This window comes from Eurosta solidaginis, chromosome 2 (assembly GCF_040869045.1).
Source record: "Eurosta solidaginis isolate ZX-2024a chromosome 2, ASM4086904v1, whole genome shotgun sequence".
NCBI classification, from domain to species: domain Eukaryota; kingdom Metazoa; phylum Arthropoda; class Insecta; order Diptera; family Tephritidae; genus Eurosta; species Eurosta solidaginis.
In genome coordinates, this window is record NC_090320.1 from 114,073,811 (window position 1) to 114,145,899 (window position 72,089).

The window sequence follows — 72,089 nt, forward strand, 5'->3', positions numbered from 1 at the left end:
GCGCCTCGGCAGTGTTTGGCAAGCGCTCCGGGTGTATTTCTGAAAAGCTCCCAGTGAAAACTCATCTGCCTTGCAGATCCCGTTCGGAGTCGGCATAAAACATGTAGGTCCCGTCCGGCCAATTTGTAGGGAAAATGAAGAGGAGCACGACGCAAATTGGAAGAGAAGCTCGGCCTTAGATCTCTTCGGAGGTTATCGCGCCTTACATTTATTTATTTTTTAATCGTTTTGTTAACCCCCAACTTTTTGAAATTTGGACATCTATGAATTTGTGCTCTTTTGATTTGCACATTTTGCACGCATTATTGGTGATACTAATTAGGTATGCGCCAAGCTTTTTTTGAGAGGGTTTGGGGGAGGACTTGTTTGAACTCATTGACTTCTGGCTCTTTGGGTTTGCCCCTTTGAGCCCTGAAACACTTTTCAATGTTTGGAATCTATTTGTAAGGAACTTGTCCATGACCTTCCACATGGATATGTCCGTCTTGTTTTCGACTGACTGCTCCCAAAGCGATAGTGTTAGTTCAGGCAATTTTGTCGAACAAATATAAGTAATGAATGAATTCATCCCAGTTGGTGATGTCAACTTGATGGCATTTCAGCGCGGATATACAGTTGTTGATATCCCTCTGCAACCTTTTAATAGAAGTGCCGCACTCGGACTCTATTGAAGTTAAATTGAAGATAATTTTTAATTGAGAATTGATTAAAATTCTCTTATTTTCGTACCTATCGCTAAGATTTTTCTAAGCAATGTCAAAACCTTTATTGGTCAACGGACATTTTTCAACAATTTCTTTTGCTTCACCTTGTGTCTTTTAATTCAAGTAGAAAAGATTTTCGTCTCCTTCAAGTGTATAATTTTTAATATATATAGCCGTGAACATATGGCGAAACGTTGGCCATGAAATATAATCACCCTTCAAAACTAAGGCATTGCAAGGTGGCAAACGGAAGTTATGACGCTTTAATTGCTTTTCGTCGTTTTCCTTTCCTTTTGCTTCCCTTTCAAGCGGTTCGCTTAAACTATGTATCTTTGACATGGTTCTTATGAAAGCCAGAAAAATTTAAATAATTTAACATAAGTGTAGTGATTTTGTAAAATAATTCAACTTTTAAATTAAGTAAAAAAATAAAACAAAGTGAACAATTATAAAAATTAAAGGCTTTTATGTATATTCGCGGGCCAAGTGTACAAAAAGTGAGGTTAAATTGGAACCGTAATCACAAATAATTATTTAACACTCTCTTTTTGTTGGCTATTGCGCGCACTATTTATGAAAAGTTAAAATAAATCAAATCAAATTGGGGGGTGGAGCCGTGTGTAGAAGTCCACGAAAGTGGGGAAAGCTTCTGACCACCATTCACCTGGGAATGGCCAGAGCGATTCTTTTGCATGCGGTTCAAGCAGCTCACTACTGCCGGTCGCTTGCGGCCAAGTATCCTCTGGGTAGCCGCTAAACGAGCTAATGTGAGAAGGCGACAACCTGGCTAGGCCACTCAGACATAATCGGTTTAAGGGCCGGGGGAGATCTCATCGGCAGCGTCTGTACACCTCTAGGTGCGGCTGCAAGGGGGCGTCTGTCTTAGAGCAAGCGGCTCGCTATATAAATGTGCCAAGTAATATTTTCACCCCCGCTGAGCGGATTGTGCGCTGGGCTTGGAACCCGCCACGTAAAACCATACACCAATGAAATATAACAACAAGCCTCGGATAAATACACTCTCTATTGATGACGACCATGTCAAACGTTTGAAGGACAATGAATTGAGGGCATGCACCTGGAACCTCCGCTACCAGAATGGGATTGGTGTAGATGCCCGGCTGGTTGATGTCCTCGTCAAAGCAAAATCTGACATCACCGCCATCCAAGAAAACGTTGGACGAAGCAAGGAAGAAAGAAGATCAAAAATTGTGACATATATTGGAGTGGCCATACGAATAAGCGCAGTCTCGGCGTCGGATTCGTGGTGGGAGAGAGACTTTGTCGCCAAGTTCTGGCGTTCACACCTGTGGACGAACGTCTCGCCGCTATCCGAATAAAAGCAAAATTTTTTAATATATCATTCATCTGCGCGCATGCGCCGACAGAGGAGAAAGACGATGACAAGACACTTTTTATTAACATTTAGAACGCACATACGAGCGCTGCCCCCGTCACGATATAAAAGTCGTGCTTGGTGACTTTAACGCCAGGGTGTGCAAAGAAGGTGTTTTTGGCCCTACAGTCGGAAAGTTCAACATACACAATTAAACTTCTCCTAACGGACTGAGGCTGATTTACTTTGCCGGTGCTCGAAACATGGTCATATCCAGCACGAGGTTCATGCATAAAAAGATACATCAAGCTCCATGGCTGTCTCCTGATCGAAATACTCGCAATCAGATCGATCACGTTGTGATACACGGCCGGCATGCCTCCAGTATTTTAGATGTGCGCACGATCCGAGGACCTAACATCGACTCGGACCATTATCTCGTTGCAGCCAAAATACGCACCCGCCTCAACGCGGCTAAAACCAAGGAACCAGGAACACCTGCTCTCTGAGAGCACAACTCATCCTGAAAGAATACAGGAGCAGTGGGAGCATATTTCCAAAGTACTTCGTACTGCCGCCGAGGAAAAAATTGGTTACCGGCGACCACGAAAAAGCAACTGGTACGATGAAGAATGCCGCGTTGCAACTGAAAGAAAAGACGCTGCCTACAGGGCTATTTTAAAAGCGAGCGCGACAAGAGGAGTGTGTGAACGCTATCGTGAGTTGAAAAAGGAAGCGAGGCGCCTTTTCAGGAAGAAAAAAGCAGAAGCAGAAAGGCGTGAGTGCGAGGAGCTTGAGCTGCTAGCCACCAGGAATAACGCCCGAAAATTTTACCAAAAAATACGGCGACAGACGGAAGATTTTAAGACCGGGGCAAACTACTGTAGGAACGAAAACGGCGACCTTGTAACTGATGTCCAGAGAGTGCTTAGAGGGAACACTTCTCTGTTCTCCTAAATGGAGGCAGCAATTCACCGCGCAGAGATTAAGAACCCGATCCCTCAATCGATGATGATGGAATATATGTCCCCCCGCTCGATTATGACGAAGTTAGAATAGCAATAACCTGATTGAAAAACAACAAGGCAGTGGGCGCTGATGGATTGCCTGCGGAGCTAATCAAGTACGGCGGCGAGCAGTTGGTAGGGCGCATGCAGCAGCTTCTTAGCAAAATATGGACGGAAGAGTGCATGCCCGACGGTTGGAATCTAAGTGTTCTTTGCCCAGCCCACAAGAACGAGGATACTGTAAAATGTACCAACTATCGTGGAATCAGCCTTCTCAATATCGCATATAAGGTCCTTTCAAGTGTATTGTGTGAAAGATTGAAGCCCACCGTGAACCGGCTGATTGGACCTTATCAGTGCGACTTCAGACCTTGTAAATCTACCATCGACCAGATTTTCACAATATGCCAAATCTTGGAAAAAAAACCCGTGAAAAAAGAATCGACACACATCACCTCTTCGTCGACTTTAAAGCCGCCTTCAACAGCACGAAGAGGAGCTATATGCCGCTATGTCTGAATTTGGTTTGCCCGCAAAACTTATACAGCTGTGCAAAATGACGTTGAGCAACACCATCAGCTCAGTCAGAATTGGGAAGGACCTCTCCGAGCCGTTCGAAAATAAACAAGGTTTCAGACAGGGTGACCCCCTATAGTGCGATTTCTTTAATTTGATGCTGGAGAAAATTATACTAGCTGCAGTACTTAACCGCACTGGAACAATATACTATAAAAGCGTGCAATTACTGGCATATGCTGATGACATTGATATCATAGGCCTAAACACCCGCGCTGTTAGTTCTTCTTACTCCAAACTGGAAAAAGAAGCGGTAAAGATGGGTTTGATGGTGAATGAGGACAAAACGAAGTACCTGCTGTCATCGAGCAAAGGGTCAGCGCATATGCGCCTTGGCACCCACGCTACTGTTGGCAGCCATAATTTCGAAATAGTAAAAGACTTCGTTTATTTGGGAACCAGCATCAACACTAGCAACAACATCAGCACTGAAATCCGGCGAAGAATCAATCTTGCCAATAAATGCTACTTTGGACTAGGTAGGCAATTGAAAAGTAAAGTCCTCTCTCGGCGAACGAAAATCATACTCTACAAGTCACTTATCGCACCCGTCCTGCTATATGGGGCAGAAGCATGGACCATGACAACAGCAGATGAAGCGGCTTTGGGAGTGTTCGAGAGAAAAGTTCTTCGAAAGATTTATGAACCTCTACGCGTTGGCGATGGCGAGTATCGAAGAAGATTTAATGATGAGCTGTACGAGCTATACGCAGACATCAACATAGTCCAGCGAATTAAAACGCAGCGGCTGTGCTGGCTAGGCCATGTTATGCGAATGAAAGATGATGCTCCGTGTTTCTATCGGAACGCGCCTATGGAAGCAGAGGTAGAGGGTGGCCCCCACTCCGTTGGAAGGACCAGGTGGAAAACGATTTAAACTCCCTTGGTGTGACCAATTGGCGCCGGTTGGCGGAGCGAAGGAGCGACTGGCGCGCCTTGTTTGACGGTCATAAACGTTTAGACGGTTAAGCGCCAATTAAGTAAGTAAGTAAGAAAATAAATCAAGAAAAACGTACGTATGTACATTAGGGTGGCCGTTATTTTCCAAAGTGTTCCGATTCTCGATCTCACCCCCTAGAAATATGCGAATAGCCTAAAAACTGGAATATACAAAGTTTTAGGTCAATCGAGAATGGGTTAGAAGTGGCGCAAAGAGCTTGAAGTCCTAAAAAAGTACGAATTTCTAAAATTTCTTAAATTCTTCATTTATTATGGGCGAAACGTAATTATTCGTGTTATTAGTAAGTTCTAGAGATATTTTAGTTTCAAATAAATCTAAAACAACACAAATTGGTCAAATAATAATAAAGTTTTAAAATAAAATATGCCTTAAACACGGTGTCATTACTTCAAGAATGTTTATATAATAAGTATACGTAAATGAGTTTGTTTCAAATTTTTTTATTATAACTTTTTTGAAAATACATTTTTAAAACATATACATATGTCGTGTGAAACTTTAGCTGACACGGTATGATATTATTTCCTAGGATCTAATTAATGATGATTTAGTATGTGATTCAAATTGTTTTTTGTAATCAGTTACAACTTGTAATAAATATTGTTTTTCTTGTTCTTCATTTGTAAGTATCCTATATATTTTTCCAAAAGCTTTACTCCCAGTTCTGCGTATCGTTAACTACTTTTATATTTATAACAGTATCCTTAGCTTTTTTATAGGTTTCTGTATCCCCCAGTATAGTGGATCTACCTCCAGAAATTGAGATGATATCCTATGAATTTATTGATTTCACTGGGCCTTATGTGTAACCTCTTTAATTTTTTTTTGTTACCTTGTCGCAGTTGTATATACTTTTGATTTTTTCCACAATCTTTTTCTTCATGGTACAAGAGACGTCATCATCGAACAATGCCATTACAAAACGTTTTTATTGCAATGTCAGATATCTGTATTTATTAATTTCTTTAATAAAATATAAGTCTTGAAGAGGTGCTCTATGAGGATTGGTTCAGTTAAACCAAAGCTTAACATAGAATTGTATAATAAATGCGCATATACTTGCTATCGAATTCTCTTCATACTCCGTTAGTTTAAACTGTTCACGAAATAAATAGATTTTTAAGCAATACAATGCCTTAGACATCGACCGAGCATGACAACATTGGTTAATTCGTTGTAGTTCTATAAACAGAACAAAAGCAACAACACCAAGTTTCTCTGAAACCGCCTTACTAACGCACAACTTTACCATATGATGCCATACGAAGTATGGACTATGAGTAAAGAAAATATGCAAAGAAGGCAATTGGGATAAGGTTTACAACAACTAAGGCATGACGTGGCTGAATGCGTTTGTAACACTTCATCCATCGTAGGAGTGCGGATCCAAATCCCACTCCCGGGAGAAAAGGCTATGAAGAGATTTACAAGGTATAATCGAAACAGCTGTCGCCTTGTCCTTCCTGATGTCACGTTGTTTAAATTTTTCCCAAATTATTAAATAAATTATAAATTAAAAATTGCTTCAAATAAATGTTTTCATACTTTTAAAGCAATAAGGGTACTCCCCGCTTTTAATTATAATAATAATTTTTTTTGTTTGTGCACGAGTAATTGCATTTTTTTCTTCTTTCTTTTCCAATACTTGGAAAACCCTTCGGCTCGCCCCATCTTTGTATTGTCCGTCCGAACGGACATAATCAGAACAAAAAGTGGTTAATTAATTGCTTGCATTGAGTGCTTGTTAGTTTTTTTCCTTTGAAAGTCCAATAAATACTTGAACAAGTGTCCAAATTCCGCGTCAGAATATTAACGATTTTTTTTATCAATTAGTGACACAAATATACAACCACATCAAACCAAATTAACCAGTGGACACTGTGTATTTTTTGTAATAACGCTAGCAACGCACTGCAAGTAAAAAGGAAATTTAACATTAATTAATTGCCACAATATTATTCGAATACAAAATCGCTCGCACCGCGTTTATTTCGATAATTATAAGCGTTTTAAGTTATAAAAATTATAATAATAGCGATTTGCGATCACATTATTAAAAAAAGTGCAAAAAAACGAAATAAAAGAAAACACAAAACACGGTGAATTTGCGTATCTACATGCATTATAGTGGTGGGTGCTGAGCAACTTCGATATAGAATTGCAAATCCAGAAATTAGTACTGCGAATCAGTATTGCCGCTGAAAATTTTTAAAAAGTCGCATAGAAAAGGGGTCTACTGAAAAAAGAGGGAACTCTAGCATTTTTCATTTGCAATGTTATCGCATAACTTTAACTCATCTTTTATCAAGGAAGAGCAGTTTATCTTTTTTGTTCCCCTCTGGATTTCTCATGTGTGGCAATTGAAGAAAATTACTGAAGTACGAAGATAGTTATTCGATAAAATAGAAATACATACAAAAAGCAAAGTTTATTTCAATAACAATGCATTTAGTAACATTGTTTTGATAAAACTAATGCTATCATCTACATAACTAGCAGTGTATATTTATTCATTGGCTAAACATTGCTTCATTTGCATTTTTTGAGCTTCACATATATCACTTATGTTTCTTACATGCTTTTAGTTTTCTCTTGTCATTTTAGATGATTTTTTTGATTCATGAGGAGCTGTTTGCATACCATACAAATCGGCCGCCTCGTGTCTGCATGCAACTTGAGACAATTAACGTATATTCACACTCCTTTACAAATTTTCGCTGTTTTTCTTTTGGTTCCTTTGAAGATGAACATAGTTCCACATCTGAATCAAAGACAAAATCTGCACTGGTTTCTTAACAAGTGCCCGCGGCTATGTCCGAAGAGGAATCCAAATCCTCCGTACGCTGCTTATAACGTACCTGAAAGTAATAATGAGGGTTAAGTTCAAATTCGTCTCTTAAATTGATTATTTTATTATATGTATACTTATACTCACCTATCCATGCGAAATGCTTAACAAACGATGTCGAAAGGCGAAAGTAAATCAATATTTTCTATACTCACGCCGTATGTCAAAGTGATCAAATTTTACAGGGTTGCAGTTATAGTGATGACGAGAGTGATAATTTGGATTCCTTAAGTGTTGCAGGTGCAATAGTTAAGTAATGAGAAGGAGTATTACATAATCTTTTCGTAAAAACTTAAAAATAATGCATCATAGTTTTCAAAGAGAAAACGGGTCAAAAGTCGCCATTATTTTCAAAAAGGCTCAAATATTGCATATTTTAAAAAAGTCAGTGTCCGGGGTATTGGCGTTCAGAAACGGTCAAATTGCGACTAAGTCGCCCCAATGGCAACCCTGCTGCGAATCCCGAAACCTCAAAAAGGAAGTGTAAATATACATTTTTACCGGTATTTATTTTAAATAAAGTGTGCAATTACTTTTCAAATAATTTGTGATCATTTTTGAAATAATAAATAAATATTTTTGACCTCGGCTCCGAGCGTTCGTATATTAAGGAACGGCTTCGCCGACGTTTCGGTTTTCCAGCCAAAAAAGTGAACGCTACAGTGTCAGGTATCAACAATACGGTGTCTGCTCATTCCACCCTAGCTTGTCCATATAGGCTCACCCCTTGACACAACGGTATCCATCAGCACTACAGATTTAGTGTTACCTCAATTGACAGGAAATCTGCCAACCGTCGATGATAACCCTGCTATCCAACAGAACTTCCCGGGAATTAAACTAGCAGACAGCAGATTCTTTGCGAACGAACAAGTTGATCTTGCGCTTGGAGGTGATGTCTATCCGCCCAAGAAACGGTATTCGGATGGATACTTACGGGGCGGACCAACCCAAATAAAGAGGCGACATCCTGTGTATCTGTCTACAATGAAATCTCTTTGGATCAACAACTGGCAGCGCTTCTTGTACCTCGGACAATGGTGTGAGCTTGGACGACACTCTACTTCCCGGTCCCATCCTTCAAAGCGATCTTACGATCTTGATTCTCAGATGGAGACTGTTTAAATTCGTCTTTAGTAGCGACATCAGAAGATGTGTCGTCAAATATTTGTACATACTCAACAGAGGCAATTTCAAAGGATTCTTTTTCTTGAGTCCACAGATGAACCCATCCGTCAATCCCAATTAAATACCGTCACTTTCGGCGTAAACTGCGCTCCCTACTTAGTAATAAGAACATTGCTTCAATTTGCGGACGATGTTCGAGACACACATCCGGTCGCCTCCACCATTTTAACGCGACATATGTACGCCGACGACGTTCTTGCAGGTGGGTACGACTCAGAATCCACCATTAAAGCGCAGGATGAAATTTCCGGGGCTTTAAGTTCGGCAGGTTTCGCACTTAGAAAGTGGACTGCCAATTGCAAGCAAGTTCTGCGCGACATTCCTGTTGCCCACTTGCTTAACCAAGACTTTGGATTTCGTAAATGCAAGCAGCGTTAAAGCCCTTGGCATCCGGTGGAATGCCTGTTCAGATCAGTTCTATTTCACCGCTACAGACGTCGATCAATGCCAAGAAGTGACAAAAGGTAAGATTCTGTCGGTCATCGCGAAACTATTCGATCCTCTCGGATGGCTGGCTCCCGTAATTATAGTAGCGAAAATGTTGATGCAAAATGTCTGGTTAGAGGGAACCGGTTGGGGCGAATAAGTGTCGTCGACCACATTAGAGTGTTGGCATAAGTTCTCCACGGAGTATTCTGCAATTGACAACATCCGTATCCCACGATGGGTTAAGTTTTCTCCATCCTACAAAATGGAACTCCACGGGTTTTGTGACGCCTCTGAAAAGACCTATGCGGCAGCCATTTATATGCGCGTAGAAGAAGGCGAGGAGGTCACATAAATCTGCTGTTAGCCAAGACTCCAGTAGCTCTATTGAAAACGATATCTCTTCCGCTTGGAATTGTGTGAAGCAGTACTCTTGGCCGAAATGATGAAATCAGTCGTCACAAACCTCGATCTTCGAACCCTGCAGGTTTATCTCTGGACTGACTCCACTATCGTGCTCGCTTGGCTGAGAAAACCACCATGCTCCTGGTCAATATTCGTGTCCCACAGGGTTACCAAAATCATCGACAAGATGGGGCAGCATCACTGGTATTACGTGGACTCATCCTCGAATCCAGCCAATTTAGCCACCCGTGGATTAACAGCTCCGGATTTAATTGATAATTCTTTGTGGTGGCAGGACCTTTCTTGGCTGCAAGAAGGCAAGTCAGAATGGCAAAAACAAGAGTCGGCCTTTCAAACCGACGAAGAGGGAAAGCGCGTGCTCTCCCCCGCAACAAAAGTCGTTGAAGTGTCGGATATACTCCAACGCTTCTCTTCGCTCCAAAGGGCTTTACAAGTTCTATCGGACGCCTTTCCTTTCATCCATAGGACCCGCCCCACTCGGAAATCAATGTTTCAAGCAGCTTCTGTATCAATCTCTCCGGAGGAAATAAAAGGTACAACCCAGCGAATAATTGCCCTCTGCAAGCAAAAACATTTTTCAGCGGATGTTTCGAATTTAAAATCTGGATTTGCGATAAGCGCTGAAAGCGAAATTCTAACCTTAAACCTATTTATCGACTCAAGCGGAGTTTTAAGAATAGGAGGTCGCCGCGGAGCATCGTGAGACCTCAGTTACAAGGAAAGGCACCCAATCCTTCTGCCGTATAACTGCCAATATTCACGCTTGTTAGTGACGTTAATCCATGAAATATCACTTCGTAGAGAACATCAGTTAATGCTGCGACTTATTCGAGTACAATATTGGATCCCTCGGATCAAAGTTATGATCAAGTCAGTCATCCACAATTGCAAGGTATGCACTATATACAAAAATCAAACGCAATCTCAAATCATGGCTTCCCTGCCTTCAGAACTCACAACTTTCTCTAAGGCTTTTACAAATACCGGCGTTGATTTTGCAGGTCCTTTCGAGATATAAAACTATAGAGGTAGAGCTTGTGTTATTTCAAAGCGGTACGTATGCCTTTTCTTCTGTTTCGCAACGAAGGCCATCCATCTAGGACCCACAAATGACCTTCGAACTACCACCTTTCTAGCAGCCTTTTCTAGATTTATTTCGCGTAGGGGATGTCCTAAAATCATATATTCAGACAAAGGAACTAGTTTCGTTGGAGCCCTCACATCTTTTAAGGCTGAATTTAAGGCTTTTCTATCTGATTATCGTACTGCATTTCTTTCGAAGTACTTCTATCAAAAATTTTCCTGGCATTACATACCCGCATCAGCCCTTTACATTGGGGGCTTAGGGAGGCTGGCGTGAAGAGCTTTAAAATCCATTTTCGAAAAGTAGCACCTGTCATTCTGTCAACGATGGAAGAACGAATACCTTACGGAGCAGCAAAAGAGGACTAAGTGGAAGCGACAGCAGCCGGACATTAAAGCCAATGATCTCGTCGTGATCCGTGAAGATAACGTGCCTCCAAACGAATGGCGACTTGGCCGAGTCGCCGATATACATCGCGGTTCGGACAACCGCGTCCGAGTAGTGAAAGTTCGAACCGAGAGAGGACTAGTCAGTAGACCAATCGTGAAACTGGTCCGACTACCATCGAACGAATCCGGAAATTAGTTTACAAAATACTTCGCCTCCATTCTCATCATCCACACATTGTCTCTACTTTCAAATTCCTTTTGTACTCGATTAAAGGACTTATTTTCATTACAGAATGTCTCGCTTTGTCGCAGCACGCAGGAGGTCCGAAAATGATTCGGGCGCTTATCCAACACCATGCCGCATCTGCAGCAACAATCACGGTATCAGAATTTGCCCCCGATACCGAGCAAATGGACCAGAAGAGATATTGCGTGTGGTACTGATCCATAAGTACTGTGTTCGGCCTGGGTGCGTCTGAAACCGGCAGTGGGTAGGCGCACACGGGTCGATCTCGGAATGGATGGGTCGCTCGAAATAAATAAAGAAGAACGCAAAAGAGGATTTCCTCGTTATAAAATAATGTTTAATTCCAAAGGGAAAAGAAAAATATACAATAGGTATAATGTTACCTTAACGTACAAAATGCTGGCGGTGATGATCCTGGGCTATGTGAACTGCTTGGCGGTCAATCGAGAAAGAGACCGGTTATCCCGTTGAGGACAACCGCTAAGCCGCGAAAAAGTCCTCTGGTGTTAAGGAGGGGAAAGGCCACACATACAACCACCCCCACATATACGTGCATGGGTGCTGACAACCTGCACACACACACGTGCATGTGTATGAAACGCATGCATGTGCATGCATGCACACAAATGTAGGCGTGAGTGTGGGTGGCTGGAAATATTATTACAACATTAGGGAGGGGCGCCGTCAATCAGGTAAAAGTTAGGCATTGGGCCTAAACATGCCGCCCTCTTGCGGTACGCAACGTCACAGTCCGCCAAGGATCACCGACCGTGAAGAAGAGGAAAAAATAAAAAACTTATAACTAATTATATCTAACTTAACATAACGTCGGCCAGTCCGCCGGCTTGGCGACACGCAAGATGGTTTGCGCAGGGTGCGAGCTTGGTTGCTGATGCCTCGGTCATTCGGCACATTCGCGTTATGGTTCAAGGCCTGAGCCAGGTTTGCCTAGAGCTAGGGATTGCGAAAAGAAGTAAGAAGATATACGTGTTCATATTTCTTGCCGTTTATTACAAATTCATTGGAAATGAACAAGCATAGAATTGTGTATGAAGAAAATTCAATAAAAAATAACTTATTGTAATGATACAAGATTTTAAACGCACACCTCCATTGTGAATTCATACAAGTGGCGAAGGTTTGGTAGAAATGTGCACAATAGTAAACAGCTTCGATTACCTGTTCAATCGTTGTTCGATTACCTAAATCATTAGCTCACCAGTGGTTTTCAAACATTTCTGTAGACGACTGGTATATTGCTTTATTTACATATTTTAAAATGCCTGCATAGCTGGTGGCTCAAATTTAATCTATAAACTTGATTATAGAAATGAATATTAATATGTAGTCTGATTTTCGGTATACAAATTTAAAAGAAAGCTGATTTGAAACAAATGTACAATTCATGGCACTTCAATTTAATAACGGCGAGCAAAAGAAAAAACAAACCCTTATTCCATTATCTGGCCATTCGCGACTGCCGTTCTCCCTGTCAGCTATTATTTGACACGCAGGTATGGCAATGGAGGAATCGAAAGATTTTTCGCTGGTACGAATTCACAATGCAGGTCTTTTGCAACTGTGTACACCAAAAATTCAATAAAAATAACAAAGTATAAAAAATTCATCTGTGTCGGTCATTACCGAACATTTTGATGTTAGGCCTTGGTTGTGCCCGAGAGTACCCAACCGAAGATGGTACTCTGAGCCAGCAAAGGGCCAAACGTGGTGGGCAGAATCCCTGGTAATATTATCTCCGCATATACATCTGTTCCTAGGATGAGGCGGATCGGCGCGGATGCATGGAACTGCGGATCCGCCAGACGGAGATGTGCGTACGGGGCTGCGATAGCGCTGTCGATGCTGGTCGTCGGTGTCATGCGCCGAAAATTGGATAAGACCGCAGCATGGGTCGCAATCCTTTTGTTCTGTCCGTGTCTACCTCGGATACGCAGCAGACATCCTGCTTGCCTGCCAATGTTGCTGGTAGGAAGTTGGAGCTCCTGGGCGAGCTCATCCGCAATCACGGTGGTGGGGGAGCATCCGTCAAGTAAGGCACGGACGAGGTGTAGCCGCCCCCCAGCTTCTATCTTCACGACCGCGGTGGGTGTGATCGCTACCGTTGGTATCATGGTGGCGGTGGCTTCTGAATGCTGGGCTACGAGCCCTGACCGGAAGGCGGACACGGTGGTGAGCTGCAGTGTGTTGCCTCCGTGGCTGCGATTTTGTGGCTGATGTCGTTGGGGCAGGCGAAGAGGCCTTGTCTCCGCTCTGTGGTCACGTGAATGTCGTCTCCGTTGGGGGTTCCTGGGTTGCCGGCGAAGAGACCGGGTCTCCGCTCGGCCGTTATATGTATGGCGCCGTGCTGTCGCTGTCCCCTGTTGGAGCTGCTTCCTCTCGTGCTGCAGAAGTGGTCGAAATGATTTGGCTGTAGGTGGTATGGTCGGGCGAAGAGACCGCGTCTCCGCTCCGGTTCGGCTGGCATCTCGGTTTCGGGGTGGACGAAGAGGTCCAGTCTCCGTTCCAGCGTCCGAGGCATATAACGAGATTGAGTCGTCTATCCGCTCTCGGGGTGAATCTAGCTCCTCTTCCACTTGGGCGCTCCATGGCTTGGAGCGGGCTTCTCGTAATAGCTGCTCCTCTTCGTCGATTGAGGCGGTGTGCAGCATCGTGTGGTGCTTCTCGCCGCACCGTTTGCATCGCCATTGGCTTGGGCACGCGTTCGAGCGGTGATCAGGCGCCAGACAATTTCCGCAGTAGCTTTCGCGAATGGTTACGTAGAGGCGCTCTTCTGGCCTTTTCGCCCGAAAGGTTGGGCACAAGCGGATAGGGTGTCGCTCAAGACACACTCGACATTCCGACGAATAACGCGCTGCGTTCGTGGCAGCATTACGTTTCAAAGCGGAAAAACGACCCATTTTCCTGAAAGAAGTGCAATATGTTTGACTGGGTCGAGTCATTCTCGAGATGCAGGGGCGAGTGGTCCCTAGTTGTATTATTGGGGATTTGGGAAATTTTATTAGCGCGCGCATAAGGGGAAACATCTGTCGCTGCATAAAAAAAATATTCATATGTGGCGTGCATTATGTGCATGGCCTCTTTCCCCGCACGTTATGTGCCTGGGTCTTAAGTGCCTTATTTTGTTTATTTTGTGTCACCCGGCAGCGTTTTAGTTGGCCACGGGCACACTAGTGCTGCAGAAAATGAGCATTTACGATTTTCGGTTCACACATTCTGGTGCCGAACCGGGTAGAAAGTGTATAGCGTGGGTTCTTTTGAGTCGCTGTTATTTGTGTTGTTGGTGCTAAAACCCAACAACTTCCCTGCCCGCCACAAAAAAAGTGTTTGGGCAGCAAAATTGTATGCGATGTAAAGAAAAAATAAAAAAAATGTTCGTATTGGATGAGGAGAATCATTTGTAGAATGTATCATTTTCCTCTTTTTGTATTACCTTTCGGTTATTTATGAGAGTTGTTTATTCAACCTTTCCCCAAGTACGCTTGTAGTCCTGTTTTATTGGTGGCTTTTATCAAAGCACGGTTCTCGAAAGGTATTTGGCTCCGATACCGATTCCTCAGACTCGGGTTTTTTGGGTACCCGTTTGCATCTTTTTATGCATCCCTAATATAATGTACATTTAAACTCGGCATATATATGTACATACGTTGGTATAAGTATATGGACAGTCAGTGCACGGACTTTACCGCATTGGTAGGTTTACTAACTTTTCTGGCCCATTTTCATTTTTTACTACTACTACCACCGAGGCCCAAAATCTACCAATATTTCAGTATTTTCGCACTGCAAACGTATACTGCGATAATTTTAAAGTATTGAATTGCCGAGCCCACCCAACTAACATTAGGAGGCGATACTGACCAATCAGTCAATTTTGAAAAATTTCTGAAGAACTTGAACAGGAAATAAATTTTTGAGTAGGGAAATATAGTAACTGAGTACGCGAATCTTTTTCTGCGCTACTTTTTCAGTTTTTTTTGGAATAATTTATACGAAAATAAAAGGTTCTACGTAAACGATTACCTTCCGAGATCGGTTATTTTGTGGCAGTACTTTTGGTACCTTGGAATATTGTTGTTGTGATTAGACGTTTTGGTACATGTTTGTCAGTATTTCACCCCCACGATACAGGAAAAAAGTGAGTATCGTATAGGCATAAGCTATGTAGGTATATACAAAGGTACATGTAATTTTGTCTTGTTTACGTGTTTTAAAGGTGTCATTTCCTTGAAATGGGCGTTATTTGTTTTACAATACATTGTTAATTGTTTGGTACAAATATGAACTGTAGCTGTTGTTTTCTTGGTAAAAACTACCAACTACTACTATTGTCCTTTTTTCGTCTACTACCATTCCCTTTTTAGAATTCCGCTCACTGGTACCAGCATACCAACGACAAAGACAAAAAAAAAAACGCACATTCATACATACCCGTGCATAGAATGTAAAATTCCTATGAATTGAAACAACGGGAAATGTATCAAGTGATTTTCCGTTCTTTCATTTCATTTTTTACTACGGCGTGGCCTGACGTGCAGCCTACATATTTTTCTCAATTACTTACTTAATTAATTATTCTATAAACGAAACAGGACTTTCTTTGGTCATAACGAGTTGAAATCAAAAACAACTTTACGCCATGATTTGAATTGAATGAATTTACAAGATGTTCGCGCTCTTGAGGAGTTGGTGAACCGTCCAAGCGGAAATAAGATACTCCTCCAATGTATATTCGTACCGGGTATGTATGCCATTTGAAAAAATATTTCTATTAAATTTATTGTTAATAGACTTTGACCGAAAAGTAGCACGCGTACGCCAAGTCTGACACCTTCATTTAGTATACAAAACAGAATTTCCATTTTTGGTGAATTCTCTACAATGCCAGGTCGATGTTTTTTCATTAAATCATTCATGGAGTGTGTTGGACCTTGGCAACATCCTCTTCAGTGTTAACCGCATTTTCGGGCGTTACAATTTTACAATCTTCTATAAAGCCTCAGCCGTGGCAGTACCACTTGTATTTGATAACATAGGATGTGTAGTTCTATCGGGTTGTAGTGATTCATTCTTAATTATGGGACATAGGGTCATATCAATACCAGTTTCAACTGTGTTAATTTCCTTTGTATCCAAATCGACAATTTGCGAAGAACCAGCGGTTCCATTAGTTTCCGTTTTCAGTCTCGTCGGCACGTTGCGGCACCCTACCAACATAGTTCGGTTTCGATATGCATTCCATATTCTCAGCTGATGCAGAAGAGTTTACCTCAGGGAGACTAAACTCTTCTCTTGGTTTACTTATTTGCACCCTTCGTTCGGTATTAGCTGCTATAGATTTATCCTCATAAGGATTTGGATTTTTCGATTCAGGCATGACAGCAGTAGCAGCAGGAGCAACAGGAGGCACAACAGCTGATACCCCAATCACTTCAGATTCTTCCATTTCTGATTCCCAACCAATTTCTTTCCTTTTCGAGACGGTTACAGCACATCCGGATGATTCCATATTTTGCAACCAACCGCAAATGCTTTTAATGGATTAGGAACAGATTTAGTACGCACAATCTCATTCATAAATGCATCATATGGTTGGCGTTGAAATTGTGTCATTCGTGTTAGTATAACATATTCAAATTTTTTATGTAATGTTTGTTGTAGTACAACATGTGAACGACGTTGCACAAACCCAAGTACGAGCGAATGTAATGCGTGTGCACGGTAACGCATCAATTTATGACCTTCAGGTGTTGAATCAATACATTGTCCATTTTGTATGGGACGTTCGAACATATTACAAAATTCATTACGCGTAGCAAAATAATTGGGATGTACAAAATCCACCATACACCAATATTCCAATAGATTATTTTGTAATGGATAATCAGTTAAAACAATTCTACGTCTTGTGCGTATATGTTTGAGAGCAAGTGATATGCCAACATGAGCATTTGTAATACGGTGACCCTCATCGCATATACCCACATCTGGACCAGGTTTAACTAACGCTTGATGTACACGTGAATTCACTTCGGAACCATTTCGTTCACAACTAACCGCTTTAGCACTCCGCCTCTTACGCGTAGTCATCAATTTTAAGGCCAAAAACCGAAATAATTCATAGCCACCTTCCTCAGCCCATTTCAGTATAACTTTAGCACGTGCATTCAATGTTTCATGCTGATCGTTAAGTATGAAAACATAAAATTGCCCCGGGTGTATGTGATCGGGATTATCAGAGAATTTCGGTAGCCACATATTGAATTCTGATACCCAATTTTGCAACGTATTTAGAGGCATTACACAAAGTACCGTCCTGGATGGTGTATGCCGTAGGAAGATATCCCAGAAACGAATCGCTTGTAGCGTCCAATCCCATTGAGTGGGATAGTATACAACCAAACCCACTAGACCTTTTAAAACGTTTCGTTGATGCAATAATATTGTCGAACAAAAATTATACGCCACCAATTTGATGTGGTTTTAGAGTGCGCGCTATTTGTGGTGCTACAAAAATAACATCTTCACCCTCTGGATGTCCGATGTTGACCAATACATGCCAATGTTCATCGGGTACATTATGCATCTTTCACAAGTGAGCCACTATTATTCGGATCGTCCTCCACTTCTTCTCCATCTTCCGATAACATAATGCAATCATCCTCAGAGGAGCTATCTTCAATTATAATTACATCGCAAATAACCTGATCTTCTGCTGGCTTGGCACTATCATCATCATCATCACCACCAACTTGGGCTGCAGCGATTTGAACCGTAACATCTTTCTTTATATCAACTTCAGTTTCAATTTTATTTACCAAGCTTTAATCACCAACAATACTTGCAACAAATGGTACTGCTTGTGTAGTAGCAATTTTTTGTAGTGAAAGCGGAGGTGGCGAATGCCTCGATATCCTCAGATGGTGTTTCACTGGTAACCTTTGCAAATGTTGTGCCACTTTGTAACAGTGAGAGTACTTTCCTTTGTGTACGCACAGACCTACGATTAACTGCTGCTTGCCGCTGTGTTTCACGTATGATTTTCTGTTGTTTGGCAACACGTGCCAAGCGTTCAGATTCCTCACGTTGTGTTGCGAAGGGATTTGTATCTAATTGATTCTCATCATAAGCATTGCGTATATTTTGCGCATATTTGCAGTCTTCCCCTCCTCCGCAGACATTGTATTACTTAGCTTCTTCGCCTCAACAATTGCGTCATCATAATCAATCTCTTTCTTTAGCTGGAGACATTGGTGCTTTATCGGCAACTGTATCGGTAGCCTTATAACAGCTGATTCGACCAACCTTATGAGAATCAATGCAATCGATTATTGGCGCCGCTAAGGTCGTAACCGTATCGTAGCCAACCAATTGGGTTTTGGTTTACCGTCGTAACGATAAACCGCTGATTACGTTAGGGATACGGATACAGCGATACGAAATACGGCACCAATGACTCTGGCTTTTCTCTTCTGCTCAAATTGATCATTATTGGCATGGCTGCTACCAGTAGCAGAGGAATAGCCACCGACGCTAGTAACTGTTTCAATAGCGCTAGTTTGTTTCGTTCGGAAATCTAATGATTGTTTGGCATTCATATCATTTATGTCAAGTGTATCGGGGTTTCTTAGATATTGTTGGCCTTAGGGAACTTCTGGAGTGGATTTCCTGTAGGGACATCCGGCCGTAAAAAAGGTTGGAATGGATCGGTGGTAGGCAGGTTTGTATAAAAACAACAAAAACGCAGTTTTCTTTAACAGAAGAGGCAAATATTTAATAATTGGAAGGCACAATGAGTACAGAAAAAGCTAAGGAAATTTCAGAGCAGCTTTATTCTGATGAGCTGAAAACACCTGTCTAGTCTTTTTAATCATGATTCCTTATTCGATTCCCTAATTCAGATTCGTCACTGCTGAAAGTTGCATGCTGCCTGTGTTGAATGTTGTAAGGGTATAAATTCAGTATTTAAATACAAAATATTGATCTAACTCATGATTCAAAAAACAAAAAACACGTTCTAAGCTGATTAGAAAAGTGATGAGAATAACATTCCTGTTTGTAATTTGTAACCAAGAGTCAACAGTATTAATTGAGGAGCTCATTTGCATTTCCAAATGTTTTTTGTCAAACACAAACAAATTTTAATTTTGATCAAATGTGATTTTTTTTTGAAGTTGGGTTGATTTACGTTCCTCGCTCTGGGAGAGCGGGTGAATTGTGGGTTGGTTTTTTAAAAATTAAAATCTAGTGGGCCGAATGCCTTTCGGTTCTGTGGCAGATATCGAATCTGCGTTAGGTTGTTGCTTGGCCTCGTTCCTTTGGCTGAGTGCATCTGCGTTCCGTGGCAGACCCTGAGTCTGCGTTAGGGTTCTGGTGTCCTCGCTCGGGGTGAGCGAGTGAATTGTGGGATGTTTTTTTTGAAAATGAAAAAAAAATATAATATTGTGGCAGATGGGGATCTGCATGAGGGTTCTGGTGACCTCGCTCGGGGTGAGCGAGTGAATTGTGGGATGTTTTTTTTGAAAATGAAAAAAAAAAAAAAAAAATAATATTGTGGCAGATGGGGGATCTGCGTGAGGGCTTTTCTGGATCCTCGTTATGGGAGAACGAGTGAGTGGGAAGATTTCTGGTGTCCTCGCTCGGGGTGAGAGGGGGAATTGGGGTTTGATTTTGAAAATTAAAAATAAGTGTTTTTTTTGAACGGAGGTATGTGGAGGAACGGAGGGATTGTTAAGAGGAGCTCGTGGTCCTCTCACAGTCTGTCTCCGTGGGAAGAAGGATCAGTTTGACCAAAGGTCGTCTGACTTGACCCTTCTCGGTTCTGAGGTCGACAACACGTACTCGGCCATCTTCGCCGGGGTGTACGTTGACGACTCTACCTAGCCTCCACTCGTTGGGAGATAAGTTGTCCTCTTTGAGGACAGCGAGGTCTCCCACTTTTATATTTTCTTTGGGATGCTTCCACTTCACTCGTTTTTGAAGTTCGGATAGATATTCCGCCTTCCATCGTTGGCAGAAAGTGTGATGGAGGGCTTTGAGTTTCTGCCATCGATTGATCATCGAGGCAGAGCTCTAACTGGCATCTGGTTCGGGTGGAGCCAGCAGGTGGCTGCCGGTTAGGAAATGTCCTGGGGTTAGTGGCTCCAAGTCCGTTGGGTCATTGGACGCCGGGCTGAGAGGCCGTGAATTTAGACATGCCTCGATCCGGCACAAAAGGGTTTGGAACTCCTCCATGGTATATTTATGGAGAGACGCGACCTTTTTGAAGTGGCTTTTGAAGCTCTTCACTCCCGCTTCCCACAGGCCGCCCATATGTGGAGCGCCGGCGGGAATAAAATGCCAAGTTAATGCTTGGTGGCAATACCTGGAGACTGTTATGTCTCGGCTTTCTGCCAGGAAGGCTTTGAATTCCGATCGTAGAGATCTGGAAGCTCCAAAAAGTTCGTACCATTGTCGGAGTAGATGTTCTTCGGACATCCTCTTCTCGCGATAAAACGCGAAAAGGCCGCGAGGAAGCCTGGGGTACTAAGGTCACTAGTGGCTTCTAAGTGGATGGCCTTAGTGGAAAAACAGACGAAAAGGCATACGTAGCCTTTTGACAGTCGACATCCCCTACCGCGGTAGCTTTTGATGTCGAAAGGCCCTGCAAATTCTACCCCGGTATTGGTGAACGCGCGGGTAAAAGTAGTCCGCTCGCAGGGAAGGGTCCCCATAAGTTGGGACTGTGCCTGCTTTCGGTGAATAATGCAGGTTTTGCAATTGTGGATGATGGCTCTGATCATGGTCTTGACATTCGGTATCCAGTATTGGGTTCGGATGAGACGGAGCATGAGCTGGTTCTCGCCATGAAGGGAGTCATGATGGGCCATCATAACGGTAAGGCGAGACAGCCTACAATTGTAAGGCAAGATGACCGGATGCCGCTCGTTGTATGACATGTCTTTTGAAGCCCCTAGACGCCCTCCTGTTCTGATAATATCATCTTTGTCGATGTATGGGTTGAGTGACAGGATTTCACTCTTCCGATCAATAGGTTCCCTATTTTTTAATTTTAAATATTCTGTACCGTAAAATTGTTTCTGGCAGACTCGTATTAATGCTTGAGTCGTTGCCTTAATCTCATCGGCTGAGATTATGCACGACTTTTCTTGGAACACTGCTTTAGTTTTAGGATGCGTTCTTTTATAGAATCTCCTAACATAGGATAGAACCTTCAAAGCCCTGGGTAAGTGTGAAAAACGGTCGAGAATATCTCCCTGATCTACCCTTGTCGTGGCATATGTTTGTGCCCTCTTCTCCTCAACGGACGTTTTGTATTCGGTGTCTTGTGCTGGCTAGTGGGAATTGTCTTCTTGCAGCCAAGAAGGTCCCTGCCACCACAACGAATTGTTGACCAACTCTGATGCAAGTAGTCCTCTGCTTCCTAGATCCGCTGGATTAGATTCCGAGTCCACGTGAAGCCAGTCCTTGCTACCGACCATATCGATGATCTTAGTGATTCGATGTGCGACGAAGGTTGACCAGGAACAGGGCGGCTTTCTTATCCATGCGAGTACGATGGTTGAATCCGTCCAGAGGTGAACTTTTGCTGGCCCCAAATGAGTGTTTCGGAATATTGATTCCATGATTTCTGCGAGCAGCACGGCGCCGCAAAGTTCTAAACGTGGTAGTGAGATGGTTTTCACTGGGGCTACTCGGGTTTTGGCTAGCAAGAGATTTGTGAAAATTTTATCGTCCCTTTTTACGCGCATGTAGATTGCTGCTGCATATGCCTTTTCCGATGCATCGCAAAAACCATGTATTTCGATGTCGTCCTCGGGCGTAAAATTTACCCATCGCGGTATCCTAATGTTATCTATTTCGTTATAGTGTTGGGTGAAATTTTCCCACCGTTCTAAGGTAGTTGGGGAGACAGGTTCATCCCACCCGGTGCCCTCTAACCAGATGTTCTGCATTAGTATTTTTGCTACTATGACCATTGGTGCAAGCCAGCCTAAAGGGTCGAAAAGTTTGGCTATAGCGGATAGGATTGCGCGTTTGGTGATGTTCTCGCCATTCTTTAAAACTCCTGCGGTGAAGTAAAACATGTCTGAATGCGCGTTCCATCGTATTCCGAGTGCCTTCACCGAGCTAGCCTCTTCAAACGCTAGGAAGTCCTCGCTGAGCAAATCCGTTTTGGGGATGTCCTGAAGGATTTCCTCACAATTGGATGTCCACTTGCGCAATGGAAAGCCAGCTGAGTGTAATGCTTCGCGAATCTCGTTCCTTGCTTTGATAGTTGACGCTATTGTATGCCCTCCAGATAAAACGTCGTCGACATACATACTTTCTCGTAATATACCCGATGCTATTGGGTGCGTGTTTTCTACATTATCAGCCAATTGTAGAAGTGACCGTATCGCGAGGTAGGGGGCGCAGTTTACACCAAAGGTGACAGTCTTTAGTTCGTAAAGACTGATGGGTTCGTTGGGGGATGTTCGATGGACAATCCGTGTAAATTTGGTGTGATTTTCGTTCACCCAAATTTGCCTATACATCTTTTCGATGTCGCTATTAAAGACGAAGCGATACAGTCGCCAACGTAAAATTAAAATAGGCAAGTCTGCTTGGAGTACTGGACCTGGGTGGAGTATGTCGTTTAGACTAATGCCATTTGCTGTCGGACTTGACGCGTTGAAGACGACGCGCACCTTGGTAGTGGTACTTTCTGCCTTTACAACGGCATGGTGGGGCAGGAAATAATTATCCGAATCGTCGGATGGTACATTATTTTTGATTTTTCTCATATGTCCAAGTGTTTCGTATTCTGACAACACCCGAACATACTCTTTCCCTAAATCTTGGTTTTTCAGTAATCGCCCCTCATTTCTGAAGAATTGTGAACATGCACGCTTTAGGGACGGTCCTAATTTAATATTCTCAGGGTAATCCTGCCTGAATGGTAGCGAAACTCTATATCTTCCACTTTCATCACGTTTTGTTGTGTCCTTAAATAATTTTTCACAATACCTTTCTTCTTCATTCAGCATTTTGTTTTTGGGAACATTTTCTACCTCCCAGAAAGCTTTTAATTGGTTGTCCAACGCAACCTCGTTGTAGAATGACATGATGCTCTTCGTTGGACTCGGTGCTTCGATACGACCGGTTAGTATCCAACCGAACACTGTCTCTTGGGCCAAAAGTGTATTTAGTACATTCTTTTTCAGACCGCTCAGTATAATTTGGGGATATATGTCTCCTCCAAGTATGAGGTCTACGTCTTCGTTGATGTAGAACCTTTTATCTGCCAAAACCAAGTCTGGGAATGCCTGCATAGTCATGGCGTTGATATGGCAGGATGGAAGATTCCCAGTGAGTTTGGCTAGGACTAGAACGGGTGTAGTCAGGCTGAAGCAGGCATCCACTGGTGAACGTAATTCAATTTTGGATGCCTCTTACACCTGAGCTGACACCGCATTTGTGATGCCTGAAACTTGGGCATGCATTTTTCTCGCTGGCAAATTGATTCTGCGTTTCAGTCTTTCAGTTATAAAGGAACATTCAGACCCTGAATCAATTAATGCCCGTGCGGAGAAGTCGGTACCATTATGGCGAATGTGTACGCGAGCAGTTCCTAATAGCACACCTGTGCTGGAATTCGTATGACAGGATGTCACATTTTTGTTCCCGTTTGAACCTGGTTTTTCTGATTCCTGTCTCGCTAATGCCTGTCTAGAAGTAGAGGGCCTATTATCGTAGGAGTGTTGGGGCGTGTTGTAGGTGGTGTTTTTCTGTAGGCTATCCGCATGCAGGAGCGTATGGTGACGAGAGTGGCACGTATTGCAGTTGTAGGAACTGGTGCATCTGGTCACTGTGTGTCCTGGGGATAGACAATTCAGACAACCACTTGTAGATTTTATGAATTTAATCCTTTCTGGAGGGGTTAACTCGCAAAAGCGTGAACAGTTGCGTAATCTGTCTTCAGGGGATTTACACATTTTACAAATTGATTTTATTGTTTGCTTGGATACTTTCGTTTGAAAAGCACCAAGTCTTTTCGTAGGGGTTTCTGACGATTGTCGCGACGCGTTTGGTTTTTGCACTTTCGAAGTGGCATGCCCTGTAAAACCAGACACTGTTTCAAGTGTCTGAAACCGATTAGACAGGAATTTATCCATATCCTCCCACTTGGATATGTCCATTTTATGGTCTATACTTTGCTCCCAAAGAGCCAGCGTGCTCTCTGGTAACTTGGTTGAGCATAGATAGGTCAGGATTGCATCCCAATTGGAAGTGTCAATTTTGTGGCATTTGAGGGACGAAATACAATTATTTATATCATTTTGCAGCTTTTTTATTGAACTGCCACACTCACTTTCTACCTTTTTTAAGTTAAATAAAATTTGTAGTTGTGTGTTAACTAAGATACGTTTGTTTTCGTATCTTTCACACAAGTTTTTCCAGGCCATCTCGAAACCTTCATTTGTGAGAGGGCATTTTTTAACGATATCTTTTGCTTCGCCCTGCGTTTTGTTGTTGAGATGGAATAACTTTTCCACCCCTTTCAAGCTGGAATTGTTTATATAAATTGCCGTGAAAAGGTCGCGAAAAGTTGGCCAAGACAGATAATCCCCTTTAAAAACTTCCGTGTCGCAAGCAGGGAGGCGAATTTTATGCGCATGAGGTTCTTGCTCAGGGTTGACGTTCTTGTCCGCTTTCTTGTATTTTTCTGCCTCAGCAGATATAGACGCTAGGCATCGCATGTAGATTGCGTATGCTGCTTTTTGCTTTTTTCTTACCGCCATAACGTCATCCCCTGACACCTCCTCAGATCCTAGTAGCGAATCAAACGCAGACTTTACCTTCTTCCACAAGGACCGCAACTCTTCCTGCTGTATCGCAAGGGTGTGTTTGCTATGGTCGCTTTCCGGAATAAGGCTGTAATCTGTATCAAACTCTGCGATTAATTCTACCAGTCTGATGTAGGTTTCCATGGTCTTGGTTACGTTTATTAAAGAGAAAATTGCCGATTAGAAATAATGAGAGTCTCCTGAATTAAGATACCTGGCCTAGCAGTAAATTAAAAACTTTGAATTTCGACGTTTTATATTTATTACTTTTATTTCAGACTTTGTCAGCGTAGCGACAACGGAAAAGGGTTAATTTTTTGGACTTTTTGTCACAGCAGTGAAAAATAGCAAACGATATTATGTACAAACTTTTTGTCTCAGCGGCAACAACAAAAAGGGGACCACTCACCACCTCTATTTTTGAGAAAGTGAAAAAATGCGTGCAATATACGAAACTAAGCGCAAGAAAAGTGTAAAAAGTGTTTAAAAAGTGAAGTGAGCACCGGATTAATTAAATTAAATTGAACTTGATTTCGTGTTTGTGATGTGCAAATAAACAACAACAGAAACCTATTTAGTATGGTGCGGAAAGTGAGGTTAGGTTACCCTCTTCCTTGTGTTGTGTCTGGAAAACCTTACCACTGGTGGGGGGATAGACCAGATAATCACAAGGACTGAAATAAATTAACAAATCAAGTGGTTTAACTTTTAAAATGGAAAAATGGTGCCCACTAAATAATTTCACTTTTTACACTTCTTCTCGATTTCAATATTTCGCGCACAGCACAGGTATTTTCTTTATTTTTCTTCAATAACACTTAAAAAAAAAATGGCAAGAAATATAACACTTACTTCTCTTTGTGCTGTGGCTCCGGTATTTGTATAATATAATCCCACTTTTCTCGCTGTTGTGTTTGGCTGCTACGGCAATCCTTTGACAAATTGTTTAGTATGCAAATGCGATGTGCGGGTTGATATGTGGACTGTAATTTGTAGGTGCTTTTAGTTCCTTTTTCGGGGAGTAAGGACCAATGTTCGGCCTGGGTGCGTCTGAAACCGGCAGTGGGTAGGCGCACACGGGTCGATCTCGGAATGGATGGGTCGCTCGAAATAAATAAAGAAGAACGCAAAAGAGGATTTCCTCGTTATAAAATAATGTTTAATTCCAAAGGGAAAAGAAAAATATACAATAGGTATAATGTTACCTTAACGTACAAAATGCTGGCGGTGATGATCCTGGGCGATGTGAACTGCTTGGCGGTCAATCGAGAAAGAGACCGGTTATCCCGTTGAGGACAACCGCTAAGCCGCGAAAAAGTCCTCTGGTGTTAAGGAGGGGAAAGGCCACACATACAACCACCCCCACATATACGTGCATGGGTGCTGACAACCTGCACACACACACGTGCATGTGTATGAAACGCATGCATGTGCCTGCATGCACACAAATGTAGGCGTGAGTGTGGGTGGCTGGAAATATTATTAAAACATTAGGGAGGGGCGCCGTCAATCAGGTAAAAGTTAGGCATTGGGCCTAAACATACTGTCCGAATTGTCTGTCGCCCTTCCTCCGCATGGAGATCTGTCCGAGCTCCGCTCGCTGCCCTTACTGTGGTGAGAAACATCACACCACGCTACGTATAGAGGGTGAACCGTGGACCATATCGGCTCCAACGGAGTAGTCAAACCGCCACGACGACGAGTCCGATGACGCACTGTCGATACATTTCACCGAGGGGATTAAATCGAGGGCTCAACAGGTTGAGGAAGAGGAACTGGAGCAATAGAAGGCAGTGGCGCGGCATTAAATACTTTCCGCCCGCTGCTCCAACACGAAAGGCGGTCGCGCGACTTGACATTAAATACTTGCCAATCGCCGATTCCACGAAGCCTTACAGGTAGAGACTTTCGCACACCAGTTCATCAGCGTTTGGGAAGAAGAAAAATTGGCAACAGGGCGGCTCGGCATCAAATACTTTCCGACCGTCCAAACGTCGCATATTCAAAATTGGGTCCGGTGGCCGACTTCACCCTGTGCGGGCACTGATTAACCCGTGTTCGCCGAATACTACCACCGACAGAGAGCTAGCACGAGAAATACAGCTGGATCATGCAGGGGGTGGCTACAGAAAGAATCGGAATACATGGCGTAACTGAGCGGATCTCGACACTGGCGACGGTAGTTGAGGTGTACGCGAAAATAAGTCCAAGAAAAAATCTGGACCCAAAGATTGCTACGCCAATGCAATTAATGCGATTAGCAGATCCGCAATTTTATGTTTCGTCGCCTATTCAGCTCGTAATGTAAATGTTCATTTCATAACTTCTTATGGTAGATTTTCATTTTTTCAATTTAATGTTCATTTCATGATTTCAAGTCAAACGTTGGACCGGGCGGTGTTGGCATTTCGTACATCCCGTATTTTTCACAAATTTTAAAGTGTCCCGCCGGGAAATGCTATGTCCCGACATTTTCACAATATCAAAATTAATAAATAATAATCTGCTACGAAACATGGCCATATTTGCGGCTTCGATTGTATTCAGCTCATTAGCATATTGCATGCAACTCCGTAAAGACGAAAAATTCATCCCTACTGTGGTTCTGAACATGGTATAAAAAAGAAGGTAGTTCCACTCAAAATTTTTTGACGTATTTGGGGATTTTTGAAGTTTCATAATGTTTGTTGTTTTGCTAGAAGCGTCGCTTCGTTCGGGATGGAAATTTCCTTCAGGATGAAAACGCAATGGTCATCTGAGACAATAATAATATACTTTGACACGATTTATGTGCATAAATATCGATTGAGAACACAGTAAAACATGCAATTTTATTGAAAAATAGTGGATAATAACTCATACATTGGTTAATGACTCATATCTTTATGTCAGCTTGACCCATAGGCAGAAAAAATGCACGAAAAATCCTGTTGTTCTAGCATGGCCCTATTATCATGCCTCTACAGTGGATATTTCTCAAGGCATGTTGAGAAAAAGTGTACCTCCAAAGTCTGCAGTGAGTGGTAGGTGTTTAACTTGTTACCTTTGTGGGATGCCACATCCATGCCAATGCTAAGAGGGCACATAATGTGTGTAGGTGGGGCTGGCCCCAAGGTGCTGCCTGGTTGAACGGGCAAAATAACTCTCATAACTAGTGGCTAACCTGCAGAGCTACAAGGCAATGTTCCCCCTAAAAAATAGTTTAACAATTCCCTCCCCAAGAGCTACGCTTGAATTATACAATATATAAAAATGTAGACCTGTAGCCAATTTATCACCATTCAATTTCAAAAAAATTGCGTTTAAGTATACTAAACTCTTTAGAAATTGCCGTGTCAGTTTATAAGGATCTCCTTTGGGCAACCAATTGACAAATGTGTATTTTTGTCCCATACGGACACTTAGGAAGGATATATTCCCTTGCTTTGTATACTTCGATCCATGTTTCTTCCACCAAAGCAATTTTCGGGAGCTGGAAAAACTTATTAAAAACTATCTTTTCTATGCTGATATTTCGTGTTAAAATATTTCCAACGCATGCGGCTTATTTTTTTACCTTTTTATTTAAAATAACTATGATGATAAATTGGTCGTATCCGTTAATATGAAATCTTTCAAAATTATAAAAATTCGTAATATTTTTCAATCTGGGGTCATTGTCATTGTCCCCGCAAAAGTCAAGTGGCTAACGTCACACAAAATGGAACTACCTCCATTTTTTGTATCATTGTTCTGAATATCGTCAATGTTTGACATTTCGCACACCTAAATATTCATTTTTCATGGGAAAGTGTTTTGCAATAACGTTTGAAAAATTAATCCATAGAATATTGAATTCGCATTAAACACAGTAAACCAGTAAACGTATAAATTGTTAGCCTGTTTCATAAAAATATTTGTTATAAATAAAAGAGTTTAAAAAGTTTAATTCTATCTAAAAATTATTTCGCCGAATGAGCAACCCATACAAATATATAGGTGTTTCTTATTTTTCAAATGTCCCGGGAAATTTAAAAAAATCCCGGGAATTTGGCTCAAATTTGACGTTTGTCCCGGGAACCCGAAATAAAAATTTGGCAACCCTAGTAGCCGCCCTCGACTTAGCTATTTTTTCGTTTGTCAGCAAGCAACGACTAGCTTCCAGTAGTCCTCTTGATCCAGCATTTTCTTTCGTTCGCGCGATTTTTTATTCCAAATTTTCAATCTATATATATAAAAAGAAGTGTACATTTTGATTGTCACTCCATAACTCGAGAACGGATAGAAATATTGCCATGAAATTTTTAGGAAAGATACAGGAAGGAGAGATGATGGTTAGTTGATTTTGAAATCCTAAATCGGTTCAGCCATTCTTCAGTTATGATTTTTTTTAGAAAAAATTCAAAATTTGAAGAAAAAAAGTTTACATTTCGGTCCGACCTAACGAAAAAAATCGATGCAACCTATTACAAGTTAATTTCATTGACAGCATACAAATGTTAAACAGATGAACCTGTCCAAATGCAAATGTTTATCAATCACTTTCTTCGGAGGGTAACTATTCTTCACGCCTGCCTTTCCAACATATCTTCGTTAAGTTAATAATTTGCATACATACCAACATACACTCCCACTCGTCGCACGCATTCATGCTTTTGTTGTACAACGTAACGTCACCGTCTTCGGTTTTGTTTTTCGCTTTTTTTTTATCATATTGCTATTATCGCATATTCCTCAATGCACTGCACTCCCACTCCCACTGCAGCAACATAATGCACACTCACCTGCACTAATATTACTTTGCCTATATACTCTTCGCACTCATCGCTTATTTTGTCAACATTAATATCAGGACTTTTCCATGGAAAATTCCTAAACATAAATTCTGCTGCCTAAATTGAATTTTTTCTTAGCATGTAAGATCATTGAATTTGTAAACGTCAAAGAGTTACGACAAAATAAAGCCATATAAAAGCCAAATTTCGTTTGCCTATTGATTTGGCATATACATAGATGTAGAAAACGCTCTACATTTATCCAACTAATATTAATTTAAAAAGTGATTCTAAGTGTGTTCAGTGCAAGAAAACATAGTTAAAAAAGATTTTTTCCATAATTTCATCATATGCATCAAAATGCCACCAACAAGACGATCAACTATAGGTCGACGTACGCGTAATTCTACCTATAGTTTTAATAAAAGGAGAGCGCAAAGTGTAGAGGAACGCTCACAACAAAACCAAGTACAACAATCACGAAACGCACGCCGTCATAGATCGACAGATCCAAATCCATTAAATCCAGCATCGAGACGAACGACACGACTTTCACGTCGTGCTGTGCAAGAGATGGAATACGCTGCTTTCGCTTACAATAGCGAAAATGATTATAGTGAACATGCCAATATTGGTGGAATGACGGTGAGATGTTCACATTGTGATGCAGCCAAATTTAAGCGTGAAACGCCTGGCATGTGTTGTGCTAATTGAAAAGTTAAACTACCAGCATTTGAATCTCCCCCCGATCCACTTCATTCATTCATCTTTGGAACGTCGCAAACGTCTAAGCATTTTTTGCCTCACATTCAAGAACACAATGCGGAATTTCAAATGACTTCTTTTGGTGCGACCAAAATTGTAAAAGACAATTTCATGCCGACATTTAAGGTAATTACTTCATGCGGAATATCATATGAAAATTGCGATCTGAGCAGCAATTTTTTTGATGTGTTCAAGAATTCGTATCCAGTATCTAATTACATTTCAAAAAAATATTACAGATTCAAGGTCAGATTTATCATCGAGCTGGATCCTTATTGCCGTATCCTGATGCTGATCATCAATTTTTGCAAATCTATTTTATCGGAGATGCAAATTGTGAATTGGATCGGCGTTGTACAATTGCTGCGCATGCAAGGCGACAAATTGTTTCTGAACTTCAAATCTTCTTACATCAGTACAATGAATTAATTCGATTGTTTAAAACCGCTCTCGATCGTATGCCATCTGATGATCACAGAATCGTTATAAGGGCTGACAAACGCCCTTTGGAGAGCATGCGATACGATTTAATGCACCAACAATTGATGAAGTGGCAATTGTGATTGTTGGAGACCAGTTCCAATCTCGCGATATTGTGCTACATCGAAGAAATGAAGAATTACGGCGTGTTTCAGAGCTTCACCGCAGCTATGATGCATTTCAATATCCATTATTGCACTGGAAAGGTGACGACGGCTATCATATCAATATACGAATGATAGATCCACGAACCGGTAAAATTAAATGAATTCAATTTAATAGGTATTGTATTTATTTCATAACAAGAAGACATGACTTTAATTTTCTGATAATGGATTCATGATTCGTCCACAAGAAGACAACTTTATTATGCAATATGGCAAACTTTTCCACCAATACGTTGTTGACATGTATGCGAAAACTGAAGCAGAACGCCTTCATTATCTTCGATTCAATCAAGCCAAATTACGATCGGAAGAATACATACATTTGCGAGATGCAATAGTGAATGATCGCAATGTTAATGATATCGGACGTTTAACAATTTTACCATCGACATATGTTGGCAGTCCGCGCCACATTTGGATTTGATTATCAAATTGCGAACTTATGGGGAGGTGCGTTGCTGGATGTATTCGATTGAATGGCAAAAGAGAGGGCTGCCGCACGCTCATATCTTGATATGGCTGGTTCGTAAAATAACACCCGATCAAATTGATATCATTATATCAGCTGAAATTCCAGATGAAATCAGTGATCCAGAATAATTTGAATTTGTTACGAAGAATATGATCCATGGCACTTGCGGTCAGATAAATATGAATTCGCCATGCATGATCGATGGAAAATGTTCAAAACGGTATCCAAGAGCATTAACTTCGGATACTATTACAGGTGCCAACGGATACCCGTTGTACCGACGTCGGTCACTGGAGGATAATGGCCATACAACAACAATTAAAATACGCAATCAAGACGTTGAAGTTGATAATCGTTAGATTGTGCCTTATTCTCCACTATTGTCAAAAGTATTTCAGGCTCACATAAATGTTGAGTACTGTAAATCTGTAAAATCGATTAAATACATTTGCAAATATGTATGTAGGCAGGGATATGGCTGTTTTTGGAGTAGCTGGTGACAATAGCATTAATGAAATCGCACAATATCAAATGGGGCAATACATTAGCACTAATTAAGCTCTTTGGAGAACTTATTCATTTCCAATTCATGAGCGATATCCTGCTGTGGTTCATTTGGCTGTTCATCTTGAAAAGCGTGTATCTTTTACCGATGCAAATGTACAGCAGGGAGCAACACAACCACCAGCAACAACATTAACTGCATTCTTTCAATTGTGCGAAAACGATAACTTTGCCAGAACGTTGCTGTATTCAGATGTAATGCATTATTTCACTTGGACTGCAAAAAAATGGCAACAACGTAAACAAGGAGCACCCCTTGATGGCCATCCGGGTGTTTTTTTTTTGCAGATACCATGGGAAGATTGTACACAGTTCATCCAAACAATGCAGAATGTTATTATTTTCGATTGTTGTTAGTAAATGTTGTTGGGCCACGTCCATTTCAACGTTTGCGAAGAGTGAAGGGTCATTTATGTATGACGTATCGTGAAGCATGCGAGTAATTAGGTTTGATTGAAAATGATGCGCATTGGGATTTAACGCTTCACGATGCATCGATTGCTTCTTCTCCACATCAAATACGTATCTTATATGCCATAATCGTGTCAACATGTTTTCCCTCAAATCCTCTTGAATTGTGGAATAAATACAAAGATTTTATGGCAGAAGAATATTTGATTCGAATGCGTCATCACACAAGAAACACTGATTTGCTGATTTCATTGGAAATGTATAATGAGGCATTGATACCGATTGAAGATATGTGCCTTACGATTGCAAATAAAGGAATAGGGCTATTAGGTTTGTCACCACCCAATCGTCCAATGCATAATTTATTTGATCGAAAATTGCATTGTGGACAATAGTATGATCCCAATGAATTGCAAACATTTGTGAATTTGAATGTTCCTAAATTAAATGACCATCAAAAACATGTCTATGATACCATCATCCAAGCGATACAAAATGAAGTCGGTGGATTACATTTGTGATATCACTCATTTTGGCAGCCATTCGATCGCAACGAAAAATTGCATTGGCACTTGCTTCGTCGGGAATCGCTCTCTATTGCATGGTGGACGAACAGTGCACTCTGCATTAAAATTGCCGTTGAATGTACAGGTATGCTTATATTTATTGATTGATCACTTTATAATTTAATCGATATTAATTAAAATGTAATTATTTTCAAATTAACAGGTGATTGAACATCCCACGTGCAATATTTCAAGAAATTCTGCGATGGCAAAAGTTTTGCAACAAGCAGCCATTATTCTAATGGATGAATATACAATGATGCATAAAAAATCGCTGGAAGCATTACACCGTACAATGCAAGATCTACGTCAGAATCAAGAAATTTTTGGTGGTGCATTAATATTATTGTCAGGGGATTTTCGACAAAAATTTTGCCTGTGGTTTCACGATCAACACCGGCGGATGAGATCAACGCATGTTTAAAGTCTCCTCTTCTGTGGCGACATGTGCAAAAATTGACATTGTACATAAATATGCGCGTTCAATTCCACAACGACCAATCTGCAGATCGGTTCTCGAAGCAATTGTTAGATATTGGCAAAGGAAAAGTTCGAGTCGATAATACAAATGGATTGATTACATTGTCGAACAATTTCTGTACCATTCTCCAATCAACATCAGAGTTGATTGAAAGTGTATTTCCAAATATTGTTCAAGGAATCACAATTGGTTGAGAGAACGCGCAATACTGACACCAAAAAATTTACACGTCAATGCAATCAATTATCAGATTCAAGAAAAATTGCCACGTGCAGTGACATCATATAAATCTGTTGATAGCGCAATGAATGCAGATGATGCAGTGAATTATCCAATTGAATTTTTGAATTCATGGGAACCACCTGATATGCCACCGCATTATTTGAATTTAAAGTTTGGCTCATCAATTATTTTACTGCGGAATTTAAATGCACCAAAATTGTGCAATGGCACAAGATTAGTAGTAAAAAAATTGATCCCGAATTTAATTGAAGCGACAATATTGACCGGAACAGCGAAAAATATAATTGTACTCATAACACGTATTCCACTGATTCCAACAGACATGCCATTTGAATTTAAGCGTTTGCAATTCCCAGTGCGTCTATTATTTGTCATGTCCATCAATAAGGCACAAGGACAAACGCTCCAAATATGCGGATTAAATTTGGAGGAGCCGTGTTTTCACATGGACAGCTATACGTGGCCTGCTCAAGAGTTGGAACTCCAAATTGTTTTTTTGTGCTCGGTTCCAATGCGCAAACTAAAAATATTGTATATCCAAATGTTTTGGATTGACATTAATAATTTTGAAATACAATTCATTCATTTCATAAAAAAAATTTATAATCTTTCATTTCTTTTTTTGGTTGGTTGCTACGAAGTGCAACGGGGTGCGCTAGCTTTTAATAAAATAGACGTCGACAGAATTGGCGGGAATGAAACCAATTGTGTTTTGCGAAAAGAAATGAAAACAAGATAACTAGTATTTATACATAGAAATATGTATAATAATTACAATATGTCTTTATTTCGTCAATTAATAAAATATCACAATAAAGGAAGTTAGGAACTTAGGTTAGGTTAGGTTGAAGTGGCTGCCTCCGCTGTCCAAGCGGAGACTCACGTAGGCCGTTGTGGCCCGTTGTGCTACCACGCGGGCACCTGTTTCCTATTTCCCTACTTCCGAAGCATGTTTAGACCACAGTGAGGCTAAATCAGCGCGTTTGCCTGATGAAACACAAGATGTCGTTTGTGTGTGCAGACTCAAGCTCCGCAAGACCCCCAAAGGAGTGTCTGTGGAGGCATCGGTACCTGGTTTTTTTACAGTGCGTGGCAGTGACACAGAGAGTGCTCTACGCTTTCTATCTCCTCCTCATCCCTACAGCTGCGGCAGAAGTCATTTGTCTGTAGGCCCATATAGGCACCATGAGTGCCCATGAGACAGTGACCTGTAAGAAGGCCCACTAGTGGGCTTATAGAGATACGGTTTAACTGTATCACCGATTGCGATCTCCTTTCATCCAGCTTAGGCCAGATTTGCTTGGATATTCTACATGTAGGTTCCATAGCCCATCTGGCGTTTGCTTGATCCGTGAATAGAGATCGCAAGCACCGCTTGCAGGTGTTTAGAGGAGGGCTGGCCCAACCAGCGGAGGTTATTGTTTGCAGATTGGTGCCTTCCCTAGCTAGCTCATCCGCAGCGCTGTTTCCTGAGATGTCACAGTGGCCAGGAACCCATATAATGCTCAGGTTGCATTTATCAGCTAGCTTGTTGAGGGTTTATCTGCACTTCAACGCCACTAGTGACGAGGTGTTACTGCATTTCATGGATTTTATGGCGGCTGGGCTGTCCGAGAAAATTGAGAAAGAATTGGTCACCTGCAGGTTAGCAAGATAGAGGGCTGCTTCCCAGATAGCTATAAGTTCAGCCTGAAAAACACTGCAGTGGTCCAGTAAGCGTAAGCTCTCACTCAGATTGAGCTTCTCTGAGAACATTCCGCTACCGACTCTGTTGTTCAGTTTAGAGCCATCTGTGAAAACGGAGATTTCGCGAGATCCCGCTCCCTGCCGTTTGCCCACTCGTTCCTCTCTGGGATGCTTGTGGAAAATTTGTTGTCCCAGCAAGGGGACGGTATTGTATGGTCCAACTTTAAGATGGTTTCGAGGACCTGTTTCAGGATCCGGGTGTGACCAAACCTGCAGCCCCTCCATGGTTCGAAAGCGCTGAGCCTTGTCGCGTTGCAGGAGGCGCAGTATTTTCCATATAGATCAGTGGGGAGAACGAATAATATAGTTTTAAGAGCTTTGGTGGGAGTGGAGGGAAGGGCACCGCTAGTAAGCATTGCCGCCATCATCTGCACTCTCGTTACTTTGCTCTTGTTAGATTAGATATCCATTCGGTATAATGCGTTTGCGGGTAAAAAGCGAAATCTGAGTTTTTTCACTGCTGATGCTGAGTCCGCATTCCCTAGACCAAATATTTGTTAGATTAAGAGCATTTTGCAAGAGTTGGCCAAGCACCGGAAGGTGTTTTCCGGTAACTCTCAAGGCTATGTAATCGGCATATGCAATGACTTGGCATCCGGTGGGCTGTAGTATAGATAACAGAGTATTCACCCCCAGGTTCCATAGTAGAGGAGAAAGAACACCCCCTGGGGGTCCTCTGTTGGTATACTTTATCAACGATGAGTTGCCCAGCTCAGAGATAATGTTTCTCTTGTTTAGGAGGAGCTCGACGAATTCCACAAGAGGCGTTTCTACCCCTAGTCAACGTAGAGATTTTGTGACCGCTGCTGTGAGAACATTGCAGAAGGCTCCTTATATTTCGAGAAAGATACCCAGCGTGAATTCTTTAAGGCAAGTCCCTTCTCTATATTAGTAGAGATAGCATGTAGAGCTGTCTCTACGGATTTGCCCTTAGACTAAGCGTGTTGGTTCTTGGAAATTAGTGCTTGATTTACCGATCGTCTAATATAGGCGTCCAGCAATCGTTCCAGCACTTTTAGGAGGAAAAAGGTCAGACTAATTGGTTGGAAATCCTTTGGACTGTTGCACGATATCCTGCCTCCTTTGGGTATGAAGACTACCTTGCCTTGGTCCATTCTGTGGGGATATAGGCCAGGTTGAGGCAATCCTTTTAGATTTTAGCTAGCAGCGGGCTCATAAGCTCGCTTGCAGCTTGTAATTCAGCGAAAAATGTTCCATCCATTCCCGGAGATTTGAAGGGTTTAAAGAACTTGATTACAATGTGGTTCAGGGGTCGAAACGGCCCTGGGTTATATTGCGTGTTTAAGAGGTATGGTTGAGAGGTGCAGCCTGGAAAGTGAGTGCTGACCAGGGTCTTTAGAATTTCCGTACTAGAAGTGGCCCATTCTCCGTTCGCTGTGCGAATGCGGCTGGGAGATATGGGGTTTTGGAGAGAACCTTTCATAGGCATTGGTGAAGTTCTTAGAGGAGTCCCTTTTGGCCTTCTGGATTGACTTCTTAAAAGATTTTAAGGCGTCCTTATAATAGGACCAGATTCCAGTCATGTAAGCCACCCTAGGTGGTGTACTCAAAAGCAGAGTAAAAGTGATATATATATGATCAGAGTAGGAGTTTTCGTTGGAAACTCTCCAATTTTTGACAAGGTCAGAGAATGGCCCTGAAACTAGAGTAATATCTAGAACCTCCTTCCTATTTGAGGTGATAAAAGTTGGTTTGTGTCCAGAGTTGCATATACTTAGATTGCAGTTAATAATAGAATCAAAAAGAGATTCACCCCTTGTGTTAATATCGGTAGAGCGGCAAGCGGTGTGATGTGCATTGGCATCGGCCCCGATTATTATCGGGAACCCTTTAATGTGAGTGCTGCGTGCCAGTTCGATATCGGTCCCATGCCCACTCAAGGTGTTGCACGGGTCCTCGAGATTCGTTGTGGCGGTTACGGGTTCGCTCGAGGTGGTGTCCCCAATCACCAGAATTTCCGGCGCGGTGGCGGTTCCTTTCACCTCAGGGCCAGGGGCAGCAGATCCACTCAGGGTGTTTCTGTCTATCTCCTCGGCCTGAAGTACAGACTCACCAGCATCCGGTGCTTCTACTTGTGTACCATCCCTTCGAAACTTCAACGTAATGGGGTAGAACCCGTAGCTTAAAACTCCACCACATTCGTCGAGCCAAGGGAGAGAAGCCTCGTTTATGATGAAACCAACATAATGCTGCTTCCCCCTTGTCTCGCCGACCTGGAATAACCTCCAATCACTCGAAGGTAGCCCCATATTCGATTCCGCGATGGTATCCAAAATCTCGCCAGGATCCGCTATGACATCTGGGACCCAGGCCCAAGCTCTCGGTCTGTTCGGAATTCTTCCAAATCGACCGCATCCAAGCTGGCCCCAGGCCACAGCTGTCATAGCGAAGCTATGGCGAGTTTGTAGAGCTTGAACGAGCGCTTGTCGGCGCAGGAAACAAGCTTGACCCTACCCCGGTACCAGCCGGCATCACGGATAGTGGGAGCCGGCCCCGGATAGTTGGTCATGATGTCCTTAAAGATACTGAAAATGCCGTTAAGGACATCCTTCCAGTGATCCGAGGTCATTTTCCCATCCGGGTGACCGCGGATAAGAACCGCCAGCGTAATGTTGGCTTTAGCCACCTCGCTGAGGGTTTTGGTCAGGGCAGGGGGAGTAGAGGCCGAAAGCCTTTTGGGTTTATTTGCAATAGACCTTATTTCCAATAGACCTTTGTCTCTTAAAAGCCGGCATCTTCGGTTCAGAAGGTTGTTGGGGGGCAGAAAAGGTAGTCGCAGTACCTTGGGGGATGGGGTTGTTATTGCTGCTCTTCTTGGCACCAATAATCTTCCTGGCCCAGGCCAGAGAACTTTTTGCTCTGCCGTCAGCTTGTCGCTGGGAGAGTTGCCAAGTCTCTCAACGATTTTGGCGGGGTTGCGGAACGAAATGGGGACTCGCTCATTTGTCTTGGAACCCTCAATGGGTTCAGCCGACTTGCGAGATAGCTTTGCAGCGGTAGAGGCAGTACTTTTGCCCGTGTAGGACTTAGTGCTGTTTCCAACTTGCTAGCGAGAGGTGCCCGGTACGGGCGTGGGACGGGCCTCCTGTGCTTGCTCAGTCTGACGCTGCTTTCCCTCTTTGGGGCTAGCTTTGCCGGCTGCCGCGGGATTGGACTTGCCCTCAAGGGATTAGTCCGTCCACTAGTTTGCAGAGGTGACCGAGGACTGTGGAGGCCTGGTAGGCGCCGTCTGTGCGGTTCCCGACGGATTGGGTACTTTTTAAACGCCTAGTCCAAGGGAGGGTTTTTTGTTTATACATATTACTGGTTCGTCGGCTGCTTACTAAGGTGAGACCGTTCGGCAGCCTGAAAAAAAGGGAAGGGGGAAACAATGCGGTCGATTGCGGTAGAGCCCCATACCGCAGCAAGTCGCCGTTACTCCCGGAGGTGGACCGGGAGGCTCCGTAGGAATACAGTCGGATACCCCTGACTGCAAACCATACAATGGGCACGGAAATGCATAACACCTTGAATTAGAAGTGGACCACTTTTTCAACTGGGCGTGGTCCGGTTCCCACCTTGAGGCCACGTTTAAAACCCATTTCCATATGCCTGACCTATTAAGGAGCTGGGGCACAAATGGAAATGATTCCCAAACTTAGCTAGCACTCCCCTGGAAGGGGAAACTGTTTTGCTATTACCAGCCGGCACCCTCTGGGAGGGTTCAGCACAAGGATTTTTGCCAGCCATTTAGGAACTTACGTTTTGTTTGTATTTTAAATCCAAAGATGAAAAACGCAGGAACAGCTGGTGACTTGTTGGCAGGCCAAACTAAAATCAGAGACGACGGCAACTTCCACCGAACCGGTATGCCACCGAACCCCAAATTTTCTCTCTTAACGAAAGAAAATGCTGGATCAAGAGGACGATTGGAAGCTAGCCGTTGCGTGCTGACAAACGAAAAAATAGTTAAGTCGAGGGCGGCTACCAGGTAGGAAATTAATTAGGCCACTGGACTATGGAAAATACAGGCCTGTTTCTGATTAAAAATCAATAACTTTTTTTATTTCTGAATATTACTTACTTACTTAATTGGCGCTTAACCGTCTAAACGGTTATTTCTGAATATTATGTTCTAAAATTTTGCACAAATATAGGATAGGGTATATGGCTTCAAATGAAATGTAATTTATTATGATTTAATTTAAAAACATACCTTAAAAAATAAAAGAAATTCAAAAATATCCAAGACTTATTTTTTAAAAATTAATACTATTATTTTAATGCCTACAAAAACCAAATATCAAATAGTACATCAAAATACAAATCAATTTAAAAAATAAAAGCATTAAAAAAAGAATGGTGATTGAAATTGTACACAGATTTATTGATTAATTGTAATGTTTACTATTGATATTGTACATATATGTTTATTATGTTATTTATACTTGATGAACTTCGGGATATGAAATGAATTCGTACACTTTCAAAAGATCTAAGGTGTCTTCATCAAGTTCCTTCACGTTTTTAGTATACAGTTTTCTAATGCTGTTTATGTAACGATTTGAAGTCTAAAGAAGACTATGAAATACGTCCTCGTTTGTAGCGGATCTTGAGCATTTTCTAACATGATGTAGACGAAATATTTTATAATCCTTATTACGGGATTTTTGTGCATCTTCCGAAAGTTGACCAATAGGAAGTACTGCAAAATGCTTTATGACACTTTCTCCATGAATCAAAATTTTGTGAACTGAAAATGGCATCTATGGCATGTATTACCATTCATAACTGCTCACATAGATCCTGGCAGTCTCCATAGAATAACTGCCAAATTTTTCAGCATTTATCATTACATCCGATGAAAGAGCTTGCAGAATTATGTAAAGTCGTTTTATCAAATGTATATGCACTCCCGTAATTTCAGCAGAGCAGCTTGCATTGTGAAAAAGTCTTCTGGCAGTATTACCGACATTAGTATTATCACTTATTTGTCTTGGTTTGTCGATGACTAATCCTAGCTCTTCACGGAAACGCCTTTGTACCAGGGTTTTCTTCTCTTGCTTTAGTCGTTTCTTTTGGAAAGACAGGTTTTAGGAAATATGTAAAATCATTTCCATACAACGAACCCAGGCCTGCAAAGTAGACAGTCCATATTGATAAGAATTTCATTTTCAGGTCTAGCAGTCACTTTAGTCAAATCGTTGATTTGTCGTGGAGTAGTTCCACAAATTGTACATGTGGAACCCGAAAGCGTATCTGTTAATACCTGAGCTACTTTGCTATCTATCATTGTAAGAAAGAGATCGTGCTTCACTTGCACTCCCTCACCTTCTTTGTTAACTAATGATGGCCCAAAGAAATTATTTGACCTTTTATTTCATCCACAACAGCTTAAGTTTTCTCGGGAGTTTCTTTGCTGAATTCTATTAATATAGGACGACAAAAACGAACAGATGAAGGTACCGCACATTGTCAAACAACATCACCTATTAACTCGTTAATTAACTTAATAGGCACAAAAGAAGTGATAAATAAGTTTGCATCAGAAATTAGTTCAGACTCTTCTTGTTTGTACTGGCTTTGACCGGATGAGCCCCATTTACTGTAAGTTATTCAATCCATTCATATACACTGAATCTATTGTCAATATTCTAGCTGCAGTGTGATCTAATAAATCTTGAAGTCTTACAATTTTTGCACTTGTGTCTGTAATTTCTATAGCTAAAGATGGTGGATAGCAAGTAATTATAACTTCTTTGTAATATGGTGGAAACACAAAGCATTTTCGTTCGTTCGTTAAATTTCTCAAGTGCAAATATTGTGCTTTCGTTAAATCCAAGTCAATAAATACGCTCAATTTTTCTTCATCCTTTAACATTTTTGTCTGCCTTGCGTCTTCTATGACACTCGAGAATAAGGTCTTCTTTTTACTGTCAGCAAACCTTAAAGTTTCCACAAGTTTAGATTCTGTTCCTTCTCCTATCGAACGTAACCCTTGAAGATATGCGCTATAGATGTGTTCAAATCCATATTCATTAAGTAGCATTGTATTTTTTTTTCTTTTACTGGATTTTGACAAATCGGGATAAGATACGCACGGTCTCCCACGTTTTCCAGAAGAAGTAGATGGTGTGGAGTCAGTTATAACGTCTTCAGAGTTCGGTAAAGTTACTGAATATTCTGATTCTAACCAATTACTGTTTTTTATTAAAAATGTATCCTTTTTCCGTGAAGCTTCTCTCCATTGTTTATTAAAAGTAGGAATAATATGTCTTTGAAAATCACTGAGGATGAAACACAAGTTGTCTTCAGATACATGATAATTTTCTTTTAAAACTGTTGATAATGCCTCCAATGATTTTCCTCCTTCTATATATGCAAGTTTATTTCACGTTTAAAACACTTGAAAGTAGACATTTTGAAGGGACAACAAAACACGTAGTTATTTGTGTTCGTAACAATTACACTTCTGTTAATTCACCAATATTTTGTTCTGTTTATATACTAATATGAAATATGAGGGTACTGTGTTGAAACAAAGGGTATTTTGGTAATTCCGATATAATCGCTTTTAACCGAGTTAGTTTCCTACCTAAGGTGTACATTCATAAGTACTCCTAAACATATGCCCAAGTTCCTTGCGCAAGTAGGTAAAAACCAAATGTCCCCATGCACATGCTTCACACTCATTCAGTCTACCTAATAAAATTTAAAAAACTAAAAATTATTAGTTTAATGTATTATCCGACCAAAAAGTTTCGAATTGTAGGTATATTATGCAAAACTGCACTTAATGCTTTACTTTTTTATTGTTTAAAACAGGATTCAACGCTCAATGTCACACGGGAGAACTGGAATTTTTATTGATACAAAATAGGAATAAGACATAGTAATAATATATTACCGCCCACTGCAATTCAAAAATTTAGGCAAACTGCATTTAGTGTTTTTGTTATGATGTTTGAAAAGATAATGCTTTACTTTTTTTTATTGTTTAAAGCTGTATTCAACCCTCACGGTCACTCGAGAAAACTGGGATTTTTATTGAGAAGAAAGAAGAATCATTCAGCGCTGTTCTCTGGTGTGCAACTTGTTTATTAATATTTTCACACGCAACATGAGTGCAAAAAAGATAAACGTCATAATATCAATGCAAAATTACAAAGCTTACCGCAAACTATTGATGTAAACAGCAACATTTAAAACCCCAATAGATAGCGAGCGGTTTTCCGTTTTCTGACTTTTATTACATTTTTACTAGTTACTCCGAAAATCGCAAATTTCCACAGCTTTTTTATATTTGAATATGTTTATGGATAGCTAGGCTACAAATCAACATAAAATGTAAAGCGTGGGTAAACGTGGGCAACTGTCAAAAGTCTGGATGACCTAAAAAAACTTTTTTTCACCATATTTTATTTTGCAATTATTTCAAGGTAAACATTAACATAATATTAAAAATATATTAGTTGTTTCATATTCTTCAATGAACGAGGTTTCCAGAAATATATAACACCTCATACCCCTTCCTGTAACGTATAACATTAAAATCAATTTGAAAGTGATGAAGGGAACGGACTTAACATGGGCGTCCATCAAAATTATAAAGTTTGTGATCTTGTAAAAAAATAATTTCATATAATATGTATAATTTTTTGATATTATAGTCTAGTTTGGTCCTTAAGCTATTGATTAAAATAAAAAAAGCATGCCAGTAGCGACACTGAAAAACACCATTTTTAATCAGCAGTTGTTCTACGATTTTCCATAGTGCACTGGCCTGCCCCCTTACGATGGGCAATATTCGAAATGCCAAAACCACCCGGACCAACGTTTGACTTGAAATTATGAAGTGAACATAAAATTGAAAAAAAATGAAAATCTACCATAAGAAGTTATGAAATGAACATCTACATAAATTAAAATTTAACAATTTGAAAACAGCAAACTTTACTTACGAAACTAGTCGACTAAAATTTGTACATATTTAAGTTTTTGAAATTTAAATAACAAATTTAAATGACAATTCGTTAAAAATGACAGATGTTGCTGCTGCTAGCCTGTCGTGGAACCGGAAATGACCAAACCGAATATGGTCGGTTGCAAAATCAGGTTTCCTGTTAATGAAGTCGGTGTACCGCTCACCATGATTTTAGCGCACACGTCTGCACCGATTACGAGCAGAATAGGCGACGAAACATAAAATTGCGGATCTGCTAACCGCATGAATTGCAGTGGCGTAGCAATATTTGTGTCCAGATTTGTTCTTGGACTTATTTTCGCGTACCCCTCAACTACCCTCGCCAGTGCCGAGATCCGCTCAGTTACGCTATGTTGTTCGACTCTTACTGTGGCCTGCCCCTGCACGATCCAGCTGAATTTCTCGTGCTAGCTCTCTATCGATGGTAGTATTCGGCAAACACGGGTGAACCAGTGCCCGCACAAGGTGAAGTCGGCCACCGGACTCAATTTTGACTAATGCGGAAAGTGCTATCGGGTCGAGGGTGTTCAAAATTGGTGCTGAGGAAATTGAAGATATTCTCCCGCTTCGAAAGCCTTTCGGTGCGGCGCATTGGAGGACGAGGGAATTGCTCTCCTCAGCTTACTTAGGCTCTTTCCGCGTATACGTTTTGCTGGTGTTAGGGGCTCTGTGATCTTTGCGACGTTTGGACGGTCGGAAAGTATTTTATGCCGAGCCGCCCTGTCGCCAGTTTTTCTGCGGAGCAGTAAACTTCCCAAACGTTGATGGACTGTTGTGCGAAAGTCTCTACCTGGCAAGGCTTCGTGGAATCAGCGATTGGCAAGTATTTAATGTCAAGTCGCGCGACCTCCTTTCATGTTGGAGCAGTGGGCTGAAAGTATTTAATGCCGTACCACTGCCTTCTATTGGAAGAACGCCAACTGCCTCATTTTGCTCCAGTTCCTCTTCCTCTTCCGAACTCGTCGTCATGGCGGTTTGACTACTCCGTTGGAGTGATGTTTCTCACCACAGTAAGGGCAGCGAGCGGAGCTCGGACAGATCTCCATGCGGAGTAAGGGCGATAGACAATTCGGACAGTACTTATTGATCAGTACCACACGCAATCTCTTTTCTGGCTCATTTGCTCGGTATCGGGGGCAAAGTCTGATGCCGTGATTGTTGCTGCAGATGCGGCATGGTATTGGAAAAGCGTCCGAATCATTTTCGGACCTCTTGCGTGCTGCGACAAAGCAAGATATTTTGTAATGAAAATAAGTAGTTTTAATCGAGTACAAAATGAATTTGAAAGTGGAGGCGACGGGTGGGTGATGAGCATGGAGGCGAAGTATTTTGTAAACTAATTTCCGGATTCGTTCGATGGTAGTCGGACCAGTTTCACGATTGGTCTAGTGACTAGGCCTTTCTCGATCCGAACTTTCACTACTTGACCGCGGTTGTCCGAACCGCGATGTATATCGACGACTCGGCCAAGACGCCATTTTTAGAGACACGGTATCTTAATTAGTCCCGTTGTCTGAATATATGTTTTTAGGAGATCGCCTACGCGAAATAAATCTAGAAAAGGCTGCTGGAAAGGTAGCAGTGCTAAGGTCATATATGGGTTCTAGATGAATGGCCTTCGTTGCGAAACAGACCAAAAAGCATACATACCCCTTTGTAATAACACAAGCTCTACCTCTATAGTTTTTTATCTCGAAAGGACCTGCAAAATCAACGCCGGTATTTGTAAAGGCCGCGCGATTTTTTATTCTAAATTTTCGCCTGCGGCGCTGTTTTTTTTTAATAGTTTAATAAAAAAACGGCGATATCGCGCATATAAGCCATAAAACAAATTTAATCTTTCTTTATTTATACATATTTTAATGTTTGGTAGCACCATATTTGGTCAATCCACTGCGTCTTCTTGCATTTTTAGGTAACTTTAACATAAATTGTGATCAAACTATAAGCCTCCTGTGGGTGGGGGAAGTGTTTTTATAAAGGGGGATCATTCCTCTATCATTTTCTAGCTCTTAGTTTTATTATTACCTAATGTAAGTATTGTTTTCAATAAAACCGTATAATTTAAAAAAAAAAAATAATTATTTAATTTCGACCTTAGCATATAATACGACATATTTGAACAGTCATTTAACACTGTAGGTAAATAAGTCTATAAGACTGTCCTTCTTAATAAATTTATGACAACTAATTAGAGTTGGAGATATATGTGCAGTTTTAATATATAATAATAATGGACAATATCCCTGGTACTAACTATTGACCTAAAACATGATAGGTGTAGCCATTTCAGTCGAACAGCGAAATTTAAAGCCAAATTTTAACAAAAATTTTATATCTTTACAGTATATAAGTAAATTATGCCAACATTCAACGCCAGTAATGATATGGTGCAACTAAATACAAAAATAAAAGAAAATTTCAAAATGGGTGTGGCTCGTTTTCATTTAATTTGTCTAGAATTCTTTTAATGCCATAAGTCGAACAAATATTTACCAATCCTTGTGAAATTTGGTAAGGGCATAGCTTCTATGACGAGAACTGTTTTCTGTGAAAATGGGTGAAATCGGTTGAAGCCACGCCCAGTTTTTATACACAGTCGACCGACTGTCCTTCCGCTCGGCCGTTAACATGATAACTTAAGCAAAAATCGATATATCTTTATTAAACTTAGTTCACGTACTGATCTGAACTCACTTTATCTTGGTATTAAAAATCAGCGAAATCCGACTATGACCATGCCCACTTTTCGAACCAAATACTTACACAAATACGAAAAAAGGGATGAAACATGGTGATTGGATGGTTTTTTGACGCAAAATATAACTTTGAAAAAAACTTTGTAAAATGGGTGTGACACCTACCATATTAAGTAGAAGAAAATGAAAAAGTTCTGCAGGGCGAAATCAAAAGCCTCTCTAAATCTCTAAAGGCGTCCACCTATAGAACTAAGGCCCACTCCCTTTAAAAATACTTATTAACACCTTTCATTTGATACAGATATCGTACAAACACATTCTAGAGTCACCTCTGGTCCACCTTTATGGCGATATCTCGAAAAGGCGTCCACCTGCGGAGCTAAGGCCCACTCCCTTTTAAAATACTCATTACCACCTTTCATTTGATACCCATTACGTACAAACACATTCTAGAGTCACCCCCGGTCCACCTTTATAGCGATATCTCGAAAAGGCATACACCTATAGAACTATGGCCCAGTCCCTTTTAAATTACTCTTTAATACCTTCCATTTCATGCCCATGTCATAGAAACACATTCCAGGGTTACCCTAGGTTCATTTTCCTAAATGGTGATTTTACCTTATTTTGTCTCCAAAGCTCTCAGCTGAGTATGTAATTTTCGGGCACACGCGAACTTAGGCTTTCTTACTTGTTTTATTTGATTTGATACCTCAACTTCCGGCGCAGTACTATTTTGACATAAGTCCAAAGAATTTACAAAAACAAAGTACATGGAACTTTTATATATGTTTATAGGTATGTCACTATGCAGCCACCTTGTATGGTTTCGCATTGTAGCAGATATAGCAGACGCAGTTCCCGCAGTCGACGGCAAAGTCTGACTTGAGTGATTTTAACTTGTATTGGGCAATGACAAATCAACTTAATTAGGCTGTTTAGTTGATGCAGTCGTGCTTTTGTCATTGTTTACAGAATAAGGCAAAGGAGAATCAACAAAAGTAGGCTGTTTAGTTGTTGCAGTGGAAATTTTGCTGTTTGGTTTTGCAATGGACATTTTTTGTTTATGATTGGAGTCATTGTTATTTTTTGTTTTTGAAGAGACATACTGCTTTGTTTATGCAGCCGAACCACTTTGATTTGCGAAGTTCACTGATTTGTTTTTTCGGTCAATTCTGTTTGAACAGCCTTGTACAAAGCACCAGAGCAATATGTTTTAAGATCAGTTGCATAAGCAGCAACAACACTGAAACTTTTTTAACTCCAATGACAACGAAGGATTCGAAGAATTTTCTTCAACGATCACCGAATGGAGGAAACGAATTTCGGCACTTTCGCGAGTTATCGTCTTTCAGAGCATTCACCAGAGAAAGAATGTTGTAGCATTTTCAGAGCATAGTGCAGCAATTTCATTAGCAATATCACGCAGTGATACATTTTTAGATGTTGGTATTGTTCTCACATGCGATGGCATTATGTATTATATCACTGATTGCAGAACTTTCTATCCACATACACACGGCACAATGAATTATGATTCTATATGCATTTATTTTTAACCATTTTGTAGGATTATAAACTCAGGGAAAGGAAAGGAGTAGGGTCTGCGGTATACTGCGCAGAGCCGGAAATAAAAAAGTCCTATAAGCTGCCAAATCACTGTAGTGTTTTTCAGGCAGAACTAGTAGCCGTGACTAAAGCATTAGAAATACTAGAGAAAAATGGCTTAACCTGCAGCTGTGTCAACATCTAAAGTTGTATTAGAGTGTAAGCAATCCCTGGGAAGAATCGGGAAAGGAAGAAGTATGCATCTATATTGAGTCCGTGGACATATGGGAATAGATGGAAATGAAAAAGCGGATGAGCTAGATTAACAGGGCTCATCGCTTGAAGCTTGTACCGTAGATATCCCAATCAAAAAATGTGTGGAAGCAAACGCGGGGCTGCAAAACCCATGTGCAGGTCCTACAAACTTAGACCAACAAAGTTACATTTAACATTAAAAAGTCTTATGATGAGTATTCTGACTGGGCACTGTCCCCTGGCGTAACATGGTATTCAATTAAGGCTTGTCAGTGATTGCAGATGTAGGAAGTGTGCATTGAAGGAGGAAACGATCGAGCACGTTTTTTTCTCGTGCCCTGCGCTCGCAAGGCAAAGGCTCCATCTAGAAGCAGCAAACAGCATAGGTATCAGAAAGCTTCTAATATTTGCCAAAACTGCGGAGTTATTTTATAACACAAGTTTTTTTTTCTGTTATGGTTTTTGAATTAAGTCGTTGAGCTGATTTCTATGAACATTGGAAACGTAAATCATAATTTATGTCATGGTTGAACGTCAAAAACTCGACTAAAAAACTACTCCTGTAAAATGCCGTTAGTAAAAGATTAGAAATTCCATAACCAAATGTAAAACTCATTGAGCGAGTTAACTTATTCATTGCGTTAGTTCGGAAAATTCGTCTGTTTTTAAGTATTTATGGAATCGTTTTTATATTTGAAATATATGTGGAACTTACGCAGTGGCGTAGTGAGGTTTTCTTGCGCCCGGGGAAAATATTTTTTGGCGCTCTAGGGAACGTCAAGTCCAGTGCAACTGTACTACTCAGCGAGATACACTCACGAATAACGCGATTAATGGGGGCATCATTTGCATATTGGTTTAAAAGTTATCACCATAGAAATAATAAAAATTTCGGAGGAATTGAACATTGAAATGAATCTTCTCCAACAAATATGGACAGTCAATGAACCCAACAAAGGTGAGCCTTTGGAATACCAAGTAAAATTTCACTAAAATTAGAAGTCCATTTTCGTAAGGGTAACCTGATCTCGCGATTTTATTGTCGATTCGATGGTATGACCTCCAGCAAGAATGTCATATAATTTCGAAAAATGTTCGATGCAATTGGGTATAACGTTTCCTACTGGATTCCATATAATTTGGACATGTGGCCCATGGATTCATATTCCATCACTACCCTATTACATATATTCCCTTTGCAACTCGGGCCTTTTTCCTAGTCTTGATACATTTGAGTAAAGTTGTGAACAAGCTTTTCTTAAAGAATGGCCTAAATTAATATATGTTGGGAAATCTGATCAGAAAGGTAGTGAAACGACGTATCTTCCCTGATCATTCCGCAAAGTTGTACGTTTGAAGAGCTCTTCGCACTGTTGCTCCTCATGAGTAGGAATGTTTGCTTTTGGCAAATCTTCCAGTTCTCAAAAGTTACCTAATTCTTTCTTCTTCTTATTATAGTATGAAACCCGATGGTTGGATCGTTTGACTGCGCCCGCATGACCAGTCAAAATCCACCCGAATACAGTTTCTTGGGCTAGAAGTGATTAAGCACATTTGTCTTAATATCTTCCAATATTATTTGTGGATAAACGTCTCCACCCAGGAAAGGTCAATTTGCTCGTTGATGAAGAACCGCTTATCCGCTAAAATCAGGTCTGGTAAAGCTTGTTGTGTCAACGACGAAATTTGCCATGTTGGCAGATTCCCAGTCACCTGTGGCAAAACTAGCGCCATAGTTTCGATCGAAATCAATGGGTCGATATGTGACCGCGCCGAAACCGTATTATTGGTGCCCGAAACTTGAGCATGTATATTACGCGTTGGCAGGTTGATTCTACGTTTGAACCTTTCCGTAATGAAGGAACACTCGGAGCTTGAATCTATAAGCGCCCTGGCATAATACTTTGTACCATTTGTTTGTACGTGCCGTACCTAGTTGCTTGTATTAGCGTGATGGGATTGTACGTTGCTAGCAGGCGTTTTGTTACTGCTAGTAGAGTCGCGCCTTTTTTGGGCTGCTTTGGAAGTACTGTATGTGATCCGAAAGTCTGTGTGACTTAATGGTCGCATCAGACCGTACCTTCGGTAAATGAATGATGTTGAGGGTAGCAAGTGCCCTAATTGTATGGGCTTATACATCTCGACACCGAATGTCCCGGTGAAAGGCAATTGTGGCAGCAGCCGTTGGATTTAATAAAGTTAATCGTTTTGTTAACTTCCAACTTTTTGAAATTTGGACATCTATGAATTTTGTGCTCTTTTTATTTGCACATTTATCACGCATTATTGGCGATACTAGTTTGGAATGCGCCAAGTTTCTTTTGAGAGGGTTCGGGGGAGGACTTGTTTGTTTTGCCCCTTTGAGCCCTGAAACACTTTTCAATGTTTGGAATCTATTTGTAAGGAACTTGTCCATGTCCTCCCACTTGGATATGTCCGTCTTGTTTTCGACTGACTGCTCCCAAAGCGATAGGGTTAGTTCAGGCAATTTTGTCGAACAAATATAAGTAATGACTGAATCCATCCCTGTTGGTGATGTCAACTTGATGGCATTTCAGCGCGGATATACAGTTGTTGATATCCCTCTGCAACCTTTTAATAGAAGTGCCGCACTCGGACTCTATTGAAATTAAATTGAAGAGAATTTTTAATTGAGAATTGATTAAAATTTTCTTATTTTCGTACCTATCGCTAAGATTTTTCTAAGCAATGTCCAAACCTTCATTGGTCAACGGACATTTTTCAACAATTTCTTCTGCTTCACCTTGTGTCTTTTGATTCAAGTAGAAAAGCTTTTCGTCTCCTTCAAGTGTATAATTTTTAATATATATAGCCGCGAACATATGGCGAAACGTTGGCCATGAAATATAATCACCCTTCAAAACTAAGGCATCGCAAGGTGGCAAACGGAAGTTATGACGCTTTAATTGCTTTTCGTCGTTTTCGTTTCCTTTGGCTTCCCTTTCAAGCGGTTCGCTTAAACTATGTATCTTTAACATGGTTCTTATGAAAGCCAGAAAAATTTAAATAATTTAACATAAGTGTAGTGATTTTGTAAAATAATTCAACTTTTAAATTAAGTAAAAATATAAAACAAAGTGAACAATTATAAAAATTAAAGGCTTTTATGTATATTCGCGGGCCAAGTGTACAAAAAGTGAGGTTAAATTGGAACCGAAATCACAAAAAAATTCTTTAACACTCTCTTTTTGTTGGCTATTGTGCGCACTATTTATTAAAAGTTAAAATAAATCAAATCAAATTGGAGGGTGGAGTCGTGTGTAGAAGTCCACGAAAGTGGGGAAAGCTTCTGACCGCCATTCACCTGGGAATGGCCAGAGCGATTCTTTTGCATGCGGTTCAAGCAGCTCACTACTGCCGGTCGCTTGCGGCCAAGTATCCTCTGGGTAGCCGCTAAACGAGCTAATGTGAGAAGGCGACAACCTGGCTAGGCCACTCAGACATAATCGGTTTAAGGGCCGGGGGAGATCTCATCGGCAGCGTCTGTACACCTCTAGGTGCGGCTGCAAGGGGGCGTCTGTCTTAGAGCAAGCGGCTCGCTATATAAATGTGCCAAGTAATATTTTCACCCCCGCTGAGCGGATTGTGCGCTGGGCTTGGAACCCGCCACGTAAAACCATACACCAATGAAATATAACAACAAGCCTCGGATAAATACACTCTCTATTGATGACGACCATGTCAAACGTTTGAAGGACAATGAATTGAGGGCATGCACCTGGAACCTCCGCTACCAGAATGGGATTGGTGCAGATGCCCGGCTGGGTGATGTCCTCGTCAAAGCAAAATCTGACATCACCGCCATCCAAGAAAACGTTGGACGAAGCAAGGAAGAAAGAAGATCAAAAATTGTGACATCTATTGGAGTGGCCATACGAATAAGCGCAGTCTCGGCGTCGGATTCGTGGTGGGAGAGAGACTTTGTCGCCAAGTTCTGGCGTTCACACCTGTGGACGAACGTCTCGCCGCTATCCGAATAAAAGCAAAATTTTTTAATATATCATTCATCTGCGCGCATGCGCCAACAGAGGAGAAAGACGATGAGGTGAAAGACACTTTTTATGAACAGTTAGAACGCACATACGAGCGCTGCCCCCGTCACGATATAAAAGTCGTGCTTTGTGACTTTAACGCCAGGGTGGACAAAGAAGGTGTTTTCGCCCTACAGTCGGAAAGTTCATCATACACAATTAAACTTCTCCGAACGGACTGAGGCTGATTGACTTTGCCGGTGCTCGAAACATGGTCATATCCAGCACGAAGTTCATGCATAAAAAGATACATCAAGCTACATGGCTGTCTCCTGATCGAAATACTCGCAATCAGATCGATCACGTTGTGATACACGACCGGCATGCCTCCAGTATTTTAGATGTGCGCACGATCCGAGGACCTAACATCGACTCGGACCATTATCTCGTTGCAGCCAAAATACGCACCCGCCTCAACGCGGCTAAAACCAAGGAACAAAAAACACAAGGAAAGCTAGACGTCGAAAAGCTTCAATCACAACAGACTGCCAATGATTTCGCAACTCGACTCTCACACCTGCCCTCTGAGAGCACAACTCATCCTGAAAGAATACAGGAGCAGTGGGAGCATATTTCCAAAGCACTTCGTACTGTCGCCGAGGAAAAAACTGGTTACCGGCGACCACGAAAAAGCAACTGGTACGATGAAGAATGCCGCGTTGCAACTGAAAGAAAAGACGCTGCCTACAGGGCTACTTTAAAAGCGAGCGCGACAAGAGGAGTGTGTGAACGCTATCGTGAGTTGAAAAAGGAAGCGAGGCGCCTTTTCAGGAAGAAAAAAGCAGAAGCAGAAAGGCGAGTGCGAGGAGCTTGAGCTGCTAGCCACCAGGAATAACGCCCGAAAATTTTACTAAAAAATACAGAGAAAGAGGGAAGGTTTTAAGACCGGGGCAAACTACTGTAGGAACGAAAACGGCGACCTTGTAACTGATGTCCAGAAAGTGCTTAGATTATGGAGGGAACACTTCTCTGTTCTCCTAAATGGAGGCAGCAATTCACCGCGCAGAGATGAAGAACCCGATCCCGCAATCGATGATGATGGAATATATGTCCCGCGGCCCGATTATGACGAAGTTAGAATAGCAATAACCAGATTGAAAAACAACAAGGCCGTGGGCGCTGATGGATTGCCTGCGGAGCTATTCAAGTACGGCGGCGAGGAGTTGGTAAGGCGCATGCAGCAGCTTCATAGCAAAATATGGACGGAGTGCATGCCCGACGGTTGGAATCTAAGTGTTCTTTGCCCAGTCCACAAGAACGAGGATACTGTAAAATGTACCAACTATCGTGGAATCAGCCTTCTCAATATCGCATATAAGGTCCTTTCAAGTGTATTGTGCGAAAGATTGAAGCCCACCGTGAACCGGCTGATTGGACCTTATCAGTGCGACTTCAGACCTTGTAAATCTACCATCGACCAGATTTTCACAATGTGCCAAATCTTGGAAAAAACCCGTGAAAAAAGAATCGACACACATCACCTCTTCGTCGACTTTAAAGCCGCCTTCAACAGCACGAAGAGGAGCTATATGCCGCTATGTCTGAATTTGGTTTCCCCGCAAAACTTATACGGCTGTGCAAAATGACGTTGAGCAACACCACCAGCTCAGTAAGAATTGGGAAGCACTTCTCCGAGCCGTTCGAAACTAAACGAGGTTTCAGACAGGGTGACCCCCTATCGTGCGATTTCTTTAATTTGATGCTGCAGAAAATTATACTAGCTGCAGAACTTAACCGCACTGGAACAATGTACTATAAAATCGTGCAATTACTAGCATATGCTGATGACATTGATATCATAGGCCTAAACACCCGCGCTGTTAGCTCTTCTTCTTGAGCCCTGAAACACTTTTCAATGTTTGGAATCTATTTGTAAGGAACTTGTCCATGTCCTCCCACTTGGATATGTCCGTCTTGTTTTCGACTGACTGCTCCCAAAGCGATAGGGTTAGTTCAGGCAATTTTGTCGAACAAATATAAGTAATGAATGAATCCATCCCTGTTGGTGATGTCAACTTGATGGCATTTCAGCGCGGATATACAGTTGTTGATATCCCTCTGCAACCTTTTAATAGAAGTGCCGCACTCGGACTCTATTGAAATTAAATTGAAGAGAATTTTTAATTGAGAATTGATTAAAATTTTCTTATTTTCGTACCTATCGCTAAGATTTTTCTAAGCAATGTCAAAACCTTCATTGGTCAACGGACATTTTTCAACAATTTCTTTTGCTTCACCTTGTGTCTTTTGATTCAAGTAGAAACGCTTTTCGTCTCCTTCAAGTGTATAATTTTTAATATATATAGCCGCGAACATATGGCGAAACGTTGGCCATGAAATATAATCACCCTTCAAAACTAAGGCATCGCAAGGTGGCAAACGGAAGTTATGACGCTTTAATTGCTTTTCGTCGTTTTCGTTTCCTTTGGCTTCCCTTTCAAGCGGTTCGCTTAAACTATGTATCTTTAACATGGTTCTTATGAAAGCCAGAAAAATTTAAATAATTTAACATAAGTGTAGTGATTTTGTAAAATAATTCAACTTTTAAATTAAGTAAAAATATAAAACAAAGTGAACAATTATAAAAATTAAAGGCTTTTATGTATATTCGCGGGCCAAGTGTACAAAAAGTGAGGTTAAATTGGAACCGAAATCACAAAAAAATTCTTTAACACTCTCTTTTTGTTGGCTATTGTGCGCACTATTTATTAAAAGTTAAAATAAATCAAATCAAATTGGAGGGTGGAGTCGTGTGTAGAAGTCCACGAAAGTGGGGAAAGCTTCTGACCGCCATTCATCTGGGAATGGCCAGAGCGATTCTTTTGCATGCGGTTCAAGCAGCTCACTACTGCCGGTCGCTTGCGGCCAAGTATCCTCTGGGTAGCCGCTAAACGAGCTAATGTGAGAAGGCGACAACCTGGCTAGGCCACTCAGACATAATCGGTTTAAGGGCCGGGGGAGATCTCATCGGCAGCGTCTGTACACCTCTAGGTGCGGCTGCAAGGGGGCGTCTGTCTTAGAGCAAGCGGCTCGCTATATAAATGTGCCAAGTAATATTTTCACCCCCGCTGAGCGGATTGTGCGCTGGGCTTGGAACCCGCCACGTAAAACCATACACCAATGAAATATAACAACAAGCCTCGGATAAATACACTCTCTATTGATGACGACCATGTCAAACGTTTGAAGGACAATGAATTGAGGGCATGCACCTGGAACCTCCGCTACCAGAATGGGATTGGTGCAGATGCCCGGCTGGTTGATGCCCTCGTCAAAGCAAAATCTGACATCACCGCCATCCAAGAAAACGTTGGACGAAGCAAGGAAGAAAGAAGATCAAAAATTGTGACATCTATTGGAGTGGCCATACGAATAAGCGCAGTCTCGGCGTCGGATTCGTGGTGGGAGAGAGACTTTGTCACCAAGTTCTGGCGTTCACACCTGTGGACGAACGTCTCGCCGCTATCCGAATAAAAGCAAAATTTTTTAATATATCATTCATCTGCGCGCATGCGCCAACAGAGGAGAAAGACGATGAGGTGAAAGACACTTTTTATGAACAGTTAGAACGCACATACGAGCGCTGCCCCCGTCACGATATAAAAGTCGTGCTTTGTGACTTTAACGCCAGGGTGGACAAAGAAGGTGTTTTCGCCCTACAGTCGGAAAGTTCATCATACACAATTAAACTTCTCCGAACGGACTGAGGCTGATTGACTTTGCCGGTGCTCGAAACATGGTCATATCCAGCACGAAGTTCATGCATAAAAAGATACATCAAGCTACATGGCTGTCTCCTGATCGAAATACTCGCAATCAGATCGATCACGTTGTGATACACGGCCGGCATGCCTCCAGTATTTTAGATGTGCGCACGATCCGAGGACCTAACATCGACTCGGACCATTATCTCGTTGCAGCCAAAATACGCACCCGCCTCAACGCGGCTAAAACCAAGGAACAAAAAACACAAGGAAAGCTAGACGTCGAAAAGCTTCAATCACAACAGACTGCCAATGATTTCGCAACTCGACTCTCACACCTGCCCTCTGAGAGCACAACTCATCCTGAAAGAATACAGGAGCAGTGGGAGCATATTTCCAAAGCACTTCGTACTGCCGCCGAGGAAAAAACTGGTTACCGGCGACCACGAAAAAGCAACTGGTACGATGAAGAATGCCGCGTTGCAACTGAAAGAAAAGACGCTGCCTACAGGGCTACTTTAAAAGCGAGCGCGACAAGAGGAGTGTGTGAACGCTATCGTGAGTTGAAAAAGGAAGCGAGGCGCCTTTTCAGGAAGAAAAAAGCAGAAGCAGAAAGGCGAGTGCGAGGAGCTTGAGCTGCTAGCCACCAGGAATAACGCCCGAAAATTTTACTAAAAAATACAGAGAAAGAGGGAAGGTTTTAAGACCGGGGCAAACTACTGTAGGAACGAAAACGGCGACCTTGTAACTGATGTCCAGAAAGTGCTTAGATTATGGAGGGAACACTTCTCTGTTCTCCTAAATGGAGGCAGCAATTCACCGCGCAGAGATGAAGAACCCGATCCCGCAATCGATGATGATGGAATATATGTCCCCCGGCCCGATTATGACGAAGTTAGAATAGCAATAACCAGATTGAAAAACAACAAGGCCGTGGGCGCTGATGGATTGCCTGCGGAGCTATTCAAGTACGGCGGCGAGGAGTTGGTAAGGCGCATGCAGCAGCTTCATAGCAAAATATGGACGGAGTGCATGCCCGACGGTTGGAATCTAAGTGTTCTTTGCCCAGTCCACAAGAACGAGGATACTGTAAAATGTACCAACTATCGTGGAATCAGCCTTCTCAATATCGCATATAAGGTCCTTTCAAGTGTATTGTGCGAAAGATTGAAGCCCACCGTGAACCGGCTGATTGGACCTTATCAGTGCGACTTCAGACCTTGTAAATCTACCATCGACCAGATTTTCACATTGTGCCAAATCTTGGAAAAAACCCGTGAAAAAAGAATCGACACACATCACCTCTTCGTCGACTTTAAAGCCGCCTTCAACAGCACGAAGAGGAGCTATATGCCGCTATGTCTGAATTTGGTTTCCCCGCAAAACTTATACGGCTGTGCAAAATTACGTTGAGCAACACCACCAGCTCAGTCAGAATTGGGAAGCACTTCTCCGAGCCGTTCGAAACTAAACGAGGTTTCAGACAGGGTGACCCCCTATCGTGTGATTTCTTTAATTTGATGCTGCAGAAAATTATACTAGCTGCAGAACTTAACCGCACTGGAACAATGTACTATAAAATCGTGCAATTACTAGCATATGCTGATGACATTGATATCATAGGCCTAAACACCCGCGCTGTTAGCTCTTCTTACTCCAAACTGGAAAAAGAAGCGGTAAAGATGGGTTTGATGGTGAATGAGGACAAAACGAAGTACCTGCTGTCATCGAGCAAAGGGTCAGCGCATATGCGCCTTGGCACCCACGCTACTGTTGGCAGCCATAATTTCGAAATAGTAAAAGACTTCGTTTATTTGGGAACCAGCATCAACACTAGCAACAACATCAGCACTGAAATCCGGCGAATAATCAATCTTGCCAATAAATGCTACTTTGGACTAGGTAGGCAATTGAAAAGTAAAGTCCTCTCTCGGCGAACGAAAATCATACTCTACAAGTCACTTATCGTACCCGTCCTGCTATATGGGGCAGAAGCATGGACCATGACAACAGCAGATGAAGCGGCTTTGGGAGTGTTCGAGAGAAAAGTTCTTCGAAAGATTTATGGACCTCTACGCGTTGGCGATGGCGAATACCGCAGAAGATTTAATGATGAGCTGTACGAGCTATACGCAGACATCAACATAGTCCAGCGAATTAAAACGCAGCGGCTGCGCTGGCTAGGCCATGTTATGCGAATGAAAGATGATGCTCCGTGTTTCTATCGGAACGCGCCTATGGAAGCAGAGGTAGAGGGCGGTCCCCACTCCGTTGGAAGGACCAGGTGGAAAACGATTTAAACTCCCTTGGTGTGACCAAATGGCGCCGGTTGGTGGAGCGAAGGAGCGACTGGCGCGCCTTGTTGGACGGTCATAAACGTTTAGATGGTTAAGCGCCAATTAAGTAAGTAAGTAAGAAAATAAATCCAGAAAAACGTACGTATGTACATTAGTGTGGCCGTTATTTTCCAAAGTGTTCCGATTCTCGATCTCACCCCCTAGAAATATGCGAATAGCCTAAAAACTGGAATATACAAAGTTTTAGGTCAATCGAGAATGGGTTAGAAGTGGCGAAAAGAGCTTGAAGTCCTAAAAAAGTACGAATTTCTACAATTTCTTAAATTTGCTCAACCCTTCTTCATTTATTATGGGCGAAACGTATTTTTTCGTGGTATTAGTGAGTTCTAGAGATATTTTAGTTTCAAATAAATCTAAAACAACAAAAATTGGTCAAATAATAATAAAGTTTTAAAATAAAATATGTTTTAAACACGGTGTCATTACTTCAAGAATGTGTATATAATAAGTATACGTAAATGAGTTTGTTTCAAATTTTTTTATTATAACTTTTTTGAAAATACATTTTTAAAACATGTATTGTGAAACTTTTGCTGACATGGTATGATATTATTTCCTAGGATCTAATTAATGATGATTTAGTATGTGATTCAAATTGTTTTTTGTAATCAGTTACAACTTGTAATAAATATTGTTTTTCTTGTTCTTCATTTGTAAGTATCCTATATATTCTTCCAAAAGCTTTACTCCCAGTTCTGCGTGTCGTTAACTACTTTTATATTTATAACAGTATCCTTAGCTTTTTTATAGGTTTCTGTATCCCCCAGTATAGTGGATTTACCTCCAGAAATTGAGATGATATCCCATGAATTTATTGATTTCACCGGGCCTTATGTGTAACCTCTTTAATTTTTTTGTTTCCTTGTCGCAGTTGTCTATGCTTTTGATTTTTTCCACAATCTTTTTCTTCATGGTACAAGAGACGTTATCATCGAACAATGCCATTACAAAACGTTTTTATTGCAATGTCAGATATCTGTATTTATTAATTTCTTTAATAAAATATAAGTCTTGAAGAGGTACTCTATGAGGATTGGTACAGTTAAACCAAAGCTTAACATAGAATTGTATAATAAATGCGCATATACTTGATCGAATTCTCTTCATACTCCGTTAGTTTAAACTGTTCACGATTTTTAAGCAATACAATGCTTTAGACATCGACCGAGCATGATGAGTGGGCCTTGGTACACGAAACTTTATGCCATCACTTGCTCCTAGGCATATAGCCGTTAATTCCAATAATTCCCTATAATAATCTCTTACTATTTTTTTTTCAACTCTTCCTTAGAGAAATTTAGAATAGTTTCTTTGCTATCGCTTAAAAGTAATATCAGTTTGTTATTTTTTAGCAAATCTCTAAAACTATTTTTGTCGATGTTTTTCCGAGCCTGTTGCAGCATATAATTTTGGAGCTCCTATTAACTATTCGCCATTCCTGTAAGTAACAATAACTGGAAGTCGTTCCACCTTTCCCGACCTGTTATTTCTGGAATTAGTTTTCCATCCCAATGCAAAGTGCCGCAATTTATCTATTTAAAAAACCTAATATTCAAAATTTGTTCATTCAAGAGCAGATTAGTTTTAATAAGAAAACGCCAAATAAATTTTTTGTAGTTGTTTGCAATTTTAAAATATATATTTTCATTTCTTTATACTTTTTTTTTTAATTTCTTTCGACATGCTTGTTGCAAGAACGCGTTGCAGTGCAGGTTTAAATTTTTTGTGCCATCACGCATTTTGAAAGAAAATTTATAAAAAAATATATGTGTATACTTTCAAGTTTGGCTTCAAGTGATATATGTATTTGTGCATAAAAAGGTTTATTTGAGCGTTTTTTACCCGAATACCACGATTCACTGATAAACACATTTGCACAGACTTAATTTACTTTTCATATTTGTTTGTAAAAAGCAATATATATTTTGCCCTGTAACTCTGTTATTAATCGACCGATTTCGAAGATTGTGGCCATTTTAGAAAACTAAGAAAATACAGATCTTATTACGGTATGGAAAAGCAGTAAACTAGTAAAGGGTTTAGAAATATGGAAGCCTGAACCACGAAATTGTAAAAATTCGTAATTTTTCAGGATTTCAAGCCCTTTGCGCCACCTCTAAATCTTTTTTGATTGGCCTAAAACTTTGTATATATTCGTTTTTGAGCTATTCGCACATTTTTAGGGGATCTGATCAAAAATCCAAACACTTTTTTTCCCTCCATACTACGAAGGGCCACCCTAATGTACATACATATCTATGTGCGTGGGTTACAAACAAAAACAAAAAAAAACAACCCCTAACACTTAATTTAATTTTGAAAATCACTTTAAACACTTTTAAATAAGTTTTCAATTTGATTAACTTTATTTTTTTTAAGAATGTAACCAGTATATTTAAAAAGTGCACTGAAATTTTTCACTACACGTACCTTTTATTTAAAATTCGCAGATTTGTTGCTGATGATTTTTATAGTTGCTGGCTGCAACAATATATAAAGTTGCTAGATATCTTCCAATATTATTACCGCTGGATCACCAATTTATAAATTTTATCGCTGGTTCACCAAAATAAATCTTTGCTGGATCGCCTAAATTTATTTGTCTCTGTTTGTTTTCAAAAAGGCTGCTGCAATGTAAACGCTACTTTATTTAACGGCTTAAATATTCATACAAATAGACAACATTGGTTAATTCGTTGTAGTTCTATAAATATAACAAAAGCAACAACATCAAGTTTCTCTGAAACCGCCTTACTAACGCACAACTTTACCATATCATGCCATACGAAGTATGGACTGTGAATAAATAAAATATGCAAAGAAGGCAATTGGGATAAGGTTTACAACAACTAAGGCATGACGTGGCTGAATGCGTTTGTAACACTTCAGCCATCGTAGGAGTGCGGGTTCAAATCCCACTCCCGGGAGAAAAGGCTTTGAAGAGATTTACAAGGTAAAATCGAAACAGCTGTCGCCTTTTCCGTCCTGATGTCACGTTGTTTAAATTTTTCAAAAATTAATAAGTAAATTATAAATTAAAAATTGCTCCAAATAAATGTTTTCATACATTTAAAGCAATAAGGGTACTCCCCGCTTAAAAATTCTAACAAATAGACAACATTGGTTAATTCGTTGTAGTTCTATAAACAGAACAAAAGCAACAACACCAAGTTTCTCTGAAACCGCCTTACCAACGCACAACTTTACCATATGATGCCATACGAAGTATGGACTATGAGTAAAGAAAATATGCAAAGAAGGCAATTGGGATAAGGTTTACAACAACTAAGGCATGACGTGGCTGAATGCGTTTGTAACACTTCAACCATCGTAGGAGTGCGGATTCAAATCCCACTCCCGGGAGAAAAGGCTATGAAGAGATTTACAAGGTATAATCGAAACAGCTGTCGCCTTGTCCTTCCTGATGTCACGTTGTTTAAATTTTTCCCAAATTATTAAATAAATTATAAATTAAAAATTGCTTCAAATAAATGTTTTCATACTTTTAAAGCAATAAAGCTTTTAATTATAATAATAATTTTTTTGTTTGTGCACGAGTAATTGCATTTTTTTCTTCTTTCTTTTCCAATACTTGGAAAACCCTTCGGCTCGCCCCATCTTTGTATTGTCGGTCCGAACGGTCATAATCAGAACAAAAAGTGGTTAATTAATTGCTTGCATTGAGTGCTTGTTAGTTTTTTTCCTTTGAAAGTCCAATAAATACTTGAACAAGTGTCCAAATTCCGATTCTTTACCGCGTCAGAATATTAACGATTTTTTTTTATCAATTAGTGACACAAATATACAACCACATCAAACCAAATTAACCAGTGGACACTGTGTATTTTTTGTAATAACGCTAGCAACGCACTGCAAGTAAAAAGGAAATTTAACATTAATTAATTGCCACAATATCATTCGAATACAAAATCGCTCGCACCGCGTTTATTTCGATAATTATAAGCGTTTTAAGTTATAAAAATTATAATAATAGCGATTTGCGATCACATTATTAAGAAAAAGTGCAAAAAACGAAATAAAAGAAAACACAGAACACGGCGAATTTGCGTATCTACATGCATTATAGTGGTGGGTGCTGAGCAACTTCGATATAGAAGTGCAAATCCAGAAATTAGTACTGGGAATCAGTATTGCCGCTGAAAAATTTTTAAAAAGTCGCATAGAAAAGGGGTCTACTGAAAAAAGAGGGAGCTCTAGCTTTTTTCATTCGCAATGTTATCGCATAACTTTAACTCATCTTTTATCAAGGAAGAGCAGTTTATCTTTTTTGTTCCCCTCTGGATTTCTCAAGTGTGGCAATTGAAGAAAATTACTGAAGTACGAAATAGAAATACATACAAAAAGTAAAGTTTATTTCAATAACAATGCATTTAGTAACATTGTTTTGATAAAACTAATGCTATCTATCATCTACATAACTAGCAGTGTATATTTATTCATTGGCTAAACATTGCTTCATTTGCATTTTTTGAGCTTCACATATATCATTTATGTTTCTTACATGCTTTTAAATTTCTCTTGGCATTTTAGATGATTTTTTTGATTCATGAGGAGCTGTTTGCATACCATACAAATCGGCCGCCTCGTGTCTGCATGCAATTTGAGACAACTAAACGTAGATTCACACTCCTTTACAAATTTTCGCTGTTTTTCTTTTGGTTCCTTTGAAGATGAACATAGTTCCACATCTGAATCAAAGACAAAATCTGCACTGGTTTCTTAACAAGTGCCCGCGGCTATGTCCGAAGAGGAATCCAAATCCTCCGTACGCTGTTTATAACGTACCTGAAAGTAATAATGAGGGTTAAGTTCAAATTCGTTTCTTAAATTGATTATTTTATTATATGTATACTTATACTCAACTATCCATGCGAAATGCTTAACAAACGATGTCGAAAGGCGAAAGTAAATCAATATTTTCTATACTAACGCCGTATGTCAAAGTGATCAAATTTTACAGGGTTGCAGTTATAGTGATGACGAGAGTGATAATTTGGATTCCTTAAGTGTTGCAGGTGCAATAGTTAAGTAATGAGAAGGAGTATTACAAAATCTTTTCGTAAAAACTTAAAAATAATGCATCATAGTTTTGAAAGAGAAAACGGGTCAAAAGTCGCCAACATTTTCAAAAAGGCTCAAATATTGCATATTTTAAAAAAGTCAGTGTCCGGGGTATTGGCGTTCAGAAACGGTCAAATTGCGACTAAAGTCGCCCCAATGGCAACCCTGCTGCGAATCCCGAAACCTCAAAAAGGAAGTGTAAATATACATTTTTACCGGTATTTGTTTTAAATAAAGTGTGCAATTACTTTTCAAATAATTTGTGATCATTTTTGAAATAATAAATAAATATTTTTGACCCCGGCTCCGAGTGTTCGTATATTAAGGAACGGCTTCGCCGACGTTTCGGGTTTCCAGCCAAAAAAGTGAACGCTACAGTGTCAGGTATCAACAATGCAGTGTCTGCTCATTCCACCCTAGCTTGTCCTATCCATATAGGCTCACCCCTTGACACAACGGTATCCATCAGCACTACAGATTTAGTGTTACCTCAATTGACAGGAAATCTGCCAACCGTCGATGTTAATATCCAATAGAATTTCCCGGGAATTAAACTAGCAGACAGCAGATTCTTTGCGAACGAACAATTTGATCTTGTGCTTGGAGGTGATGTCTATCCGCCCAGGAAACGGTATTCGGATGGATACTTACGGGGCGGACCAACCCAAATAAAGAGGCGACATCCTGTGTCTCTGTCTACAATGAAATCTCTTTGGATCAACAACTGGTAGCGCTTCTTGTACCTCGGACAATGGTGTGAGCTTGGACGACACTCTACTTCCCGGTCCCATCCTTCAAAGCGATCTTATGATCTTGATTCTCAGATGGAGACTGTTTAAATTCGTCTTTAGTAGCGACATCAGAAGACGTATCGTCAAATATCTGTACATTCTCAACAGAGGCAATTTCAAAGGATTCTTTTTCTTGAGTCCACAGATGAACCCATCCGTCAATCCCAATTAAATACGGTCACTTTCGGCGTAAACTGCGCTCCCTACTTAGTAATAAGAACATTGCTTCAATTTGCGGACGATGTTCGAGACACACATCCGGTCGCCTCCACCATTTTAACGCGACATATGTACGCCGACGACGTTCTTGCAGGTGGGTACGACTCAGAATCCACCATTAAAGCGCAGGATGAAATTTCCGGGGCTTTAAGTTCGGCAGGTTTCGCACTTAGAAAGTGGACTGCCAATTGCAAGCAAGTTCTGCGCGACATTCCTATTGCCCACTTGCTTAACCAAGACTTTGGATTTCGTAAATGCAAGCAGCGTTAAAGCCCTTGGAATCCGGTGGAATGCCTGTTCAGATCAAGTCTATTTCACCGCTACAGACGTCGATCAATGCCAAGAAGTGACAAAACGTAAGATTCTGTCGGTCATCGCGAAACTATTCGATCCTCTCGGATGGCTGGCTCCCGTAATTATAGTAGCGAAAATGTTGATGCAAAATGTCTGGTTAGAGGGAACCGGTTGGGGGAATAAGTGTCTTCGACCACATTAGAGTGTTTTCATAAGTTCTCCACGGAGTATTCTGCAATTGACAACATCCGTATCCCACGATGGGTTAAGTTTTCTTTATCCTACAAAATGGAACTCCACGGGTTTTGTGACGCCTCTGAAAAGACCTATGCGGCAGCCATTTATATGCGCGTAGAAGAAGGCGAGGAGGTCACATAAATCTTCTGCTAGCCAAGACTCCAGTAGCTCTATTGAAAACAATATCTCTTCCGCGCTTGGAATTGTGTGAAGCAGTACTCTTGGCCGAAATGATGAAATTAGTCGTCACTAACCTCGATCTTCGAACCCTGCAGGTTTATCTCTGGACTGACTCCACTATCGTGCTCGCTTGGCTGAGAAAACCACCATGCTCCTGGTCAATCTTCGTGTCCCACAGGGTTACCAAAATCATCGACAAGATGGGGCAGCATCACTGGTATTACGTGGACTCATCCTCGAATCCAGCCGATTTAGCCACCCGTGAATTAACAGCTCCGGATTTAATTGATAATTCTTTGTGGTGGCAGGGCCTTTCTTGGCTGCAAGAAGGCAAGTCAGAATGGCCAAAACAAGAGTCGGTCTTTCATACCGACGAAGAGGGAAAGCGCGTGCTCTCCCCCGCAACAAAAGTCGTTGAAGTGTCGGATATACTCCAACGCTTCTCTCCGCTTCAAAGGGCTTTACGAGTTCTATCGGACGTCTTTCCTTTCATCCAAAGGACCCGCCCCACTCAGAAATCTATGTTTCAAGCAGCTTCTGTATCAATCTCTCCGGAGGAAATAAAAGGTACAACCCAGCGAATAATTGCCCTCTGCAAGCAACAACATTTTTCAGCGGAGGTTTCGAATTTAAGATCTGGATTTGCGATAAGCGCTGAAAGCGAAATTCTAACCTTAAACCATCGGAGCATCGTGAGACCTCAGCTACAAGGAAAGGCACCCAATCCTTCTGCCGTATAGCTGCCATTATTCACGCTTGTTAGTGACGAAAATCCATGAAATATCACTTCATAGAGAACATCAGTTAATGCTGCGACTTATTCGAGTACAATATTGGATCCCTCGGATCAAAGTTATGATCAAGTCAGTCATCCACAATTGCAAGGTATGCACTATATACAAAAATCAAACGCAATCTCAAATCATGGCTTCACTGCCTTCAGAACTCCCAACTTTCTCTAAGGCCTTTACAAATACCGGCGTTGATTTTGCAGGTCCTTTCGAGATAAAAAACTATAGAGGTAGAGCTTGTATTATTGCAAAGGGGTACGTATGCCTTTTCTTCTGTTTCGCACCGAAGGCCATCCATCTAGGACCCACAAATGACCTTAGAACTACCACCTTTCTAGCAGCCTTTTCTAGATTTATTTCGTGTAGGGGATGTCCTAAAAACATATATTCAGACAAAGGAACTAATTTCGTTGGAGCCTGCGCATCTTTTAAGGCTGAACTTAAGGTTTTTCTATCTAATTATCGTACTACACTTATTTCGAAGTACTTCTATCAAGAACTTTCTTGGCATTACATACCCGCGTCAGCTCTTCACAAGGGGGGCTTAGGGAGGCTGGCGTGAAGAGCTTTAAAACCCATTTTCGAAAAGTAGCATCTAGACTAGAATATACCTTTGAGGAGTTTTCGACACTTTTATGTAGAATTGAGGCTTGTCTTAACTCAAGCCCCTTAGTCGCGCTTCAAATTACCCATCGAGCTTAGACCCATTGACTCCTGGACACTTTCTTATAGGCGCTCCTCTGTTATTTCCCACGGAGATTGAGCTTAGCGCGAATCCAGCATCAGTGATCAACCGATGGCAAAAGATGAAAGCATTGCTTCATTCATTCTGTCAACGTTGGAAGAACGAATACCTTACGGAGCAGCAGAAGAAGACTAAATGGAAGCGACAACAGCCGGGCATTAAAGCCCATGATCTCTTCGTGATCTGTGAAGATAATGTGCCTCCAAACGAATGGTGACTTGGTCGAGTCGCCGATATACATTGCGGTTCGGACAACCGCGTCCGAGCAGTGAAAGTTCTTGAAAATACATTTTTAAAACATATACATGTATCTTGTGAAACTTTAGCTGACACGGTATATAATATGATATTATTTCCAAGTATCTAATTAATGATGATTAAGTATGTGAATCAAATTGTTTTTTGAAATCAGTTACAACTTGTAATAAATATTGTTTTTCTTGTTCGTCATTTGTAAGTATCCTATATATTCTTCCACAAGCTTTAATCCCAGTTCTGCGTGTCGTTAACTACTTTTATATTTATAACAGTATCCTTAGCTTTTTATAGGTTTCTGTATCCCCCCAGTATAGTGGATCTACCTCCAGAAATTGAGATGATATCCCAAACCGACCAACAAAATCAATTGTATTTCCTGTTACAAAATCGTGTAGTTCTTTTTCTATGAATTTATTGATTTCACTGGGTCTTAAGTGTAACCTTTTTAATTTTTTTGTTTCCTTGTCGCAGTTGCCTATGCTTTTGATTTTTTCTACAATCTTTTTCTTCATGGTACAAGATACGTCATCATCGAACAATGCCAATGCAATACATTCTTCAGACAGGTGCCATAGGTGGTCACAAAACTTTTTTATTGCAATGTCAGATATTTTTTATTAACATTTCTGTATTTATAAATTAGATTGAAGCCCACCGTGAACCGGCTGATTGGACCTTATCAGTGCGGGTTCAGACCTGGTAAAGCTACCATCGACCAGATTTTCACAATGTGCCAAATCTTGGAAAAAACCCGTGAAAAAAGAATCGACACACATCACCTCTTCGTCGACTTTAAAGCCGCCTTCGACAGCACGAAAGGAGCTGCCTATATGCCGCTATGTCTGAATTTGGTTTCCCCGCAAAATTTATACGGCTGTGCAAAATGACGTTGAGCAACACCATCAGCTCAGTCAGAATTGGGAAGGACCTCTCCGAGCCGTTCGAAACTAAACGAGGTTTCAGACAGGGTGACCCCCTATCGTGCGATTTCTTTGATTTGATGCTGGAGAAAATTATACTAGCTGCAGAACTTAACCGCACTGGAACAATATACTATAAAAGCGTGCAATTACTGGCATATGCTGATGACATTGATATCATCGGCCTAAACACCCGCGATGTTAGCTCTGCTTACTCCAAATTGGAAAAAGAAGCGATAAAGATGGGTTTAATGGTGAATGAGGACAAAACGAAGTACCTGCTGTCATCGAGCAAAGAGTCAGCGCATATGCGCCTTGGCACCCACGCTACTGTTGGCAGCCATAATTTCGAAATAGTAAAAGACTTCGTTTATTTGGGAACTAGCATCAACACTAGCAACAACATCAGCACTAAAATCCGGTGAAGAATCAATCTTGCCAATAAATGTTACTTTGGACAAGGTAGGCAATTGAAAAGTAAAGTCCTCTCTCGGCGAATGAAAATCATACTCTACAAGTCACTTATCGTACCCGTCCTGCTATATGGGACAGAAGCATGGACCATGACAACAGCAGATGAAGCGGCTTTGGGAGTGTCGAGAGAAAAGTTCTTCGAAAGATTTATGGACCTCTACGCGTTGGCGATGGCGAGTACCGAAGAAGATTTAATGATGAGCTGTACGAGCTATACGCAGACATCAACATAATCCAGCGAATTAAAACGCAGCGGTTGTGCTGGTTAGGCCATGTTATGCGAATGAAAGATGATGCTCCGGCCAAGAAAGTGTTTCTATCGGAACGCGCCTATGTGTGACCAATTGGCGCCGGTTGGCGGAGCGAAGGAGTGACTGGCGCGCCTTGTTGGACGGCCATGACCGTTTAGACGGTTAAGCGCCAATTAAGTAAGTAAGTAAGAAAATAAATGAAGAAAAACGTACGTATGTACATTAGGGTGGCCGTTATTTTCCAAAGTGTTCCGATTCTCGATCTCAACCCCTAGAAATATGTGAATAGCCTAAAAACTGGAATATACAAAGTTTTAGGTCAATCGAGAAAGGGTTAGAGGTAGCGCAAAGAGCTTGAAGTCCTAAAAAAGTACGAATTTCTACAATTTCTTAAGTTTGGTCAACCCTTCTTCATTTATTATTGGCGAAACGTAATTTTTCGTAATATTAGTAAGTTCTAGAGATATTTTAGTTTCAAATAAATCTAAAACAACAAAAATTGGTCAAATAATAATAAAGTTTTAAAATAAAATATGTCTTGAACACGGTGTCATTACTTCAAGAATGTGTATATAATAAGTATACGTAAATGAGTTTGTTTCAAATTTTTTTATTATAACTTTTTTGAAAATACATTTTTAAAACATATACATATATCTTGTGAAACTTTAGCTGACACGGTATATAATATGATATTATTTCCTAAGCTCTAATTAATGATGAATTAGTATGTGATTCAAATTGTTTTTTGTAATCAGTTACAACTTGTAATAAATATTGTTTTTCTTGTTCTTCATTTGTAAGTATCCTATATATTCTTCCATAAGCTTTACTCCCAGTTCTGCGTATCGCTAACTACTTTTATATTTATAACAGTATCATTAGCTTTTTTATAGGTTTCTGTATCCCCCCAGTATAGTGGATCTACCTCCAGAAATTGAGATGATATCCCAAACCGACCAACAAAATCAATTGTATTTTCTGTTACAAAATCGTGTGGTTCTTTTTCCATGAATTTATTGATTTCACTGGGCCTTATGTGTAACCTCTTTAATTTTTTTGTTTCCTTGTCGCAGTTGTCTATGCTTTTGATTTTTTCCACAATCTTTTTCTTCATGGTACAAGAGACGTCATCATCGAACAATGCCATTACAAAACTTTTTTATTGCAATGTCAGATATTTTTTATTAACATTTCTGTATTTATAAATTTCTTTTATAAAAGATAAGTCTTGAAGAGGTGCTCTATGAGGATTGGTACAGTTAAACCAAAGCTTAACATAGAATTGTATAATAAATGCGCATATACTTGCTATCGAATTCTCTTCATACTCCGTTAGTTTAAACTGTTCACGAAATAAATATATTTTTAAGCAATACAATGCCTTAGACATCGACCGAACATGATGAGTGGGCCTTGGTACACGAAACTTTATGCCATCACTTGCTCCTAGACATATAGACGTTAATTCCAATAATTCCCTATAATAATCACTTACTATTTTCTTTTTCAACTTTTCCTTAGAGAAATTTAGAATAGTATCTTTGCTATCACTTAAAAGTAATTTCAATTTGTTATTTTTTAGCAAATCTCTAAAACTATTTTTATCGATGTTTTTCCAATTTTCTTGAAATCGCCGAAATAACTGAACGACCTTACTAGTATTTACTGGAAAATAAATCTCAGCAAAACTTCATAAATATGATGACGACAAGGTAGATACAAAAGTTTTTGCTCAAGTTTTTTTTCTAATAACGTTGCAGCTCCTTTTATAACGCCTGTGTTAACCGGTGTCAAAACAACTGGCCACAATATCATCCTTCAGATCCCATTCAAATAACAGTTCATAAAACGTATCAGCTATTTCCGAGCCTGTTGCAGCATATAATTTTGGAGCTCCTATTAACTGTTCGCCATTCCTGTAGGTAACAACAATTGGAAGTCGTTCCACCTTTTCCCGACCTGTTATTCTGGAATTGGTTTTCCATCCCAATGCAAAGTGCCGTAATTTATCTATTTAAAAAACCTACTATTCAAAATTTGTTCATTCAACAGCAGTATAGTTTTAATAAGAAAACGCCAAATAAATTTTTTGTAGTTGGTTGCAATTTTAAAATATATATTTTCATTTCTTTATACTTTTTTTTTTAATTTCTTTCGACATGCTTGTTGCAAGAACAAGTTGCAGTGCAGGCTTAAATTTGTTGTGCCATCACGCATTTCGAAATAAAATTTATAAAAAATATATGTGTATACTTCCAAGTTTCGCTTCAAGGGATATTTGTATTTGTGTATAAAAAAGTTTATTTGAGCGTTTTTTACCCGAATACCACGATTCACTGATAAACACATTTGCACAGACTTAATTTACTTTTCATATTTGTTTGTAGAAAGCAATATATATTTTGCCCTGTAACTCTGTTATTAATCGACCGATTTCGAAGATTGTGGCCATTTTAGAAAACTAAGAAAATACAGATCTTATTACGGTATGGAAAAGCAGTAAACTAGTAAAGGGTTTAGAAATATAGAAGCCTGACCCACGAAATTGTAAAAATTCGTAATTTTTCAGGATTTCAAGCCCTTTGCGCCACCTCTAAATCTTTTTTGATTGGCCTAAAACTTTGTATATATTCGTTTTTGAGCTATTCGCTCATTTTTAGGGGATCTGATCAAAAATCCAAACACTTTTTTTCCCTCCATACTACGAAGGGCCACCCTAATGTACATACATATCTATGTGCGTGGGTTACAAACAAAAACAAAAAAAAAACAACCCCTAACACTTAATTTAATTTTGAAAATCACTTTAAACACTTTTAAATAAGTTTTCAATTTGATTAACTTTATTTTTTTTAAGAATGTAACCAGTATATTTAAAAAGTGCACTGAAATTTTTCACTACACGTACCTTTTATTTAAAATTCGCAGATTTGTTGCTGATGATTTTTATAGTTGCTGGCTGCAACAATATATAAAGTTGCTAGATATCTTCCAATATTATTACCGCTGGATCACCAATTTATAAATTTTATCGCTGGTTCACCAAAATAAATCTTTGCTGGATCGCCTAAATTTATTTGTCTCTGTTTGTTTTCAAAAAGGCTGCTGCAATGTAAACGCTACTTTATTTAACGGCTTAAATATTCATACAAATAGACAACATTGGTTAATTCGTTGTAGTTCTATAAATATAACAAAAGCAACAACATCAAGTTTCTCTGAAACCGCCTTACTAACGCACAACTTTACCATATCATGCCATACGAAGTATGGACTGTGAATAAATAAAATATGCAAAGAAGGCAATTGGGATAAGGTTTACAACAACTAAGGCATGACGTGGCTGAATGCGTTTGTAACACTTCAGCCATCGTAGGAGTGCGGGTTCAAATCCCACTCCCGGGAGAAAAGGCTTTGAAGAGATTTACAAGGTAAAATCGAAACAGCTGTCGCCTTTTCCGTCCTGATGTCACGTTGTTTAAATTTTTCAAAAATTAATAAGTAAATTATAAATTAAAAATTGCTCCAAATAAATGTTTTCATACATTTAAAGCAAT

The 72,089-nt window shown here is 40.6% G+C and overlaps 2 pseudogenes; one reads left to right on the forward strand and one right to left on the reverse strand.

Moving 5' to 3' along the window:
* Positions 1 to 15,774: 15,774 nt before the first annotated feature.
* Positions 15,775 to 28,767, reverse strand: LOC137241612 (helicase ARIP4-like; annotated as a pseudogene).
* A 3,421-nt stretch (positions 28,768 to 32,188) lies between these two features.
* LOC137241613 (uncharacterized) lies at positions 32,189 to 33,642 on the forward strand (annotated as a pseudogene).
* The last annotated feature ends 38,447 nt before the right edge of the window (positions 33,643 to 72,089 follow it).